Source organism: Mytilus edulis, chromosome 8, assembly GCF_963676685.1.
Source record: "Mytilus edulis chromosome 8, xbMytEdul2.2, whole genome shotgun sequence".
Taxonomy (NCBI): Eukaryota; Metazoa; Mollusca; class Bivalvia; order Mytilida; family Mytilidae; genus Mytilus; species Mytilus edulis.
In genome coordinates, this window is record NC_092351.1 from 32,616,938 (window position 1) to 32,682,799 (window position 65,862).

Consider the following 65,862-nt stretch of genomic DNA (forward strand, 5'->3'; position numbering starts at 1 on the left):
CAATCAGAAGACGCGTTACATCCAAAATTAAATTATTGTCGTATAATCTTTCTTTTATGAATACCAATAAAGGCAACAGCAGTATACCGCTGTTCGAATTTCATAAATCGATTGAGAAAAAAAATCCGGGTTACAGAATAAAACTGAGTGAAACGCATCAAATATAAGAGGAGAACTACGACACAACAGAAACACAACATTAAAATGTAACAAACACAGAAACCAACTATAATAAAACAATGGCCATTTTCCTGACTTGGTACAGGACATTTTAAGAAAAAAATGGTTGGTTGCACTTGGTTTTGTGGCATGCCAAACCGCCCGTCGCTTTTATGGCAATGTTAAATATAACATTAACATGACAGCATTACATGACAAGACTACCATACAACTAAACAACTAAATGGGAGAACTTATAGGACAGGGAAACACACGAATAATAGCTAACAAAAGGTATCAGGTATAAAATTTAATACGTCAGTCGCGCGTTTCGTCTACACAAGCCTAACCAGCAGGGGTCGAAATTAGTGCTGGTCCGGTGGTCCGGGACCAGTAGAATGTGCGTCGGACCAGTAGAAATTTGTCGATAAAAAACACTGATTGCATCGTTTGTTTACAAAACAATTTACCTGTAAAATCAATTACACGGTATTGGGGGTATTACAATTGATCAAATTAACTAGTATCTCGGGTGAGCGTACATTTTTCCTTTGATGTGTACTCGCTGATAATGTCAGTACAGGCATTAGCCTTTCAAAAAGGGCTAGTCGACTCTTAGCTGATGAAAATGGAAAGTGCTCTCGCTTTGTAGATTAATTCATTTACTAGAATAGCCACGTGCATCAATCAACAAATTTTACCACACACGTGAGGTCACACGTTATGAAGTAGTACATATCGTTTAACGTTGTTGTTTACGAAACTCCAGAAGATTCGACTATTTATAGATAAAAGTTACCTGTGTACCAATATCATGAATATGCATGATTAATGACCAGGCAAAATCTAATTGCTAAAATAGAGAGGACCAATCCGATACTCTACGGAATTGAAGGACATTTACTAGGTTTGGATTGTCCTAACCATTCAATAAACTTTGATTATTCACGTCTCGTAATATCTTCCAATCAGGTAGCAAGAAAAATTCACGCACTGACTGTCCATCGTTCAATTCTTAATATCGACTCCTAGGAGTCGATAATCAGTGGACTGGCTTTGCTATAAAAATTATTGGGTTAGTACGCAAATGACATGCGCGAATGCAACGCGTAAGGATCTACTTTCCCTTTCATTCACAAAAGTGCGCGTGATTTTTATCGCAGAAACGCACGAGATTTTTTGGCGAACGAAACACTTGACATTGATTATAACTTTCACAAAGTTAGTGTAGCCGTTTTTGTTTTGAAAATGTAAACAAAAAATGCATAAAAAACTAAAAAAAAAATGCGTTATCTATAATTGATATATGAAGTACAACTAACACATCGTCCATGGTGTTCCAATCCGAGTTTTTATTCATACAATACCAATACATAGCCTGGTGCCGTTCCAAGTAGTTTTCTTTTTCTGTTTCTTGAGAAGTATTTGTTTTACCTGCTCAGTCACTATAAAGTGTTACAATTCATATTTAAACGCAACACATGAAATAGTGACCAAAAAGGTACCGCTATCGCATGAGAGAAGCTAGAAAAAAATGAAATTTACGCATATTCGACATTTTTGTGGGACCATCAAATACAATTTTAAAAGATGTTGTTTCATTTTCAATTTAAAGACAGATATTCAAAGAACAAAGAACAAAACAGTGAACTTATTCATATGCGGATCTAGGATAAATTTTAAAAAGGGGGTAACCGCGGCACCATCTATTAAAATGTTTGAAATAATTATGAAGTTATCGTATCATTCTAATGTTCTGACTTACTATGCTCGAGGGGGGATAGGACCTTAATCGGGACTCCGGGATCAGGTGTCTTTAAGCTCCTGATTTCGGGATATCGGGATTTACTTTATTTAAATTACAGGAGTTTGAAATCCTATCAATAAGGGGTTAAAAATATACCAAAGTCGACTATCACAGTAGAGCTTCTCTCGAAGAGAGCTCTTCGTGAAAAGAGAGCTCTTCGAGAGAAGCTCTCCTGTGATAGTCGAATTTGGTAAATTTATAACCCCTTATTGATAGGATTTTAAACTCCTGTGATTTAAATTCGGGACCTCGTGATTTCGTGTTTTTAAACCCGGGATTTCGGGATCAGGACCCTCCTATCCCCCCTCCATGTTGATGCTTTGTGAAAAATAAAGAAATCTGACTTACTGGTATGCTACCATTATGTTTGCCATTGTTAGGGTCATGTCCAAAGCAGAATATTAATGAAACACATGCAATAATTCCTTTTCAATACTTTGTGCAAGAGAACGCCATGTTTACTGCACTGTGAAAAAATTTCAAATGACGTAATGCAGCCTGTGACGTCAAGCGTGATTCGCCGTGATTCGACGCTAAAAAGAAGTTCGTTTGTTATTTTCTCTATTATTGTAGTATTTATTTTTTTTAATTACCGATAAACAAAATAAAGGACTTTTTGTTTTTGATACTGACTTCGGGCTCACCTGATATTTTACTGTGATAAAGTCAGTATCTTCGGGCTCACCTGATATTTTACTGTGATAAAGTCAGTAATGTCATATTTAACATAACCCCATTGATCTCATTTTTTCTATGATGAGTTTATGTTGATAGATGTTGTATAAAGAAAGTACATTAATCGCTTCATCAAGTTATATTATTGGGAACAATAAGTATAAATGAAAGAAAAAGACAAATGTAACAAACTTAATTAAATAGAACGTAAGTATATACGAACAAAAGAAAAGAAGAAAAAAAAAACGATATCAGGAAAATTGAAGAAGTAAAAATAGGACACTTGTTATAAATAAATAGTTGTGTAATTTGGTAGCGGGATGTTTAACCATGAACTTAAACGTTTTTGCTCGAAATATATAACATGTGTAAATAGAAGTGCATTTTGATATACTTCTAAGAAAAACGGCTGGGAATCACCGAGTAGTTTATTTCTTATAGGCTTCCTGGATTACAAGTTAAAATCCTATAAAGTTGACAGTAGCCATATACACCGTGACATATTCATATTCTTCTCATAACTATTGGAAATCACCAGTATTGTTAATAGGTCAGTGAATTATTAGGTTTTGCACTAAATGCGCTTCACCCCTATTATTACAGTATTTAGTATTTTTTTTTAAGTTAGGAAAGATGTGTCGTTGGGTCTTCAAGTTTTTATACGTTTTAGTAAGTTCGTGAAGCGGTTACCAATGCAATGTTAACCGTCAGTGGATATTATAAAATTAATGTATTGAATATTGTTGTGTTTTTTGTCTTAAGGATTTTCGTAAAATGAGTTTGTTTTTATGTTGAGCTGTAACCATGGTAACGCCACTGATACGGTGAGGGAGGATTGAGGTCATACACATTTGTTGAACCCCGCTTCATTCTTGTTATGCCTGTCCCAAGTCAGGAGCCTGTAACTTAGTGGTTGTCGTTGGTCCATGTATGTTATATTAGTTTTTATTCAATTGTTATGTAATTGATCTTACTGTTGTTTTTTAATGATTTAAATTGATTCTCATTTTTTTTTTATCTCGGTTCCGATTTTTTTCCGACAATATGGTATGTGATTTTTCATTGTTGAAGGCCGTTCGGTGACCTATTATCACTAATATATATATATATGATTTGAAGTCTGTAAAGCGAGTAAATGTTTAATTTATGATTGTATATTAACGATCTGACTGAAGTTGAGTTCGTTTTGCTCATATCTATTTATCTTAGTTGTTTTTGCTGTTTTTCTTTTGGTCGGTTTTCGTTGTTTGGAATCGCCAAGTTCATTTGTCTTAGACTTATAAGTTTGAAAATTATTTTTGTATCGTCTGCCTAAAATTTAAATATCATTCATAAATGTGTAATGTATAATGACCTAATCCTCATCTTGAATTACCAAACAGATGCAAGTTTATGTTTTATAGAAAGTTGAGCAATAAGTGTGTTGCTACTTAACATAGACCTGAATCATTATATTTGTCAATTTCTGTGGTTTGTTTATAGGTGATATGTAAATTTGAGTACAAAGTAGACACTTTTCCCGTTTAAATTAATATGAAGCAGATCATCTTTAAATCTAAAGTACATTATCTGAATCTCCTCTACCCACAAAATCTACGAACATATATATCAAACAAATATGAATGAATCCACAATAACTGCACTTGATTTGGAAAATGTCCAAATCGTCCATCGGGTCTCACCATTGGCACAATTAAAATTACAATAAACTTTAACCAAAAGCAGAGAAGCAGTAGGTTTAGAAATTCAAGGCAAATGAATGTTGACAATATGCTGCACAGGTTTATATATATTTTGACTAAAATAGTAGCAAATGTGCATTGGCGGTAGCTATGGTAGTTTTCAAAACAGTGGTTAAATTGGTGACTGATACTAGAAACCAACATTTTGAGATAATGAAGTTGGTGTAAACTTAAGGAAAGGTTTGTATTTCATTTTGTGTCTGAGGTGTTAGTTTCAGATTTAAATACTATAGTAACCATGATCAATTTATAATCAGATGTAGATCAGAGTGATCACGTTTTTGGAGTGGTTTGTCTAATGAAAGTAAATTAATCGTTTCATCGAGTTATATTTTTGCAGACAATTAGTATAAGTGAAAGAAAAGGACAAATGTAACCAACTTTATTAAAAAGAGCATAACACACAAAATATATTTGAATAAAAGAAAGAAAAAACTATATCCGGAAACTTAAAAAAAAAAATTAGACACTTGTTATGAATAGTTGTGTAATTTGGTAGCCTGATGTTTTACTACGAATTTAAAAGTATTAGTAAGAAATGCATACCATGTGTAAATAGAAGAACACGATTACATACAATTTAAAAGATAACCGGCCGGGAACCACCGAGTAGTTTATTTCTAATAGTCTTCCTGGATTAGAAGTGTAGAATCCTATAAAGTTGACAAGAGCCATATTCATATTCATATTCATATTCTTCTCATAAGTTAACTATTGGAAATCGCCAGAACTGTTAATACAGGTAAGTGAAATAGGAGATGATGCACCAAGTGCGCTTCAACCCTCCTATTTCAGTATATAGTTTGGTTTTTTTTTTTATTAGGAAAGATATGTCGTTCAGTCTTTGTTAGTCTTGTATGATTTTTATATTTTTAGTTTCTTGTGTATAATTCGGAATTTAGTATGACGTCCATTATCACTGAACTAGTAACATATTTGTTTAGGGGCCAGCTGATGGACTTCTCCGGTTGTGGGAGTTTCTCGCTGCATTTAAGACCCACTGGTTGCCTTAGGCTGTTGTCTGCTCTATGGCCGAGCTGTTGTCGTCTCTTTGACACATTCTCCATTTTCATTCTCAATTTTGTATACGTTTAGTATTTTTGTGAAGCGGTTAACCAAAGGACGTTCGGTAACCTTTTACCGCTAATATACAGGTCATTTGAAGTCTGTAATGCGAGTAAATGTTTGATTTATTATTGTATATTAATGATCTGACTTTAAGTTGAGCTCGTTTTGCTAATATCTATATATTTTTTCTAAGTTGTGTTAGCTGTTTTTCTTTTGGTCGTTTTTCGTTGTTTGGAATGGCAGTGTTCATTTGTCTTAGACTTATAAGTTTGAAAATTATTTTTGTATCTTCTGCCTAAAACTTAAATATCATTTATAAATATGTAACGTATAATGACCTAATCCTCATCTTAAATTACCAAACAGATGCAAGGTTATTTTTTTTTTATAGAAATGAAGCTATAACTGTGTTGCTACTTGGCATGGACATGAATCATTATATTCGTCAATGTATCTGTATCTTGCATCTATGCCATAGGATTGAGTTATCATCTGTTCTTTCGATGGGTGAGCTTACCCATACCTGAAGTGTATGCCTTTTTTATAGTAGTTTAATCATTGATGAGCATGAAATTTATTACTTACAATTTAAATATAGTCAATAGTTTAAAGTCATAATAAAAGAGTGACCGGTGAAAAATAATGTTATTCCAATTCTTGAACTAATGCATACAAACATCATAAACCTAGTCTTCTGTGCAAGATTTTATCATTTTTTTCGCATAAATTTCGTATAATCGTCAATTTTTTTTCAATCGGTCAGTGTTGTTGTGAAAATATAGCAGGCAATTAAGGTCGTGTTTTGAAGCCGAAGTTTAACGATAGTCACCTGTTTGTCAACAATCAACAAAAAGCATGGATATTGAGCCCGTGTTTAACATGTACAATCAGATAATAGTCTATTTTAAGGACATTCCTGCGTATTGCGATCACCTGATTTTTACGAGATGGGCCACACTGAGGTCACTTTGCATACGAAAAATATGTCGGGGAATTGCTTCCTGGAAGGAAGCAATTAAAATAAAGTAAACTCCTTCTAAATATTCCAAATTTGAACAAATTAAAGAATTTTCTTCAGAAAAAAGTATATGTAAAAAAGTTTTATAATGAAAACTATTCATTGAGTTATAAAAAACAGGCATTCACTTTTTTAATTTGAGGTTCTTATGACTTTAGTAATGGAGCAGTTAAGTTTAATTAGTCGTTCTCATTCCATCTTAATAAGGAGCAGATTCAAGTGCCAAGAAAATACCGTTTCATTTGAAGATATTTAAGGATAATTTCAAAACTACTAGACGGTAAGCAGTTAAAAATCAATAAATCAATCTTTTTTTTTTAGTAAACAAGATTCCCGTATAAGAACTATAATTTCAAGCATTATGGAAATACACAATTTTATTCATTTGCAATTTTATATACGGGCGTTAAACACTTTAATATACGTGGTAGCAATACACAGTTAGGAGTGTGGTTTAGTATTTTTACCTCTGAATTTTTCAAATAGAAAATTAACGCTGTCTTCGTCCTAGACCTTAAAAGTAGAAATTAGACTTGTGCCCATGCTGAGTGGCATTTCACCCCTGTAATGGTACCCATGATATTAAAAATACAACCCATCCTTCGAAAGGAATACAAACGATTGCAGAATGCCGCAAATAAACTCGTTATCAATATTCGCGTAATTCGACTCTGAGGCTAAAGGAGTAGGTCCGGTAAGGGTCGATTTTAGCCTCAAATTTCAGGTTCATCTGACGAAAAATTTTGGACACTTTTTAAACACTTAAGTGGCTATTTCAATTGATTCAATTTGTTTATGTGAAAGATTTAAACTGATTTAGTCATTAAAAACGCTCTAATTCATGCTTAGATATGAAATATCTATCAGATATGCCAAAAAATGTCACTTTTCAGATGTTTTTGTCAAAAATGAAAGTGGCCGCATCCGTGTCATCCTCAACCTTTATACAATGTATATGTTAATATGTATTATCATCAAATACAAATTTCAATATTAAGAATGAACACAAATGCGGCCACTTTCATTTAAGACGGAAATCGTCGAACATTCAACTATAATGCTAAAACTGTGAAGATTTCAGTAATTTAGCATGACTTAATGATGCTAGTCCCCGATATGTGTGCATTGTACTGTCAAAAACAGCCCATATTTATGTAGCAGAAGCATTCTACTTTCCAATAAATAACTAAAAGTTTACATTTAAACAATTTTGTAAAACTGCTATATTTTGGGGCCAAAAAGGGGTCTTGCTGGATCTACTCTTTTCCCAACCATAAAAGGTCATATAATTTGACTAATTTATATTAACAATAGGCTCTTACCTGTGGCAAAACAGTCAGAAAAGGACATTTAAGCTAGTGAAGAATCGTCTAACATTTGATGACAGGTAGTCTAATTAATATACTAGTAATATGATACCCCTGCTGTTATTCTATTAATGTCGTTTCGTTATGTGGAATTTGACAACCATAAACTATCTTTTATGTTTATTAATAATAAAGCATAATACATTAAAACAGCATTGTACAACACCAATCGAGGCTACCAGTAAATAACAATGACATCGACAATGTTTACACAATCATTAGACTGTGCTTACTTAGTTTGAAATAAGTTTTAAAAATGAAACAGACATTAGTTGCGTACACGGATTTTAAGCTATATAAATTGATATTTGTGGTGGAGTTTTTTTTTTTTACGTGTGTATGGTTGTGTATTTCAAGATCTTTTTACTTAATAAGAATACACGAATAACTAAATTAAAAGTCACACGAGAAATAACATGAGGAAATATACCTCGTAAACTTTAATTGTTACCACTTGCACTTTATAAGATTTATGCACTGCTGCTACATTACATAATTATGTTTTCGTGAAAGCCTGGGAAAGTGTAAACTAAAATCGTATTCATCTTGTATACAAGTTAAAGGGGCACTAGCTACGAGATATTTGAAAAAAACTAATATATATATTTTTTGGCTCAATCAGTAATGAAATACAAATAGTGAAATAATGATTCCTTTTTAGTAGCAAAAAAAGGTTCATTTTTTTTCAAAATAAGCAAAAAAATATTGATTATGAATTATTGACTTGCAAGTGAATAATTCTAATACAGGTAAAAACGACGATAAACATTTATTTTTTATCTGTAATGTGAAAATGAATAGACCTAGAATAATTTAAAAGCACGTGTTTGTTTAATGTATTTATATCTATATTTATGTTTACATCGCTTATATGGTCATCGGATGACTATGGAGGTCAACTCGATAAATAATTAGATGGCGTCTAGACTAAAATACACACGAAACGAAGCTAATTGTTTTCATGCCTGTGCCTTGTTTATTGTTTTATTTAGACTTTTAATAGTTTGGATAAATGTTTTACATTGTTATAAATCAAATATGAGAATTTGATTAGAATCGGTGAACATGAATTTGACAGCTAGCGCCCCTTTTAGATTGTTTCAGAAATCAGAAAGGAGCGTTGCCCAATTTTTTGTCTTAAGGGAGTTTGAAAGACTAACCGTATAGCGGGTTTTTTTCGTAGGGTGCAAATTTTTGCTTATTTTCGCGGATAGAAAAAAATCGACAAAATAAATTCCGCCAATTTAAAACGGCCGGTGCAAAGTATTGTTAAAAGTTTTAAATCCGCCAAAATACTAACCGCCAAAATATTTCGTATACCTTATTCAATGAAAATCGCCAAATTTTACACCCGCAAAATAACCCGCTTTACGGTAATATGTTAACTTCTATGTCGTTTGGTCTCTGGTGTAGAGTTGCTCATTGGCAATCATACCACATGTTCTTGTTTTTATATTTTGTATCAAAAACAGTTAATATACAAATTTGCAATCTTCACTTTATCGTAAGAATGTAATCTAATAGTAAGTTTAGATTATAACATGCTCCATATTGGCCCTGGTATCACCCCGGGACTCCCATACCGGCCTCGAGGCTTTAGCCGAGGGCCGATATGGGTCAAGGGATGATCCCCGGGCCAATATGGAAAAGGCATGTTATAATCTTTTTATCACATATTTAAGTTCTGCAGAAAAGAGAAAAAACATAAAAGGTAAAATCTTAAACATTTTATCACAAACGTGTCGTTAATTAGAATCAGGGCACAATAACCAATAACCTCTTTTTTGCCGCGGGCAATTTTGAGATTATTGCATATGCAAAACCCGACATATTCGTAACAAATGTGTGATAATACAAAAGTAATCATGACTAAACCTGGTTTTGTTTTCATATTGTAACCGATGATATGTCAGTAATTATAAAAAGTATATAAACATCCTTCATCTGCAAGATCAGCTAAAGTTATAGTACATTATTCCACAATTGAATTTACCAGATGAATTTACTAAAGAATTTGAACAGTATAAAATAAGCTATTTTAGATCAAACTTGACATCGTTAAATAATGTTACATAATTTATAAAGAAGTATAATTTTTAAAGTGTCACTTAACGTGTGTATCAGATAAAATACATATTTACAAGGAAACACATTCGGTTTGGTATGACTTCAATACGTTTCAACAAGGCATACCAAGAATTATCTTTAATCTTTGATACAAAAGAAGCTCAAAGATTAAATAAACAAGATATAGATATTGTTTAGAACATATTGCTAAACATCTTTTCATACCTGTTAAATTTTTAAAACTCTCCTTTTTATTACTGAATCATACGACGCGAATAGTATTGTTAAAAAAATATAATGTATATGAAACACCTTTATAATCAAAAGAAAATATGCAAGGTGGACATGGTATGTATGAACATTAATAGAAACTTTAATCTTGGGAGTAATTTTCCATCAAGAATCATATGATGTGATCATATTTATATTCTGCCAATACAATTATTTTAGACACCTTGATTTTAATTTCTTTTTATTTGGTATTATCTATGTCTGTTCCATTAACTTATACTAGTTTGCGCTGAGTAATAGCGGTAAAATGAAATTGTGGAATAGTATACACCTATGGACTGGATTTGAGGGTAATAGCAAGTATGTTTTCCCTGAGATACCAACTATTGCTCGAGGCGAAGCCGAGGGCAATAGTTGGTATGCGCAGGGACAACAAACTTGCTATTACCCGCACTACCAGTCATTAGGTGTTTTATTATACTGAACAAATCAACTTTATATAATGTTTACATAAATCATCTAAAAGAAAAGAAAATGTCACATAAACATGCACATGATGAACTATATACTATTCATCTAAATAAGTTACAAATATGAGGGCAATTGCCTTTCATTAATGCTCTTAATTGTAGCAAACTAGACCCGCGTCTGGCGCAGATACACACTTTTAACCTATTATCTATGATTAGTTTATTTACTTGAACTGTTGTTAAATTTTTTTTTTTATTACACTTCAAACTTTCGGGAGGCTAACAATTTAGGAGACGATTCATATAAAATGGAATTAAAGCAATTTGACAATGGATGACATAAACATATCAATGAGTGAAAATCCCTGTACCAAGTCAGGAATTTGACAGTTGTTGTCCATTCGTTTGATGTGTTTTATAATTTGATTTTGCCACTTGATTAAGGAATTTCCGATTTTGAATTTTCCTCAGAGTTCAGTATTTTTGTGATTTTAATTATTATATCACTGAGTAGTGTCTTTCAAGTTGGTCTACCCTTTTAAACAGACATACTTAGAAACTAAGCAAACGACAAAATTGACATACATTTTCATAAAATTAAAATATTATGACCGATCTTTTATTTCACTCGAGACTCGTAACGTCTATTCGCCTTGCCTTTCAAACATTCGGCTTCGAGCGTCCCTGGGCGCCTCATTCCAGAAAAGAGCTTCAGACGCATAAAATTTATGAAGTGTTTTTATCATCTTTTATATGACTGGATCGATACCGCTGGTGGTGGATTTTCAGTCCCCAAGGGTATCATCCACTAAGTAGTTAGTGCTTCGTCACTATAATTATTGATAACAAATCTTTCAGAATATTCTTTTTTTTGTATCGAAATCAGAAAAAAACTTAGAAACTAACTCTCTCAGGCAAAGATAAAATTCGATGGTTATGGCCATTTGTCGGAGTTCTGTTTGGTCATATAGCTCTCCAACTATGTCAGTTTTATACATTAGTGCTTTTCAAATATGTGACGTTTAACATTCATGATGAAGGAAAATTAAGAAAAGCGATACAGACGCATGTAATATATACAGTATTGTTTTCATTTTTTTTCTCTCTACAAGTTGTTGTCATTTGGTTTTTGTTTAAAAAAATCTTTTAAACTTGTTTTACAGGTAAAAAATGCCAGGGGAACAGCTAACTTGTGTTTGGCAAGCTATATATGCCCTAGATCGTCTCAACAGTGTAAACATGAACAAAGATGCTATGAAATTGTTTCTTACAAATGCCGCTCAATACGAATCAATCCACTTTTCTGATCGCAAATATTCTGACACGTTTTCAGAGGCAACTGTTAAGTTCAATGATTTCAAAGAGTACGTAAAAAAACATCTGCGGGAAAATGGGGTTGTCTTTTCCAAAACTTGCAGTGATTTGGAAGAAATGAGTTGGAATAACCTGAAGTCTGGCCTGAAGAGTAAACTAGAGACAGAAGACGTTTATAAACTATGGCGCATTTGTAATCGCCTGATGAAGGAAGATACATACCCGCCTGTGGTCTTCAGAGAGGAGGCAAGCTGGCTTTTAGAGAAAGTGCTGTCTAATCTGGGACATAATCTCAAGTCTTCAGATGATGCCTTTAGAGAAGATAAATTTACTTTCCAAGAAATGTTATCAATTATGGAGGATTTTGCTTTTTCCGACACATCACATCAACAAATAAACACATGTATCGACGATCTCTATACGTGGTTGGTTGTAGAAGTGATGAAGAAAAGCAAAGTATACAAACGTACTAAGAAGCAGGCAAATTGGACAAATTGGGTAAAACGTTGGTGTGTTTTAACACCTCAGTATCTTCGATACTATGGTACGGATGTTAAAGCTTCAACAAGAGTTCCAACAAAAGCTGATTCCAATCAAAAAGGCGAATTTACGTTTACTAAGAATACTAAACTAGAAAGCCTTGTAGGGTACAGTGGTGTAGTTAAAAATCTGCAAGGAAGGTTTAGGCTCGCAAATGTTCCAGTTTTAGAAATGGAAATTGCTGTCGATGACGAGAATGAGAAACGAGCATGGTTATCTGACCTAGAGGAAATAATTCAGTGCTTGAGAGATAATACAACACCTGTTCAAAAACTTCTCAAGGAAAGGCATTTAAAAAGTATGGCAGCAAGGGAAAGGAAAGATGGAACAAATAAACAAGTAGAAGATATCGAATCAGCTCTAAATAAAACAAAGCTCCGGGCCGAGAGGCAGTCTAAAAAGCAAGTTTTCGATGACACATCCAAAAATGTAGTAAAACCATTAACAACAGAAAAAACAGACAAAATACAACTAAAGCGCCCTTCCTTGGAAAAAGAGAGTGCAGAAAAGATAAAAGCGATGTTTATGAAAATTGACACGAATGGAAACGGTTTGTTGGATAAATTAGAATTTGCAAACTTCTTAAAGGGCCTTGGATTAAACATGTCAGAAAAAGAAAGCAATCTAGTTTTCAAATCTGTAGATACAAATAAAAGTGAACAGATTACCTTCGAACAATTCCAAAACTACTTTTGTTTGCATATCATGAACGAAACGGAAACTGCCGAATGCGTAAATGCCATGCGAAAAGCATTTTTGGAGGCTGATCGTGATGGATCAGGTACACTAAACTTCCGGGAATTTACGGAGTTTGTTTGGGAAAAAAACAGGTCTGCCAGAATGACAAAAATTTTGAGGTCTTTCGCTAACATTACTACTGACGAAATTTCGTTTAATGATTTTGAAAAGCTGGTTTCAGGCAGTGGAGCAGAGGTTCTTGTGCCAATATTAGAAGAAGAAATAAAACGCGGCACTGACTCATCTCTGGATGATTTTGAAGACCGCCTTCAGAAAGTCTATAAGGACACAGAAGCAGATGAACTAGCAACCTATATAAGACAACGATGGGATAAATTTGCTACATTCCGAAGGGCTGGGCAAACAGGTTCTGTTGTTATGACTGGTGGACACGGAATGGTAGCAGATATTGTTCCAGGAGATTATAGTTTGATTGACCTTGCTTGCTTCAGTGACCTACCTCCATTGGAACCAAAGCATAAGGTCGTAAAAGAAACACAATGGTTATCCAGTACAATACCCGGAAAATCAGGAAAGATCATATTTCCACTTGAATTTGACAAACAAGTACCAACCGAACAGGCCACATCAGAACTTTTGCGGTATTATGGTTGCAGTTTTGCTGATAGTCAGCAAGAAAAAATATCTTTGCTCTTCCGTCACGGAATCCAGGATTTCACGTATGAAAACGGATACTTGGAAAAGTACGTAACGGCTACAAATGGTGGGGCAGGGATTGAAAAACATGATTTTTCACATTTAGATTGTCCTTTGTCAGAAGATTCGGGAATTTTCATTCTTGCAAAATTCGTGGACAATGGCGATTTCCACATAACAGGCTTCCGACTTCCTGTACGTCATACACTGTATGTACCCGGAGGAGTAATTCATTGTAACGACTACCTCAAAGGAACATGGAGGACCATGCTGTCAGATGAAACAGACATTGATCACGTGCATCTCACACACGTCGTAGAAGAAGGGCACGAAGAAAAGTTTAGATTTCAGTTTACATATTAACTGCTAATTCCGCTTTTACAAATACTTGTTAAATTGAATGAAAAGCATTCTTACAGAATTTTCAATGAAATAAGGAAACTTCGATCATAAATGATTGATAAAAATATTTGCCTATCTGTATATATATGAGGGTTATTAATCAGGAATAAATGAGATATTGAACAGTACTGTAACTTGGTTTCTCCGTTAAACAATTGACCAAAGTTTTGTTACAAAATGTACCAAAGAGTACTTACTCATTTAAGAATTGAATGCTTCTTTTCGTAAATGCATTGGGGTTTAAAAGCGTTGACCGAAGTACATTCTGTTTAAAGCGTAAAACCGCTTCATTCTAAAAATGTGCGCACGGTCAACGCTTTTACAACCCAATGAAATTATAAAAAGGAGCATTTTTGGTCAAGGTAGTTTTTGATGAAGTTGAAGTCCAATCAACTTGAAACTTAGTACACATGTTCCTTGTGATATGATATTTTTTTTGTTTGATGCCAAATTAGAGATTTTACTCCAATTTGACGGTCCACGGCGTATAGAAAATCATAGAGCGATTGGGGCATCTATGTACTATTGACACATTCTTGTTAGTTTTAAATATTTTCAAACAAACGTCACGTTTCCTAAAGATACCATATGTAAGTAGCCATTAAAACCTGTACAAATAAAAACAATCATCGGGCTTAATGAGTGTTTTGTGTATACTTAAACACGAATATACTAGTTCTTCCTTATACAATTATGAAACTGTACTAAAGAAAACAATGTCTTCTTATTATCAATGAACCATCAGGATATGACCTATTTCTTACAGTATATGGGAAATAGACATACCATTGAAAATGTAACGTTAATGAACAATACACAATAAAAGAAGATGAAAAGGTTATGTGAAAAAAACTCTTTCTGACAAACATGCACATCTAACCATATTTATTTACACCAAATATAGTGACCCTATTGCTGATAGTTTTTGAAAAATGTAGATAATGATCGTAGGATAAAGTTAAATTTGCCAATAATAGAGGGGCAAAAGATACCCGAGGTACAGTAAAACTCATAGATCGAAAATAAACTGATAACGTCATGGCTAAAAAATGAAAAAGACAAACAGAAACATATAATACATATGACAAAACATAGAAAACTAAAAGACTAAGCAACACGAACCCCACCAAAACTGAGGGTGATCTCAGGTACTCCGGATGGATGAACAGATCCTGCTCCACATATGGCACCCGTCGTGTTGCTCATGTTATTACAATAAATTATAATAATATATGAGTTTATGGTCTAATGAAAGAAATGTACACATTATAGTTGTTTATTGCACCAGACTGATGACGAACTTTCAAGGGTACTTTAGAAATCATAATTTATTCAAAAAGAGAATTTGATTAATTACTGTAAGCTAAAGTTGAACACGTCGGTTACTATTAAATGCTTAAACTACATCTGACTAATGATTTTTAAAGAAAGAAACTGTCCACAAAAAAATAATAAAGACCAAGGAACTATGGAAATAAGGTATTTTTCAGATGAACTCTGATAGACGGCTATGTACATCTTGCAATCATACCATAAAGGAAATATAAATGACCTTTTGCTCAGAGTATTTAGATGAAAAGTCCTTGACTTTACGTATGAAAATGAAATAAGATCAGATAACTCCGAGAATTATTTAGACTTTTCCATAGCATTGACCAATCGGCAACCGAGATATATAAGTAGACGTGACGCGTTTATTGCCAAATCATCAGCGGTTGGCAAAATTATTACGATTGACATACTTTGGTATGATTGCTACGGATGATTCCGACAACAAATGTAGGAATGTTATACACCATTGTAAAGATAAATCAATTTAAATTTACGCTATAACAAGTTTTAGTGGGGTTGACAGCCTAGAAAGCGGCATTCAACGAAATTTCGTCAACGTCTGACATTTTTAGAAAATGCAAGTTAAGTACAAGGTATTATATTAAGGTATATAGGAAATTTTTTCTGAGACAAGTGCCTGTGATACAGTACTACTTGTGACTTTATCTTATTAATGGTGGCCATAAAAAATATGTTCACCATGGTGGCCCTATATGTTCATCATCATACCCCCTGTTGCTTTTTTAATACACAAGGTATTACTCAAAAACTAGTCAAGGATAAAGGGAATCTTGAATGCATTGAAGTGTTAAAATTATATAACTTACAGGTCAGGTGTCTCAGGTAAAATATACATGTATGTGTTTGTCAAATTTAATAACTGTGATTATTAGAAATTCAAAAATAAAATGAAACAATAAAACTAGTTGAACAAACAGCTTAATTAAAAAATAATTGTCTCCTGACTATTAGTTTTGATATTATACCTTTTAAATAATTTTTGATCAATTTAAGTTATTTTTTATATTAAGTCTATTTTTTGGTAGTGAAGAATAAATGAATCTCATTTTCAAATTTATATACTGCAAACATTTACAATGCCTGCCTTTTTCTATTGACAAGGTGTTTCTCAAATTAATTTTCTAAAATCAAAATGGTTTATTATTGTAGATAGACTGATCTTAACATATGATAAATATTGTCTTTAGGACTCACGCTAAATAAAATTTACACAATTCATTATTTCTTTATTGAATAAAATATTTATAAGTATTAGAAATATTCAGTACAGCAAAATTGATAATATTTTTATTGTCATATGATATTTTAAACATGAACTGTAAGTGGGTGTTAATTAGTTGAGATCGACTCTGTCACAGAGGGAGATTTTGTCCTAATTACATACCCGAGTAAGAACGGAAACACCCGAGGTGTCATAAACTGACCGGATATACAATTATTGAAATGTTAATCAGATTTTTTGTGATATTTCTTATTAAGTAATTAAAAATTAAAATTTTATGTTAACAGTAAACTTATTACCAATAGAAATAAAACGAATATCCGTCTCATTGCCGTCAATGTTAATATCAACAGTTATAACAGAAAGTAACTTTTACGTTGTTCCCGATAAATTTCTTCATGTTTCAATTGCAAATATTCCTTCCGGTCGTTACCGGTCACCGTAACTAAAGTACTTTGCATATTCGTATATTTTCTATGATTATTACCTGCCAATTCTCATATGCAGAAATTGACAGGTGAAGCGAAAATCTTTGTTTAAAGCAATGTAGTGTTGAATAAAAATCGCTCACTAACTTTCCTTTAAACCCTCATAACTTTGTCATTTCTTTATCTTTTTTCACCGTAGATAGACGATTGATTTTGAAATTGCGCGTCCGATCTTTTTACATATCATTAACACCTATGCACTGCATTGTAACCGAAAATACACCTGAACTTTAATGACCCAGTCACTGATAACAATCACGTGACATATGCGATTTATCTAATAGCCCGAGCTACTCGCGGTAACAGCCCGGTACATCAGAGGGCCATGTCAAGTGGGTGATAAACATGTCGGTTTCTTTATAATTTTATCATTTTTCTCTGATCGAACTGCTATCCTGGGGATGCTAATTTTGTATCAAGCAGAGTGTTCACTCTCCTTCTAATATAACCTCCTTGGATAAACAAAATTAGTTTTTTCCTAAACCATATAATGGTACTTGTAGTTTTCCTGAATAATATTAGATGTTATCAAAATCTATTGTAAAAGGATTGATATTGAATCATCTTATTTTGTTAAGAAACCAAATTGTTTAATTACTTTCATTTTTTTTATTTAAAATATCACTTGCATGATTATTAGTTATTATTAATAGTAATAACTCATTTAATAATGTTAACAAACAATTGAATACAATGTACATCATGTACATTTATATAAACCTTTTATTTAAAAAACAATTATTAAAAGTCTGTTTATCATGTTTATTTCAAATGCTAGTCAATAACTTTGGCTTTGACTTTTTGACATTTCGACTCAAGATTCTTACTAAGAAGAAATTAAAAGAATAAGAAACAAAACAGTAAGAAACAAAACAAACAAAAATGAAAAAAAAAAACAATTAAAAAATAAAAAATTTAAATAACATTAAAGACAAAAAATAATAATAAATTAACAGAGTAAAACAATACTTTATTCTACATTTTCAAAAAAAGGTGAAATGTCAATTTTAAAAGAAACCCAAGTTACCTGTACAGGTAAATTTTAATGAAACATACCAGCTGAAAACTTCAACCCTGATTGATTTTAACAGGTAACATAATTAGATAAAAAATCTGCCCATGATTTATGACCCCCAATAAATGGCCAACATCTCAAGATTGAATACCCCAATAAATGTTCACCATTGGATGTTGACCATGCAAGAGGGTGGACATAACTAAGAGGAAGTCACAGGCTGTACTGTACGTATACCACGTAAATCTCCTTATTTTTATAAAGTTGGAATATATATTTGTTTTTATGAAACGTCCACACAGTAATTATCTGAAGACCAACAAATAGACAAAATTAATGTCAAACCTGACCATTATCAAACACAGATCACAACGTAATAAAATTGACGTCTAAAAATCAGCACACACCAACAAAACAAATATATGAACCTGTAAGAGCAGTTACAAAATCTTGTTAATTCTTGTTTTACACGAGTTTATAAAACTTATCTAAATATATTACATATTGTATTTCATTTTGCCATTCGCACTAAAAAGCGCCCTCATCGCTTTCAATATCGATCCAAAATAGGCATGGCTATAGGAAAAAATCATTATTAAGCCTTTTCCCGTTCATTCGGCGAGTGGCCGCATCCAAGAAAAGCAATGACTCTTATTGCATTTTATCAAAGGTTACCAAATGTACCAGTTGGTTCACTAACTAACAAAACGTGTGTGTATGGTCAAGTTATTTCAGAATTACGTTACTATAGAAACATGCAGCTTCGTCGTCATCAATAAGAGAAAACCAGTCAATTTCCGTATCAAGTCAAATAAAAACTTATGAAATAAAAATACACAGAAATACAATGTTAAAAAATCTAACCTTACTTGATAATTAAAACAGTTATTTCAGAATTACCTTACATTAGAAACACACAGCTTCATTGTCAGCAGATTGAGAAAACCAGTCAATTTCCGTATCAAGTCAAATAAAAACTTACGAAATATTTACGAAGATACGAAGAAATACAATTGTAAAAAAATCTTACCTTACTTGATAATTAACACAGGAAAAATATATTTCAATTTTATATTCAATTAAAATTAAACTTTGACTTTGACTTTTATAAAAATTGCTATTCCTTTTTAATATAAAACCACGCGAGAATTATGAAATCTCACATTCCTCGGTCTCAGTATTGGTATTATTATTAAGTCAATACGAATTTAACAATATTTCGTGGTTTAGTTCAGTTATTTGTATATATATATTAATTTGCAATCGATTTGAAATCATTTTTGTATAGAAAATAAAATGGTTTAATCGATCAGCTTTATTCCAATGTCATAGAACAAACAATACCGGGACAATATACTTCAAAAATTGAAAGCGACCATCGACTATTTTATTCGATTTAACATAATGGAAGAGGACGTTTTTCATCTATATCTTCAATTCACCATGATAATTGCATCTCGAAACAAACAAAGAAAGAAAAAAATATATATCATTTTCATTTTTAAAACTATATTCTGTACACGCATTGTAAAGATAATTCATATAGTTCCCATGATTTCAAAATTAGTCTCATATCGATTAAAAAAGAAAAGTAGCCTGTAGGAATAGTATCTTTTAATACAACTTTCTTTTTATTTTAAATTCACAGAAAAAGATAATCTCTACCGAGGATTAAAATTTGAAATTGCACTCAAATTATCAGTTAAAATAAAAACAAGCAACGCAGATACCATAACAATAGATATACATATAAACATACGAGTTGTACAAATATTTAGATTTCTTCATTCGACTTTTACAACATACTGCGTTAGTTAATATTTGTTCTTCCCTCGACGGGGCTCGAACCCGGCTTTTTTTAAATCTTGACAACGGGAGAGATCCGTTTGCGCCAAAAATGTGTCCCTTTGCGCCACAACTTTTTTCTACAATGCTACTTTGCGCCGCCTGTTTTGAAATTACATGGTATAATTTGCGCCAAAAATAAAACATACGATTGCGCCAATTACTAGAAGAAAAATGACTTCTCTCCACCTTTATTCGGACTTGGAACCGGCAGTTTACACTGCAAATGTTTCCGTTTCTGAAACATACTTTCTTCTTACTACTGCTGCATGGGTACTTCCTAATTGATTGTATGTAGTAGCTTGTAAGTTCACTTTATTGTTCAAAAAGACAAACATTGAAGGATGAAATGCATAAAACAGTTCATAATAATTCCCCGTGAAATGCTTCTGCCCCATTACTAGTACGTCTTGAGGTAGATGGAGTTTCAGTCCATACGGATGGTGAGAGCAAAGCACTGTGTCATCAATGTATATGGCTAAAACATAATCATAAAAGCTTATATTTTCTTCTCTTTTGGCATATCTTGTATTAAATATATTCAGCAAAGCGATAAGTTTTCTTCTCTCTTTGTACATGGATTGCATGTCTACTGCATTTCAAGTCATTTCTCTCCAAATGCTCATCTTCATGGTGAAATCTCTCCGATCATATGATACTTTTTAAGCATAAAATAAGAATAAATATTAATCATTAATATTTATGATAGATATGTGTACAGGTAAATTGGTGCAAATGGGTTCCGAATATTGGCGCAAATGATACATTTGGAAAACAAAATTTGGCGCAAATGATACCCCTGAAAAACAGTAATTGGCGCAAAAGGACTGCCGCCTTGACAACACCGCCATCACGGAGGCTATCTCTCTGAAACAAAAGTTAAGTAAAATTTGTGGGGTCTTTAATAAAAACGTGATCAATCCAATTCTATTTTCTGGCTTGGATTTCCGAATTTCTCGGATGCGAGATATAGTCGATTGAAAATTATTAAATTATGTGTGTAGAAGTATAGAACTTTATATTGAAGGGGCTGATAAATAAAACAAAATGTTCTTTAAGAGAAATCTTAAAAGGGTTATTCCGACCGAATTTTTTAATCTGAATTTATGTCTTATTGTTAAAGATCGCGTGTAATTAGATTTTTTTTTGTTAGATTGCTGTCTCGTTGATATATTTTCCACATCTTCTTTAATCCTAACATGGACTTAATAACCTCCTTGATCATAGATAGTAAAAACATATTACTATTCATTAAGGCGATTCAGATTTCCATATTATTTTTAACAATTGGCATTTTATAAGAAGTGGATATTTTTGGTGCCTGTTCATAGTTTGTTGTAACATAACCTTTTAGGTTACATTACATTATTAAAGAGTCAATTTAAACTATAACTTAATTCGTTTAAAAAATCAAATTTCCAATCATTGCTGAAAATCATTGAACTAGTAGTGAAAATGAATAGTTTTACACTGAATAGTTAATAACCATAATGTTGAAATTCCGAAAATAAGATTAAATGCTACTATAATTATTTTCCTTAAAGGTTAACATGGTTCAACATAAGGCATATCCGGATAAATCAGATCATCAGAGAAATACTATTTTGAAAACCTTGTTCATAGATTCTATTTATCTCTTTACTAACTTTTGTTCTCAATCCCAAGAACAACAAATAACTCATATCGCATTTTAACTGATGAAGATTTATAGCTTTGACTTCATTTTAAGATTTGAAACCTTAATCCCGATACTGGCGGGAGATGCGTTCAGGAGATGTTGGAAAAGCTATTTAACTTAGATTAGTTGATAGCTGTCTATGCGGTATTAACTTTGCTCATATTGAAGGCCATACTGTGACATATAGCTGTTGATTTCCGTGTCATTTGGTCTCTTAGTTTGATTTAAACAATATTTTATTTTTAAAAGTGCATAAAATACAATTATACCATACAAAGAGTAGGAATTTGGAAACAAGAAGAACTTATATTAATCCGTCTCCCTTGATTAAATTTGGTCTCTTGTGAAGAGTTTCTCATTGGCAAACATACCACATATTCTTTTATTATATACTAAGTAACGTATAGCATTGTTTCTGTCTTACATTAACACATCATAGGAAGTTACCTGTTTCTAGAATAGCGTCAGCATTTTTGTCCCAAGTCAGTAGACGCTGGCCTTTGTAAGTTCTGTATGTTGTTTTTTCTTATTATTTTAGTTCATTCAATTGTTTTGGAGTTTAATGTGACGTCTATTTTTACTAGTACACAACTTTTTGAGGGGCCAGCTGAGGACCACCTCCGGGTGTGAGATTTGCTCGCTGCGTTGAAACCCCATTTTTGGCCTTCGGCAGCTGTCTGCTCAATGGTCAAGTTGTTTTCTCATTGACATATCTCCCATTTCTATACTCAATTTGATTCATCAAATACAACCAGACACGAACACAAATGTGACATAATCTAGTCTTACGTTAGGTGAAAGGTTCATGTACGGTAGAGACAAAACAATTGATCTAACCTACTATAATTATATTTTATAAGCAGGAACAGAACGATTTATCGGATTACATTTTAATAGTTTTTGTACCTTTAAATATTGTATCATCTTACCCAGTCCTTTAAACTTAGATAATATGAACTTTTTTCTTGAATTTGGGTGATCTAAATTAGACATACTGATATAGTTCCATTCGCCACCTTAAACATATTATATATACATACATATAAAGTTCCAACCGCCCTTTTAGACATATATAGACAAACATATGTATAGAATTCTTCAATCACCAAAAAATTAAAACCATTTAGAGGCTTGCATTGACATAGTTCAAATATATACTGTCTTACGGGTTACATCATGTGAATGATGCAACATCCGATTCTTTGAGTTATATAATGCTATGGATATCTATCAAAATTGAAACATATTAACATCACTTTAACATAACAACTAATTATCTAGTCTTAAGACACAGTTCAAATATATATACGACATATGTAGAATGTACAATGTACAAACAAATTCTTATCAATGTTTAGATGGAAAGGGTTTAGAAGGGAAGTCAACTCGGTGTACTTGATTTACTATAATCGAGTACTCGTCATATTTACCGATCGATATTCCAGTACTCGAGTACTCTTTGACATCCTTACTATTTACACTTATATAACCTAACACAATTTCCTTAACTTTTAAAAGTTATCTACCTTTTTAATTCCCCGTTTCCTTGTTGTCAGTTTCAAAACGTTAAATTAAAACAATATGATGATGGTGTTTATTCAAAAGTTGATAAACTAAACATTTACTTTCATATACTCGGAAGTGAAACAGATAATCTTGTGTACACTTTTACAAAGACGATTCGGTTTCTATCACGTAACGCACAAAACAACCCGAATATTTAATCATTCATGTCATGGTGTCGTATGAAATATAGACAGTGAAATCCTCGGGTTGTTAGTATTGTTGGTTTAACACGGTTACATTACACTAAGAGCAAACATGTTTGACGTTGAAATTGAATACAAAATGTCCAGATGATCGCATTTGTTTTGACCATCGCTAACAGAAAACTTGGTTTGCCTCAAATCTAGGGAAAACTTTCGATTTCGATTGGAATTGATAAGAACGTTAGATATGTACATAATTAAGAATTATGACCGAATATCCAATCTTATTTAAATTGGAATTATTAGACTTTTTGTGAGATGTTTATAGTCAAATTATTTGACAATAGACTTGTATGAATGGCTATCAAATATTCGGCTTTGAGACTTCCAAATGAAGGTAAAATCCAGAGAAGCACTTTCGAGATACATGTAATTGACAGTACTTGAAAATAAATTAAAAATCGTCATTCATGCAGTTACTCATAATAACAGACGTCACCATTTTTGTAGATCTTGTATTTTTGATCGTTTACTTTTGATTGTTTTAACATTTCTGTTCCTGTTTTCGAAACAATAGTAAAATAATCGAAATTTCAGGGCAATCATTAATGTAGGAGTCTTCCAGTAGTTTTTTTGATAAAATTCTAATTATGATTCTAATTTATTTAGTACTGTTGAAAACGAGAAAAAAAAATAGCAAACCAATTAAAAAAGATCATCATTTAAAGGGAAATCTTCCTTAAGGAATCATCCAATCGATTTATAAATTAGAATTTTGTAGATATTTTACTGTAACAGTGGTTATCAAATAAACTGTTTCAATGTTTGTTGGGGTTTGTTTTTGCCGCAGTTCATAGTTTCTATTATTTTTTTCCCGTTGTTAACCTCGTATTTTTTATGTGTTTCCCTCGGAAATAGTTCATAATTAACCTACCCTGATCTGTGGTATACTACTATTGCCTGTATTTACAGATGGTTTTTTGAAGATGTAATCACAATTTTCAAGATAATTGGAAAAAACTCGAAGATATGTTACAAAATCAAAATCTAACGACATTAACCCATATGATGATTCAGCTGATGATTTTGATGGGATAAGTATTTTGTAGATCTTGCTATTCTAAGCGTGTGTGCTCTTTGTAGTTTTCAAGATGTTAGCAAACTGTGACAGAAATGTTTTACTATTTAAGGAAGCAATATTTCGCTCTTCCTTTTTATCAGGGTATGAAAAACATCAAGGTTAAACGCAATACAATATTTCATTGTAATAACACACCAAGGAACTTTTAATTCAAAGTATTGAAAAATATAAAGAATGTGTATGGAAGGTTTAACAGATCAACTCACCACTATCTGGCTATTGACCAGATATAAATTCATGCTCTTTGGTATACTTGAGAAATGTATGATGAAAAATTTCGCAGTGCATTCAACATGCATTAAAAATACAATAATATTAAGAAAATAGAGGAAGGTGTCTCATAAATATAAAATGTGTAAACATGTTGCAAATCATCACTATCATGCTGCTGACCATTAATAAATTTCTTCTGTTGTGGTTTTTTTTCTGAAAATAAAAGGAATGACTGAAATATTAGTTAGACCAATAAACTGAGAAACAAACATATAGAGAAGCAATGTGAATAGGTATAATAAAACTCGTTCCTCAGGTTTGCTTTACAAAACTTTCTTCAACCATTTTAATCATTTAAGAGTTACAAAGGATACCAGGATACTAGATTTGAGATTTTCTTTCAAATTTTAATTTTGAATTTAGTAAAAATAATGTTTTTTTACACATTTTATTGACATAAAAAATAAAGAGTACCTGCAGATACTGTTATATATATACACACCCAATGATTTTTTTTCCAATATTGTTGAATCCAATGAGCTAATACATTACCAGTTGGATATCGATGTGGCATTCACATTGAACTGACCAACATTATTATGTGATTGTTACTGCTGGTTAAAATAAAGGCAACGGTAGAATACCAGTGTTCAAAACGACTTTTTGGATTTTTGGATGTGTGGCTTCTAAATAACCGGCTTAATCCAATTTAGGAAAACAATGCATGTGGAGATAGTTTTTAAACCAAGAAATCAATAATCAATCAATTATAACAAGTTACCTATCTCAAACCATTTCACTTTCACTTGAAACAATTGTGTTGCTGTCTTGTATATAGTAACACTCAACTTTCAAGATATTAGTTCAATTTTTTGCACACTCTATCAATTTTATGTTTAACCCATATCCTTTTAGGTCAACTTAATGACTTTTCTCGCATATCCGATCTTTTGCATTACTGAACGACGATAAAGTTAATAGAGATAAATATACATGCATCTTGATATCATCAGACAAATATCCCATTTTTCCAATTATCTATCTCTCGTATAATGATGTATAAACTGCAGCATGCCATGTTGAAACGAACAATGTTCATATACCAAAATATTATTTCGGAAATGCCAATACCCAGTCAGTTGTGAGTTGTTTAATCTAGAAAGACTCGAATTATAGTGCAATATTTGAAAAATGCCTTAAATCTATAGTTAGATTCTTGTAATACGTGCATGTAGCGAACAGGTATACGATTGACAAAGGCTAGAGCTAGATTAATTTTTATTCTAAATACACATTTCCTGGAGTTAAAGCGTCCACGAAGCGTATACATCCGCATTTCGATGTTCTTCTAACTTCCAACGGTTGCTTAGCGTTCCTCTTCCGTGTACATAACGTATACACTGGTGCACGTCGATCTATACGCTATAGTGTGACGCCGGCATAATATGTAGACGAAACTGGCGTCTGGTGTATCAAATAATAAGCCTGCTACCTTGTTAACTATATACTAGTAACCATAGTTAGAGATAATAAAGTTTTTGTAAACTTAAATATAGGTTTGTATTTCATTTCGTGTCTGATGTGATAGTTTAAGATTTAAGAATTAACCAAATATATATAGGAAGATGAGGTATGATTGCCAATGAGACAGCTCTCAATCCAAATCAAATTTATAAAAGTAAACAATTATAGGTCAAGGTACGGTCTTCAACATGGAGCCTTGGCTCACGACGAACAGCAAGCTATAAAGGGCCGCCAAAATATTACTAGTGTAAAACCATTCAAACGGGAAAACCAACGGTCTAATCTACATTAAAAAAACGAGAAACGAGAAACCAATACCAATATAGGCAACAGTAGTATACCCCTGTTCGAAATTCATAAATCGATTGAAAGAACAACAAATCTGGGTTACAAACTAAAACTGAGGGAAACGTATCAAATCTATGAGGAGAACAACGACACAACAGAAACACAACATTAAAATGTAACACACACAGAAACAAACTATAATATAACAATGGCCATTTTCCTGACTTGGTACAGGACATTTTAAGAAAAAAATGGCGGGTTGAAACTGGTTTAATTTCATTTGAATTTCTAATAAGAAATTCCCCAAAAATAGGATAGAATTCAAGATTAGATTTGCAATACTGATATAACATTTATTAATAACAATGAAAATTACACCCTAATTAATATCAAATTGTGGTAGTAATGAGATAATTAATTGTATTATCTAGCTATGTCGGTGTTTCTTCTGAATCAAACTGTAAACCAAATGTATAGTATAAATTTCGTTTACATAATCTAAAATCTAATAAATGAACTTGGTGATTAATTATCTTTGCCATAGCACACGAATATAACAGAAAAAAAATAAGATTTACAACTTCAAACGTTAAGACTTTTGACAAAAAAACTATGAGAATAACAAATATAACATCAAAACTAAAAACATGAATTAGGGATAGAAAAGTACCGTGACACGTCTTTTAGCAATGCGAATTCACAATCCACAAAACAGTCACAATCGGGAGTAAGTCATGTTCGGTACTTAAAAGATTAAGAGATATCTTGTTTATCAATAAAACTAATCTCAAATTTGGTACAAGTTGTATAAGTCAATTTATTTTCAGATGTAAATCTTATTGTTCTCATTTTGTTAGGTGTTGTCTAATAAAAGAATATTCATCAAGTTGTATTTTTGGGGACAGTTAGTATCAGTGAAAGAAAAAGACAAATGTAACAAAATTAATTAAAAAGAGAATAAGTATACAGTCACGAACAAAAGAAAAGAAAAAAACGATATCCGGAAAATTGAAGAAGTAAAAATAGGACAATTGTTATCAATAAATAGTTATGTAATTTGGCAGTGGGATGTTTTACCACGAATTTAAAAGTTTTTGCTAGAAATATATAGCATATGTAAATAGAAGTGCACGTTTACATACTTTTAAGAGGACTGGCCGGGAATCACCGAGTAGTTTATTTATTATAGGCTTCCTGGATTACAAGTGTAGAATCCTATAAAGTTAACAGGAGCCATATACACATTCATATTCTTCAGTGTTCTTCTTATAACTATTTGAAATCGACAGTATTGTTAATACAGGTAAGTGAAATATGAGATGTTGTACTAAGAACGCTTCAGCCCTATTATTTATAGTAGTTTTAATTTTTTTTAAATTTGGAAAGATGTGTCGTTGAGTCCTTTAGTTTTTATACGCTTTAGTATGTTCGTGAAGCGGTTACCAAATGAAATGTTAGTGGCTAATATAAAATTCATGTGTTGAATATTTGTTCTGCTTTTTTGTCTTTTTTTCGTAAAATATGTTTGTTTTTCATGTTGAGCTGTAACGCCACTGATAAAGTGAGGGAGGATTGAGGTCATTCACATTTGTTGAACCCCGCTTCATTCTTGTTATGCCGGTCTCAAGTCGGAAGCCTGTAACCTTAGTGGTTGTCGTTGGTTTATGTATGTTATATTAGTTATTATTCAATTGTTATGTAATTGATCTTACCATTGTTTTTAATAATTTCAATGATTCTCATTTTTTTTTTATCTCGGATTCGTTTTTTATCAGCCAATACAATGTGTGATGTTTTCATTGTTGTAGGCCGTTCGGTGACCTATTATTGCTTATATACAGGTCATTTGAAGTCTGGAAAGCGAGTACATATTTAATTTATGATTTTTATGCCCCACCCACGATAGTAGAGGGGCATAATGTTTTCTGGTCTGTGCGTCAGTTCGTTCGTCCGTCCGTTCGTACCACTTCAGGTAAAAGTGTTTGGTCAAGGTAGTTTTTGATGAAGTTGAAGTCCAATCAACTTGAAATGCAGTACACATGTGCCCTAGGATATGATCTTTCTCATTTTATTGCCAAATTAGTGTTTAGACCCCAATTTGACGGTACACTGAACGTAGAAAAAGATTTCAGGTTAGAGATTTTGGTCAAGGTAGTTTTTAATAAAGTTGAAGTCCAATTAACTTTAAACTTAGTATACATGTTCCCTGTGATATGATCTTTCTAATTAAAATGCCAAATTAGAGTTGTTATCCCAATTTCATGGTCCACTAAACACAGAAAATGATAGTGCGAGTGGGGCATCCATGTACTATGAACACATTCATGTTTATTAATGATCTGACTTTAAGTTGAGTACGTTTTGCTCATATCCATTTTTCTAAGTTGTGTTTGTTGTTTTTCATTTGGTCGTTTTCCGTTGTCTGGAATGGCAGTCCCCATTTGTCTTCGACTTATAAGTTTGAAAATCATTTTTGTATCTTCTGCTTAAAACTTAAATATCATTCATAAATGTGTGATGTATAATGACCTAATCCTCTTCTTAAACAGATGCAAGTTTGTGTTTTATAGAAAACGGGGCAATAAGTATGTTGCTACTTAGCATAGACCTGAATCATTATATTAGTCAATTTCTGTGGTTTATATACGGTGATATGTAAATTTGATTACAATGTAGACACTTTTTCCATTGAAATTAATATGAAGCAGATTATCTTTAAATTTATTAATAAGTACATTATCTGTATCTTCCGAAAATTTGCATTTCGTTAAATATTTGTTCGTGGTTCTCCTCTTCTCACCAAATTTACGAAAATTTGTATCCCACAAATGTTAATGAACCAACAGTAACTGCAATTGATTTGGAAAATGCCCAAATCGTCCATCAGGTCTCACCATTGTACTTTAAAATTAACTTTAACCAAAAGCAGAAAAGCAGGATATTAGGTTGACCAAATGTGAATTTTCGGTAGTTATGATAGTTTTCATAACAGTGGATCAGTCTAGAACCCAAATTTTGAGATAATGAAGTTTTTGTAAACTTACATACGGGTTTGTATTTCATTTTGTGTTTGAGGTGTTAGTTTCAAATTTAAATAACCAAGGTCAATTTATCTTAAGATGTAGATCAGAGTGATCTCATTTTGGTAGGGTTTGTCTAATGAAAGTAAATTAATCGTTTCATCGAGATTTATTATTGTAGACAATTACAAGTGAAAGAAAAGTACAAATGTAATCAACATTATTAAAAAGAGCATAACACGCAAAAGAAAGAAAAAAACAATATCCGGAAACTTGAAAAAAACACTAAGACACTTGTGTTGAATAGTTATGTAATTTGGTAGCGTGATGTTTTACCACGAATTTAAAAGTATTAGTAAGAAATGCATAATTACATACAATTTATAAGAAAACCGTCCGGGACTCACCGATTAGTTTATTGTTTAAAGGCGTCCTGGATTGCAAGTGTACACTTTTATAAAGTTGACAAGAGCCATATACACATTCATATTCTTCTCATAAGTTAACTATTGGAAATCACCAGTATTGTTAATACAGGTAAGTGAAATATGAGATGTTGCACTAAGAACCCTATAATTTCACTATGTAGTTTTATTTTCTTAAATAAGAAAGCTGTGGCGTTCAGTCTTTGTTAGTCTAGTATGATTTTTAATTTCAGTTTCTTGTGTACAATTCGGAGTTTAGTATGCCGTCCACTGTCATTGACCTAGTAACATATTTGTTGAGTGCCAGCTGAAGGACTCCTCCGGGTGTGGCCGTGGGAGTTTCTCACTGCATTGAAGAGCCATTGATGGCCTTCGGCTGTTGTCTGCTCTATGGCCGAGTTGTTGTCTCTTTGACACATTCTCCATTTCTATTCTCAATTTTATTTAAGTTTTTATACGTTTAGTATTGTTGTAAAGCGGTTTACCAATACAATGTTAACCGTTAGTGGCTATTAATTCAAAATTAAGGAGTTGAATATTTTGTTCAGTTTTATTGTTTTGAGAAATATTGTAAAATATGAACATCACAATAATTCATATCGTAATAACAAAACTTTGCCCAAGATCTATAACTATTTTGAAAATGATCTTTGAGGCCTTTAATCGTTGTTACTTCGTATTAATTTGTGTAGGTTTTATTGTGTACTTTGTATTGACGTATTGAGTTGTACCATTTGAAAACTGATTTTGACTGTTTGTATTTATGTTGAGCTGAAACGCCACTGTCAAAGTAAGGAAAGGATTGAGCTCTTAAAGATTTGTTGAACCCTGCTTCATTCTCTTTATGTCTGTCAGGAGCCTGAAACTTAGTGGTTGTCGTTGGTTCATGTATGTCATATTGGTTTTTATTCAATTGTAATGTAATTGATATTACAGTTGGTCTTTTTTTAATTTCAATTGATTCTTCATTTTTTTTTATCTCGGTTCCGTTTTTGATCCGACAAAACGGTATGTGATTTTCTTTCATTGTTGAAGGCCGTTCGGTGACCTATCATCACTTGTATAGATTTGAAGTCTGTAAAGCGAGTAAATGTTTAATTAATGATTGTATATTAACGATCTGACTTTAAGTTGAGTTCGACTTGCTCATATCGTTTTTTCTAAGTTGTGTTTGCTGTATATTGTTCGTTTTTCGTTGTTTGGAATCACCGTGTTCCTTTGTCTTAGACTTAAAAGTTCTTTTTGTATCTTCTGCCTAAAACTTAAATATCATTCATAATTGTGTAATGTATAATGACCTAATCCTCATCTCAATTTACCAAAACAGGTGCAAGTGTGTGTTTTATAGAAAATGGAGCAATACGTGTGTTGCTATTTAACATGGACATGACATTTCGGAGCCTTTTATAGCTGACTATGCGGTATGGGCTTTGTACATTATTGAAGGCCGTACGGTGACCTATAGTTGTTAATTTATGTGTCATTTTGGTCTCTTGTGGAGAGTTGTCTCATTGGCAATCATACCACATCTTCTTTTTTATACGAATCATTATATTCGTCAATGTATCTGTGTCTTGCATCTATGACATAGGATTGAGTTATGATCTTTCCTTTCAATGGGTGACCTTACCCATACCTGCAGTGTATGCCTTCATATATTTTACAAACGCGATGATTTTAATTTTCCTATAGTCAACTTTCCATTTCTGTGTAGCAACATCCCAGCAGCACCAGCATATGGAGTATATGTGTCTCAATTGATACGTTACTCTAGAGCTAGCTCAAAGTACGTTGATTTTGTTGAACGAGGAATACTACTTTCTCAAAAGTTGGTAAGACAGGGCTATGAATCAATCAAATTAAGGTCACACTCATGAAATTTTACGGTCACCATCATGAGCTGATTGGCCATTATGACAAAAGTATGTCAGAAATCATATCTGATATTCTTCCTCAGTCATAATAACCTTCCATCATTACCGAACTGAACAAAGAAATAACACGACGGGTGACGTATACGGTGCAGGAAATGCTTATCCTTCCGGAGAACCTGATTTCACTCCCGGTTTTTAGTGAAGTTCGTATTGTTTCTTAATTATTAATGATAACTGTTGATGTAAATGTCCTTTGGTTTTGTGAGTTTTTGTTTACTCCTTGGTTTTGATTGTTATTGTCTTATAGTACTTCGACCATATTGATGAACATGAAATTGATTACTTACAATTTGAATATAGTCAATGATTTAATAATGGAGCAGTTAAGTTTAGTCGATATAATTCAATCTTAATAAGGAGCAGATTCAAGTGCCAAGAAAATACAGTTCATTGGAAATATTTCAGGACAATGTTAAAACTACTAGACGTTAAGCATTCAACAATCAATAAATCAATCAATCTTTTTTTACGTAAACAATATTTTCATATCAGAATTAAAATTTCAAGCATTATTAAAATACACAATTTAATTAATTTGCAATTTTTTTATATGGGCGTTAAAAACTTTGATATACGTGGTAGCAATACACAGTTAGGGGTATGATTTTGTATTTTTGCCTCTAAATTTTTTAAATAGAAAATGAACGCTGTCTTCTTCCTAGACCATAACAGGAATCCAAGGTTGTAGAAATAAGGGATGAAATGCCACTCAGTATCATACTGAGTGGCATTTCATCACTGTAATGGTACCCATGATATTTAAAAAAAGTCAGAAAGGGAATCGTCTAACATTTGATGACAGATAATCTAATTAATATACTAGTCATATGCTGTTATTTTATCAATGTAGTTTCGTTACGTGGTATTTGACAACTATAAACTATCAGATATCTTTTATGTTTATTGAAGAATAAAGCACAATACATTAAAACAGCATTGTACAACATCAATCGAGGATACCTGTAAATAATAATGAGATCGACAATGTTTACACAAACACATGTATTGACCCCAAATCTTATTCAAAGACGAACTTAAAGACTGAGCAATACGCTCCCCTCCGCAACCAAAACATGGTGATTTCATGTGATCAGTAGGGATAAGCAGATCACCATTCGTGCACCCTTTATGTTGAATATGATAGGTATAAATTCGATATCACAAAGAAAAGTGGACGGGGTTTTAGTTACGACTATTGGAGAATATCCTTGGTCATCTGTGATACAGATACTTCAAAACAATTAACTATCTCGTTATAAGGCTGACCTTAACTTTTTGGGGATGAATCCTTGCTTCTTAAGCCTCCTTGTAAGCAACAACCCTGTATCATGGAAAGAAACTTGAAAAAAACGTAAACTCAAGAATATTGTATTAATTATAATGTATATATATACATATATATATACTTTATATGCAGGCGTTTATCGAATGTTGCTACATTGTAATGGTAGGTTTAAAATTTGAAAACCTTATTCTCATATAATAAACATTGTCAATTTGCAGCTGGAGTTAAGCCATGCTATCGTTCGTATCGTTTATTATACGGCCGATGGGATAGATGTATTCAACATATTCACCAGACTTCAACTCAAATCAGTCGAGATTTCTCTCTTTGGCTATTAGCCAAATTCTTATAACTTTGGAGGTTAAAGACAAGATTTTACTTAACGAAACAGGATATGCACTGTGTGTGTCATTGGCTTTTCCTGGTGGGAATTGATATAAAAAGAAATGATCAAAAAATGCCGAACTCCAAGAGAAATTCACTTATCAAATGGCAAAAGCAGAAGCTCAACATATGAAAATAAACGCACTATTTATTTTCAAACACTTTAGTTTTTCGTCCGGAAATCACCTAGTTGATATGTTTGTCTGTATTTAAGAATACTGTTCAACTGAAACGTGTCCGGTATACTTTATTTAGTAATTATGTAATTTTAATTGTATACAATAGTGACCATTTTATAACCTCAATGCAGGTAAGTTACATATGATATGTTGCACGTTCTCTCGTTCATACGTTGTTAGGTTCATTTGAAATATTTTTTAGCGTCACTTAATTTTTACATTAGGTTTGACACATGTAAGTTACATAATGTTTACCGTTAGATAATTAATGTACTGAATGTTTTGCTTGCCATTCACCCTGCATAGTAGAAACTGACACTTTAGAAAACGAAAAAGCTTGAAGAACTTACATTTTCTACTATACTATTCGAACATATTATCCATCGAATATAGAAATTAAAGTACTGAAGTATTGAATATCGGATGACCGCAAGTTCTTTTGGATTGCCAAAATCACTTATCAAAGAAAAAAATCACATCTCTATACCTAAAACTGAGGTATATGTACAAAGATAAAAAAAAATTCTGAGACAGGTTCCTGCGAAAAGTATGAATAAATGACAGGAAATTCAACCTCACAGTAATAACTATTATTTACACTGGTTTGTTGTTCTATATATTATATTAATATAACAGTTACATGTATATATAATTTTCATCCATTTGTATATCATTCTATTCTACTATTCTAATAATAGTGCAGTGCAAGTGCACGTTGGACATTCTTCTATAAAAATTAGATTTTTCAAAAAGATTGAATATGAGTAGGTATTCATATTTTCCCGTCAAAACAATGACAGAATTACCGGTCCTTCCTGGGATTGTCGCAAAACGTTCTTGAGATAATCTTCCGCATGCTTTAATACAATTTTTCTGTACGTGTACACATATATTATCAATGATTTACTTAAATATATATATATATATGGCACCAAATGGGATAAATGAAAAGATGTAGTTCGACACCATGCAGTGCTTCACATCTGGGTTATATTACTTATTATTACAGTCTCCGTTTCTATTTCTTTACCTTACTCATCTCTAAAATAAATCTGTTAAATATAACAATTTAAATTGCTTAATTTTTTTAGGGATGTATAAGTACCAAGCCACGTCCTACTATTTTACTTTAGTCAAAATTTGTTATTATATTTTAACGGCCGTTTGTTTTAAACATCGCAGACTCTAATGTAACTACACTACAGTTGTCAAATCTGAAATATTTAGAAATTTAGACCGTTCAGTGCTGTTTATTTGGAATTCTTATTGACGCAATCTTTCTTGTAACATCATAATATCGACACCGTTAAAGCTTTAAAATTGTGCTAGTTCACATCGCACATTATTATTTTTATTTAAAGCATATATGTGAACTCTCTGATGTAATTAGTCATATAACCTATGTCATATTCAACAAATTTTTAGAATGGTGCAAGCGTCTTTACTGAGGTTCGGTTTGCCTTTTTTATTGTATAAATTTCAAGATTTAGTAAAAGTTTAATCTAAGAAGACTTAAAGATGATTCATTTAACATCAGAATCTGACTGACGAAGGATATCTGTTATCCGAAATATTTATAAATAATTACATTTATAGTTCCTTTTTATATCATTGGTGTTGTTATGTACACTTTTTAGGCGTTTATATATATATATATATATATATATATATACCAATCACCAGATCACAATCTGAAAGATTTTGATCACATGAAGATCCTTGTGATCGAACAGGATTGTACATGGCAACATAGGCAAAGAGAAAATCGGGAGAGGTTTTGGATAAAAACACTGGGTGTCCTCCATCCAGATGGAATCAATAGAAAGAAATAATTAAATTTACAGTCTAGTGTTTATATTATTATATTCAGGATTTTGGATTAAAATCAATCGACCAAAACTTACCTGTATTATTAGTGATCTATGTTTACACCTTATACATTATATCTCATTATTGTTAAAACTTTTGTCACCGAAAAAGGCCATTTGTTGAGCCGAAATATTTGCAATTATTGTATAATTTATATCATCTGTTCAGTTTTTCCATCTTTGTGCAATGATATTCAACACTTTTTAGTGTTTTGTTTTCCATCTATTTATCGGTATTGTTACACAATCTTTCAGACTCATATATATATATATATATATATATATATCTAACGACAAAACATTTCATATTATTAATCTATGTTTTTAACAAAAATATTTTTATCAGCATTCATTGAAGACATGTATTTATAACAACGATAAGGAATGTTAGTGTGTACTATTTAATATCCGAGTATTTATCATGTTTATGGTGTAACACCACTAATTCGGGCCCGGCCAGAAAGCACATACCAGAAAGTAGTACATTTTTAACACAAAATTGTTCCTACGCATGAGTGTAACTTTCAAAATATGTAGAATATTTAGGTATTTTTGGTATCAAATGAAAGCTGAAGGACTGGTGATCATTGTAGATTACTTTTGGACTTTTAATTTTGAATATTAAAAACACTGCACCAAATTTTAAAAAGAGGGTACATTTTGTCTGTTTGTCAGATCTGATGTACCTGTTTTGGTACATCCGAAGTTCCGGGAACCAGTTCTTTCTTATATGCCATTAAAGGTATGTTAATTTTTTCAGTTCAAGACACCATAAAGTGTTGCTTTGAAATGCAATGATTGCCACTTTATTTGAACTTAAAACAAAAGAGGTGTGCCTGCTTGAAACGGAGGAATTTAACATAGAAAGCAATGGGACCATGAATTAGTGGTGTACTTCCTTATATATCGGTTACAATAACAACACGACAGTTACGTGTGCAAAATTTAGGCTATAACAATACATCGGAATGATCCCACGGTCATCTCGGGTGTAAAAAACACAACACATTTATAAACATAATCATGAAAATTTCGTAAGGTAGGAATAGTTATCAAAGGTACCAGGATTATAATTCAGTACGCCATATTCGACTTAATAACCTTAGTAGCAACAATATTGAAAAGCAATGCGTATAATAAATTTCATTTTTACTTCTGTAGTGCTAAAATATGTTATTTCTTTTGACCTAATAAGCATACACGAATAACTGTATTAAAAGTCACACGAGAAATAACATGAGGAAATATACATCGGAAACTTGAATTGTTACCACTTGCACTGTATAAGATTTATGCACTGATACTACATCACTTTTTTTTTGTGAAAGGCTGGAAAAGTGTGAACAAAATTTTCATCTATAAGTTAAGGTTGAATCAGCTCCATACTAGAATGATAAATCAGAAAGGAGCGTTGCCCAATTGTTGGTCTTAAAGGACCACTAGCTGTCAACTCCATGTTCACCGATTTGACTCAAATTCTCATATGTAATACATAACAATGTAAAGCATTTATTCGAATTATAAAGTCTTAACTAAACAATTTACAGGTTATGGACTCGATAATACGAGGCACATGATGTGGCAAAATTTCAATGAAATGCCAACTGTAAAATTGTGAAGTGCAAATCAACGTGAATAAAATACATGCATACTTGATGGTACGAGTAGCAGGCTTAATCAGTTCAAATTCAAACATATCACATTATTTTGTGAGACATCAAGAAAATATGAAAGTATCATCGTTTTTCAGTCATTTTCAATTTGACGGTTTTTTATGCCCCACCTACGATAGTAGAGGGGCATTATGTTTTCTGGTCTGTGCGTCCGTTCGTCCGTCTGTTCGTTCGTCCGTTCGTCCGTTCGTCCGTCTGTCCCGCTTCAGGTTAAAGTTTTTGGTCAAGGTAGTTTTTGATGAAGTTGAAGTCCAATCGACTTCAAACTTAGTATACATGTTCCCTATGATATGATCTTTTTAATTTCAATGCCAAATTAGAGGGTTTACCCCAATTTCACGGTCCACTGAACATAGAAAATTATAGTGCGAGTGGGGCATTCGTGTACTGAGGACACATTCTTGTTTATTTTTCATATAAAGTTATTACAAACCCCATAGTATAGATAGGCTGTATTGTTCAACTTTACCAGGAATCCGCGAAGACATACAATGTAAAAGAACAAACTTTCATTCGTCGTATTATAAAAACGAATATTGGAGAGTACTATAATAGGTAAGGCCTTCAAACATCAACTTAAACTACCGGTTAACTGGTTAACCGGTCGAACGATTATCCGAGTAACCGGTTAGTCATAACTGTACGATTTGACAACACTAGTTTTAAGTCTATAGATCACAGAACAGTCAATGATCAGTAATTTTACCGATCATGTCAAATTCTCAATTGTGCAATTTGTCTTGAGTACGGATTCGAATGGACAGTATCGCATGCATGGAAGGAGTCTCTTTCACAGTTAACGCATCTGATCTTGTATTTTATATACCATTGATTACATGAGCTCAATTAACTGCTCAAATTAAATACACTTTTAATTAGCATTGAACTAGCTTCTATCAACTGTATTTGCTGTCTAGTTATTTCGTTAGTTGCGTTTGTGCTACGTGTTAATCTGACTAGTCAAGTCATTTTACAGTTTCGTCTTATGTTGTTGTAATACACCACTGTCTGCAGTTATTGAAAGTGACAAGTAATGAAAGTATCAAAGTTAAGTACTGTTATAGTCATTGGAGGACATAATTGACACATATATCAGCTGGAGCACCTGAGATCACCGCCAGTTTTCGGTTAGGTTCGTGCTGCTTAGTCATTAGTTTTCTATGTTGTGTCCTCTGTACTATTTAATTGTCTGTTAGTCTTTTCATTTTGAGCAATGGTGTTGTCATTTTATTTTCAATCTATAAGTTTGACTATCCCTCTGGTATCTTTCGTCCCTCTCTTATATATATATATGTATGTGTGTTTTACAGGCGTTAATCGGTACTTCAATTGTTGAGCTTTGGTATTTAAAATGAAATGATGTGAATACAATACCCATAAAGGTGTCAGTCGTTATTATTTTGTATATGATTATTTGAAAATATTCAATATTTTTTCCGGACATTGATGTTTTATGCTATTGAGAGGCACTGTAGATACAAAAAAATGTTGTGCTCACTAAAATTGGAGTTAATAACAGAAGTGTGCCATAGGACACATATAATGCGGTCAATGCAAATTTCAGGTGCTTTAGAACAATAAGTAGATCCTGCTCTAAACTTATCGAAGGTATATCTTTTCTTTTACCAATAAGAACATTAGTTCAATAGCTGAACATGTAAGCAGCAACCCTATTTAATACATAGGGTATTCGTAATCAACTGTAATCGATTACATTGCAATGTAATTACATTTTATTAGTAAGCATTCTTATCGCTACTTTTTGCATTTTTCCTTTGATCTTTTTTTGTTATAATTTTTCATATCATGCTACTCGCTTGAGATGGGACATTATCGCTAGAAACTAAGATGCTTATGAAATTGACACGTACGTCGACATAGGTAAAATAGTGATAAACAGATTATCATTGCTCAACTCAACTCGATTGCTTTTCTCGCATTCGCCGTATTGGCTCAAACGTGAAAATCAATCTATTTGAGATAATCAACAATAATCTATAAGTATTCTGACTACGAGCTATTGTAATGTTACTCTCCAAAAGGGACCAAATGACATTATCGTTTTCGTGTGTTGCTATTTATCATACCGGTATTTGTTTTGTACATGAATCACGCCATTCGTTTTCTCGTTTGAAAGACATACCGTATAGCGGATTAATTTCTCGGGGTACAAATTTAAACATATTTGCGCGGATAGAAAACAATCGCCAAAATAAATTCCGCCAATTTAAAAAGTTCCATGTAAAGTATTGTTAAAAGTTGTAAATCCACCAAAATAATAACCGCCGAAATTTTTCGTATACCTTATTCAATGAAAATCGCCAAATTTCACACCCGCCAAAATAACCCGATATATGGTAATATTGGTCATTTCGGGCCTTTTACAGCTGACTAAATGATATGGTTGATCTGATTGTGAAGGCCGTACTGTAACCAATAGTTAAAATTGAGAATGGAAATGGGGAATGTGTCAAAGAGACAACAACCCAACCATAGAAAAAAACAACAGGAAAAGGTCAGCAACAGGTCTTCAATGTAGCGAGAAATTCCCGCACCCGGAGGCGTCCCTCAGCTGACCCCTAAACAAATATATACTAGTTCAGTGATAATGAACGCCATACTAATTTCCAAATTGTACACAAGAAACTAAAATTAAAATAATAAAGTTAACTTCTATTTTGTTAACTTCTTTGTCGTTTGGTCTCTGGTGTAGAGTTGCTCATAGGCAATCATACCAATTTTCTTAATTTTATATTTTATATCAAAAATAGTTTATATACAAAATTAGCAATCGTCAATTTATCGTAAGAATGCAATCTAATAGTAATGCAAGAGTAATCATGACTAAACCTGGGTTTTTTTATATTATAACCGATGATATGTCAATAATTGTAAAAAGTATATAAACATTCTTCATCTGCAAGATCAGCTAACGTTACACTTGTAGTACATTATTCCACAATTGAATTTATCGGATGAATGTACTAAAGAATTTGAACAGTATAAAATAAGTTATTTCAGATCAAACCTGACATCGTTAAATAATGTTACATAATTTATAAAGAAGTATAATTTTTCAAAGTGTCACTTAACGTGTGTATCAGATAACATATCAATTAAAATTTGTAGAAAAATGCACAATTTATACATATTTACAAGGAAACATTTCCAATTTGGTATGACTTCAATACGTTTCAACAATGCATACCAAGAATTATCTTTAATCTTTGATACAAAAGAAGCAGATTAAATATACGAGATATAGATATTGTTTAGTACACATCTTTTCATACCTGTTAATTTTTTAAAGCACTCCTTTTTATTACTGAATTATACTATGCGAAATGCATTGTGCTAAAAATTATAATGTATATGAAACACTATTAGGAAAATATGCAAGGTGAACATAGTATGTCTGAATATCAATAGAAACTTTATTCTTAGGAGTAATTTTCCATCAAGAATCATAAAATGTTATCATATTTTGTCAATAAAAACTACAGCATATGATTTAAACGTCGGCGATTTTTATAAAATATTCAATTATAAGTCTTAGTTAATAACTCTGCCAATACAATTATTTCAGACACCTTGATTTTAATCTCTTTTCATTTGGTATTATCTATGTCTGTTCCATTAACTTATACTAGTTTTCGAAATTAAAGCTTGAGTAATAGCGGTAATATGAAATTGTGGAATAGTTATGATTACTTGGATATACTATTCATCTAAGTTACAAATATGAGAGCAGTTAAGAAATCTTCAAAAGTTAAACTATATATGGTTATAAAATATGTATTTAATGAAATGATTTATCAAACTAGTTTAAATAAATCTCCACACTCGCTCATTTTGTTATGCTTGGTCGAAGCCAAATAAAATTCAATTGCCTTTCATTAATGCTCTTAATTGCGGCAAACTAGACCCGCGTCTGGCGCAGATACACAATTTTAACCTGGTATCTATGATCAGTTTATTTACTTGAACTGTTGTTAAATTTTATTTTTTGTTACAATTCAAACTTTCGGAAGGCTAACAATTTAGGAGAAGATATAGTTTGACTCTTTACATTAAAAATGCATTCATAATCGTCATTCATACGAAATGGAATTAAAACAATTTGAAATTTTGTGACAATGATTGACATAAACATATCAGTGAGTGAAAATGCCTGTACCAAGTCAGGTATGCCAGTTGTTGTCCATTCGTTTGATGTGTTTTATCATTTGATATTGCCATTTGATTAGGGACTTTCCGTTTTGAATTTTCCTCGGAGTTTAGTATTTTTGTGATTTTAATTTTTATATCACTTAGTAGTGTGTTTCAAGTTGGTCTACCTTTTTAAACAGACATACTTAGGTACTAAGCAAACTACAAAATAGACACACATTTTCATATTATTCAAATATTATGACCGATCGGCTTCACGAGTCCCTTGTCATCTCAGTCCAGAAAAGAGCTTCAGACGCATAAAATATTTGTGTTTTTATCATCTTTTGTATAGATATAGGAAGAAGGGTGTGAGTGCCAATGAGACAACTCTCCATCCATAACTGGATCGATACAGATGGTGGTGGATTTTCAGTCCCCAAGGGTATAATCAACTTAGTAGTCAGTGCTTCGGTACTTTAGTTATGTTATTGATAACAAATCTATCAGAATATTCATTTTTTGAATTAAAAATCAGAAAAAAAATAGGAAACTAACTCTCTCAGGCAAAGATACCATTCGATGGTTTTGGCCATTTGTTTGAGATCTGTTCCGTCATATAGCTCTCCAATTGTTTTACTTTTATACATTATTGTTTTTTAAATATGTGGCGTGGAGCATTAATGATGAAGGAAAATACAGAAAAGCGATACAGACGCATGTTATATATAAAGTATTGGTTTTTTTCCTCTCTACAAGTTGTTGTCATTTGGTTTGTGTTTAAAACTTTCTTTTAAACTTGTTTTACAGGTAAAAAAAAATGCCAGGGGAACAACTAACCTGTGTTTGGCAAGCTATATATGCCCTAGATCGTCTCAACAGTGTAAACATGAACAAAGATGCTATGAAATTGTTTCTTACACATGCTGCTCAATACGAATCAATCCACTTTTCTGATCGCAAATATTCCGACACGTTTTCAGAGGCAACTGTTAAGTTCAATGATTTCAAAGAGTACGTAAAAAAACATCTGCGGGAAAATGGGGTTGCCTTTTCCAAAACTTGCAGTGATTTGGAAGAAATGAGTTGGAACAACTTGAAGTCTGGCCTGAAAAGTAAACTAGAGACAGGAGACGTTTATAAACTATGGCGCATTTCTAATCGCCTGGTTAAGGAAGATACATACCCGCCTGTGGTCTTCCGAGAGGAGGCAAGCTGGCTTTTAGAGAAAGTGCTGTCTAATCTAGGACATAATCTCAAGTCTTCAGATGATGCCTTTAGAGAAGACAAATTTACTTTCCAAGAAATGTTATCAATTATGGAGGATTTTGCTTTTTCCGACACATCACAGCAACAAATAAACACATGTATCAACGATCTCTATATGTGGTTGGTTGTAGAAGTGATGAAGAAAAGCAAAGTATACAAACGTACTAAGAAGCAGGCAAATTGGACAAATTGGGTAAAACGTTGGTGTGTTTTGACACCTCAGTATCTTCGATACTATGGTACGGATATTAAAGCTTCAACAAGAGTTCCAACAAAAGCTGATTCCAATCAAAAAGGCGAATTTACGTTTACGAAGAATACTAAACTAGAAAGCCTTGTTGGGTACAGTGGTGTAGTTAAAAATCTGCAAGGAAGGTTTAGGCTTGCAAATGTTCCAGTGTTAGAAATGGAAATTGCTGTCGATGACGAAAATGAGAAACGAGCATGGTTATCTGACCTAGAAGAAATAATTCAGTGCTTGAGAGATAATACAACACCTGTTCAAAAACTCCTCAAGGAAAGGCATTTGAAAAGTATGGCAGCAAGGGAAAGGAAAGATGGGACAAATAAACAAGTAGAAGATATCGAATCAGCTCTAAATAAAACAAAGCTCCGGGCCGAGAGGCAGTCTAAAAAGAAATTTTTCGATGACACACCCAAAAATGTAGTAAAACCATTAACATCAGAAAAGACAAAAGACAAAGTACAACTAAAACGTCCTTCCTTGGAAAAAGAGAGTGCAGAAAAGATAAAAGCGATGTTTATGAAAATTGACACGAACGGAAACGGATTGCTGGATAAGTTAGAATTTGCAAACTTCTTAAAGGGTCTTGGATTAAACATGTCAGAAAAAGAAAGCAATCTAGTTTTCAAATCTGTAGATACAAATAAAAGTGAACAGATAACCTTCGAACAATTCCAAAACTACTTTTGTGTGCATATCATGAACGAAACGGAAACTGCCGAATGCGTAAATGCCATGCGAAAAGCATTTTTGGAGGCTGATCGTGATGGATCAGGAACACTAAACTTCCGGGAATTTACGGAGTTTGTTTGGGAAAAAAATAGGTCTGCCAGAATGACAAAAATTTTGAAGTCTTTCGCTAACATTACTACTGACGAAATATCGTTTAATGATTTTGAAAAGCTAGTTTCAGGCAGTGGAGCAGAGGTTCTTGTGCCAATATTAGAAGAAGAAATAGAACGCGGTACTGATTCATCTCTGAACGACTTTGAAGACCGCCTTCAGAAAGTCTATAAGGACACAGAAGCAGATGAACTAGCAACCTATATAAGACAGCGATGGGATAAATTTGCTACATTCCGAAGGGCTGGGCAAACAGGTTCTGTTGTTATGACTGGTGGACACGGAATGGTAGCAGATATTGTCCCAGGAGAGTATAGTTTGATTGACCTTGCTTGCTTCAGTGACCTGCCTCCATTGGAACCAAAACATAAGGTCGTAAAAGACACACAATGGTTATCCAGTACAATACCCGGAAAATCAGGAAAGATCATATTTCCACTTGAATTTGACAAACAAGTACCAACCGAACAGGCCACATCAGAACTTTTGCGGTATTATGGTTGCAGTTTTGCTGATAGTCAGCAAGAAAAGATATCTTTGCTTTTCCGCCACGGAATCCAGGATTTCACTTATGAAAACGGATACTTGGAAAAGTACGTAACCGCTACAAATGGTGGGGCAGGGATTGAAAAACATGATTTTTCACATCTAGACTGTCCTTTGTCAGAAGATTCGGGATTTTTCATTCTTGCAAAATTCGTAGACAATGGCGACTTCCACATAACAGCATTCCGACTTCCTGTACGTCATACACTGTATGTACCCGGAGGAGTAATTCATTGTAACGACTACCTCAAAGGAACATGGAGAACCATGCTGTCAGATGAAACAGACATTGATCACGTGCATCTCACACACGTCGTAGAAAAAGGACACGAAGAAAAGTTTAGATTCTCGTTTACATAACAGCTAATTCCGCGGTCAAATTACTTTGTTAACAAAGGGGTTGTACATTATTTGTATATACTTAATTTAGAAATTGATTAAGAAATATAATAAGTCAGTGAACCCATTTACGCTTTTACAAATACTGGTGAATTGAATGAAAAGCACCCTTACAGAATTTTCAATTCAATAAGGACATTTCGATCATAAATGATTGGTAAAAATATTTGCCTTAAGCTTGTTGTATGCAGGAAAGGTAATATAATACGAGGGTTATTAATCAGAAATAAATATGATATTGAACAGTACTGTAACTTGGTGTCTTCGTTAAACAATCGACCAAAGTTTTGTTACAAAAATTTACCAAAGAGTACTCAGTACTTTAAGACTTGAATGCTACTTTTTGTAAATTCATTGGGGTGTAAAAGCGTTGACCGAAGTACATTTTGTATGAAGCTTAATAGTCCTTCATTCTAAAAATGTGCGCATGGTACGCGCTTTTGTAACCCAATGAAATTACAAAAAGAAGTATTCAATACTTAAAATGACATTTGTAGCTAGGATCATGAAAACACGATTTCTATGAGGTTTTTCTTTTATTTACCTCTGCGTAGTATTGTGGGACCTCGTGTCATTATGAATGTTACATTTCTTTGTGTAATAAATCTCATTCAGAAGAACGCTAGATTGCTGGTATGTTCATCGGGCTTTATGACTGTTTTGTGTATAGCTAACTAGTTTTTCCTTATTTGATTATGAAACTAAACCAAAGAATACAATAACTTCTCATTATCAATGAACCATCAGGATATGACCTATTTCTTACAGTATAAGGGAAATAGACATACCATTGAAAATGTAACGTTAATGAACAATACACAATAAAAGAAGATGAAAAGGTTATGTGAAAAAAAAACTATTCATGACAAACATGCACATCTAACAATGTTTATATAAACCAAATATAGTGACCTTATTGCTTATAGTTTATGAAAAATGTACATAATGATCATAACATAAAGTTAACCTTGCCAATAATAGAGGGAAAAGATACCAGAGGGAGAGTCAAACTCATAAATCGAAAATAAACTGACAATACCATGGCTAAAAACGAAAAAGACCAACAGACAAATGATAATACACATGACACAACATTGAAACTAAAAACTAAGCAACACGAATCTCACCAAAAACTGGGGGTGATCTCATGTGCTCAGGAAGGGTAAGCAGATTCTGCTCCACACGTGGCAGCCGTCGCATTGTCATGTTTATACAATAAATTAGCATAATATATGAGTTTATGGTATAAAAACCCTGCCCGACAGAAGTGTACACATTATAATAATTTATTGCACCAGACTGATGAAAAACTTTTAGCGGTACTTTAGAAATCATAATTTATTCAAAAAGATAACTTGATTTATTACTTGAAGCTAAAGTTGAAAACGTTGGCTACTATTAAATGATTAAACTTCATCTGACTTATTGTACATTTACAAATCAGATACAATACTAAGGTTTTTTTTAACTCGTGACTAGTGTCCTCCATGCTCTTCAACTATATACCTTTGGCCTTCACATTTTTCGAATGTCACTGGTGAGTCTTTTGTAGACGAAACGCGCGTCTGGCGCAAATATAAAATTCAATTCTATGATGAATTTATATACATCTATATTTGCGGCTTTTTTCTCTGTCCGCATCCAGATTTACCAACACTGACACTTAATGTCATTAGTAAAACCAAATATGATTTAATGTTATATTAAGTTAAACGGGAAAATGGATCTAGCTTGTTTACTTCTCGAGGTTCATGTTGTTCAGTCTATAGTTTTTCTATGAGTTTTATTGTTTGTTTTTTGTCGTTTATTTTTATTTTTTGCTGTGTCGTTGTTCGTTTGTCCTGAATATTCCTTGGTTATCTTTCGCCTAACTCGTCAATTTCTTTCAGGGGTTTATATTATATAATGACCTTAACCCTATCAGAAATTACGAAATATATACATTTTTATGTTTTATAAAGATACAGAAACAGTAAGTGTGTTGCTGTTCTGTGGGTTTAACTTCCTAGTGTATCTACGGATATATATATAAGTCTAAGTACGAGGACGGACCACTTCACATTTTAAAAATGGATTTGGAGCAGATCATATTTAGATGTATTGCTAGTTAAACTACGTCCATAATCTATACATGTTTAACGTAACTAAAATTAATATAATTGTAAGCATAAACTGTCATCTTTCATCTCTGTTACATTCTGCTTGATATTATGATAGTACTGCAATGAATGATGCGCTTTTGATGACAAATTGAGTCAAAAGAAAAGATATGAAAAAATTTACAGGCTCTGCCTCTGTCAATTGAAAGTTTTCATTTTTTCTGCACATCGGTGTTTACTATTGATAAACCAAGTTAACGTTGAAATCGAATTACGATGTTTTGTCTTTTCTTGTTGAAATTTGTGATTTATCTTTTTGTTTATTTTTGATAAATCTAGATTCTAATATTTGCTTGTTTTCAACATTATGTGTTAATGGTAAATGTTTTCAGTTAAAGTTGGAAATTTAAAACGATAAATGAATATAAATTTTAAATGGTCAATAATTTTATAATGAAGTCTAAGTTTTACATATCCCATCCCATATAATTTAGCAGCGGATTAAGCTTTTGACAGTTTTACTGAAAATTAGATATTTCTAAGAATAATTGAAACACGATTACAAAATTGATTATTTATGTTTATCTGTTTATAATCACACTTCAGTCTGTCTTCCTCCGGAAATCACGGAGTAGATGTGTACAAGTTAATACAGTTTTGCCAATATAAAAGAATCTTATAAAACTTAGGAAAGTCAGATATATTTTGAATAGCTGTAAGAGTTCTCCACAATAGTGACTATTGTATAACTTGAGACATCAATACCGGTAAGTACATGTAACATAAGATGTTGGGCGTTTATTTAACCTTGGTAGTTTAGTCAATTATTACGGGAATGATAAGCTGTTGACAATTTTGTATAAAATGGTGAACATTGCCAGTGTTAATTATTATTTGGTTTTGTAGTGGTAAATATCAAGACTGATGAATCAATGCAGTTTCTATCATCATCATCTTAGCAACTCATTAAAAACATACTTTAACTGTTCGTTGAGAGCATAGGCTCCATGATGAAGACCGTACTTCGATTTGAGTTTTGGTGTTTTAACGCCACTTTTAAGCACCGCATTTAGGCGACCTGTTTTTATTAGTGGAGGAAGCCGGAGTGCCTGGAGAAAACACCGACCTTTGATAGGAAAACTGACAATCCTAGTCAATTAAGATTGGAGTCTAGTGCACCAGCATGAACTCGCAACCTCAGTGTTGACTGACTAGTGATCACAGTAGTAACTACATAGACCACTCGGCCACCAAGGCCCCTTCCTGTTCTTTGAACTACAATGGTTCTTCTTTTGCAAATTATAACTTGGATGGAGAGTTGTCTCATTGGCACTTGTTACAGTGGAAATAAGATACATGTAGTTGTTATTTTCGTTGAACATTTATTTCACGTGAAGTCTTGTCTATCCCTTTTTGCAGCGATTACACATTTCGCGATTTTCAAATTTACTTGATGTAGATACACAACGAAAGATGCAAGTTTTACATGTTAACAAACATATATATTCGTATTATTTTGCAACCCGCCAAAGTAGCGATACTATATCTCTCGGTTAATTTTAAATACAAAATGAAATCTAGCTTGTCATTATTCAGTAGTTGGCATTGTATTGTCATCACTAGGATTGATTTGTTGTACAGATGAATATATCAATAAATAATTGGTTTTTCAAATAGAAATTTAAAAGAACTCCAGAGATACCATCTGATTTTGGGGAAGGTTTTATTTCTTTCGAAAGGAATATTTTGTGGCCACACGTATTATTTTCTATCAGTTTTGACATGTTAACCGTTCGATAAATACGAAAATGACGTAGTTGGGGGTTGCAATTTACCTACTATTATAGTAAACACTGCTACCGAAATACAAAGTATCTGAAATAACCTACATTTCGTCGTATTTACACATATTATACATCGAATACAAAAACAAATGCATGTATCAATATTTCTAAATAATTCTTAGGTTGAAAGTTATAAAAACAAATGCTACTTGTAGCAAGATACCTGAACAAAATTTAAATAATACTTGAACAACATATGTCTCTTCCTCCTATCATTATTGATGTTGTTGTTAAAAGAGGAACAGTAAGATGTCCAGAGATAGTTATTATTTTTAGAGGTGTGTTTGCAATAGAATTTAAAACCGTTTCAAACACACATATTTTGTATACTCAGACGGTTTATTTTCGTTAAAATCTAATATTTGCTTGGTTTTTTGCTGAGTTTTATTATCATCCTTTTGCATGATTTAATTTTTAAGATATTCACATACAATAAATTTTACTAATATTTTACGATTGTTATTTCATGAAATCAATTTCGTCTTCGAAAGCAATAACTCTACAAGGATCGATGCACAATAAGTGATCTTTCGAATAAATTTTTATTTATCAGTTAACTTTCATAAATATTGTAAACTTTTAAGCAACGCAGACTATTTTCATGTTGTTTCACATATATAAATATGCTAAAATAATTATCTATTAAAAACGCACTACTGAAATCAGGAGCTATTTTCCATACCATAGACAATTTTTGGAGCTGACTAGAGTTGTCGACAATTTATTTCAAAAGGAAACCAAAAAACAAAACATTTCACTGGGAAACTATAAGGTTGGATTTCTAGTGCAAAATATCGAAGATACTAAGGCGTGAAATAGTAACATCTTGCTTTCTATTTCATCGTGTAAAGACCAATTGAATATGTCTAGTTTCCCATGAATATATTTCTTTTTTTTCTGTATATAGATAGTATTCACTTTGTAAAAGGAAATTTTCGTTTTGGCAATTGTTTTAATAAATAATCTTACATGAGATATCCTTTTTATATAACTGATTGTTCGAGTAATCATCTGAACTATACTTGTAAATTTAACTCACAGTCGTGTTATGGTCGCCTGTTGGTAAATAATTCCGCTAAAAGCGGTGCTAAGGGCTGTCTTTTGCTTGCAGTGAGGTGGGACCATTTCAAGCCGTGTTGAATGAATCATCTCAGAGATGAAGAACAACGATAAAAGCGTTGTTCTTCTGCTTTTTGTGGTTTTTTCTGTGCATGTTCTGATTTCGTGTCATGGATAAATACTCCATATCCTCTTTGTTCTATCGTAAAGTTGAAATGAGTGCAGTAAGTACTATTGAATCATTTTTAGAAATCGATACATATTTCTTTAATTGTATATGGAGGAAATTTTTTATTTTTATTTTTTCTCACAACAAAACTACAAAACACATTTCCTTGTTAATCTTTTTATTTCCTTATGTTTGTATATTTTTCAAAAGTGTCTATTACGCATTAACTTTGTTTCGTCTCTCTCTTATCTGATTAATGATTCAGATTAGAGTCAGATGAATAACAGTGGAAGTGCTTACTTATAAAGGATGTTTAGCTAGCTAAACTAACCAGGTTTAATACTCCGTTTTTTACATGCACATTGATGAAAAGAAAATTATGCTTTTACCAAGTCAGGTATATGACAATTGTTATTCATTCGTTAGGGATTTTGATTTTGCCTTTTTCTCGGAGTTCGGTATTTTCTTTTCTTTATTAGTATAAAAAAGAAAATGTGGTATAATTGCCAATGAGACAACTATCCACAAAAGACCAAAATGACACGGACATTAACAACTATAGGTCACCGTACGGTCTTCAACAATGAGCAAAGCCCATACCGCATAGTCAGCTATAAAAGGCCCCGATAAGAAAATGTAAAACAATTCAAACGAGAAAACTAATAGTTTTTTTTAAATTGCATTTGAATAACGATCCCATTTAATTATTTGTTCACTCTGACAATTTCTTTGCCATATTTTCTAACACGCTAATTTTCATTTAACGATTACAAGAATCCTAAAACAAGATGATGTATATATTTATCAATAATGTCAAGACTTATAAAACATACTTCTTGAACCAAGACATATCATAGTATTATATTATTTTTAAGTATCCTGTAAAATGAGATATCAAACCTATAATTGGTTTTCATCAAATATACTGAATCATGTTAGTAAATCTCCACATCTTTATTCATTGAAAATAGAAAATGTATAGATTCGCGAGGAAAATATTTTATGGTTGTTGGTTTTTCTTAGAAACTAGTCAGTGATAATCGATGTATTTTTTCAAAGAAATAGAAATAAAGGATGCCCGATATACATGTAGTTAAGTCTGCGCCATATCTTAAATTTAATTTGGAAATTGATGATAATGGTCGTAAAAAATAACTTTACGACAAAATGAAAACATTCACCTTTCCAATTGTAAGCTTTTCATATCTATGTAATTAAAATCTATACAGGGAGTACTTATTTCAAAGATGATGTACTGTAGATCTTTCGTTTCCGAACATATTTCCTTGATAGAAAGTTGTTTTTACAAGAAAACTAATTAATCAGCATATCATCCTTTGAAAGTTTGACGGACGCCATTGCGATCCGATTGACCCTTTATTAATATCTGTGGTGCCACAAATGACTACAGATTTGTGCGAATCATCATTAACTACAAAACATGTGTTAATAATTGAGTAGAATGTGTATACCTTCGGACCAAATGTTACTCCCTTTTCCCACAAGTTTTGTGTTGCTTGGATCTTTCATTTATTAGTTTAGAAAATCCTGTTTGTATCTTTTGCCTATTTTATATCCTGTATTATAGATATACATTATTTAAGTGCATAACATGGTTTTCCTCATTAAACATGTTAAAACTGACAAATTAAACACAAAATACAATGTTCTTGCATTACAATAAAATGAAAAAGAATTCAATAGCAAATGAATTTAGAACTAGTTTATCTTCAAGAAAAGTAAAAAAATGAATGATTTAAACATTTTTTTTTTGTTTCTGCAGGATAAGTTTAACTTGAAACACACTGCAACGCATTTAAATTGTACAGGATAAAGGTACTTAAGAATTTTGAAGTGTGTAAGTTAATTCGTATAAGGTCAAAGATGACTTCGTTACGTAATCTGTGTCAGTTTAAGACGTGTAGTAGGTAAATTTACCATTTGAGATGTGTAGAAAAGTAGAAATTATATTAACATGGTAAAAGTTACGTGTTCTCTAATGTTATCATTTCGATTAAATATTATTAATGATTATAATGTATAAAATTTTACAAGGAAATACAAATAATAAGTTTCGACTTAGCAAGATTTTACACATGACATAAAAATTCTAAGTATCAATTGAACCTTACAAGGGGTTCAATGTTTAGCAATATTCGACACCGTTCTTTTCATCAACGAATTTTACGACAGATTATTAATGGAGATGACTTTTACTCAGAAGTTTTTCTTCTAGAATTCAAGTTTCGATATTTTCATTTACATTTCGTGAAATGAAAACTAGCTGAAAAACTACATAACAGATATATATGTATGTAGTGTACGTGAGTCTGTGAAAATAAAATTTAATTTAGTCGTAATTGGATTTTACCTAAATATCAATCTCTGCGAGTACACTTATTTCAATGCCTTTTCTACATTTAAAAATGCCTGTACCAAGTCAGAATGTCCATTCGTTTGATGTGTTTTGTCATTTGATTTTGCCTTATCACTGGGGTAAAGCTGATGACCGTAACTGCATTCACGGACATCTCAAGATGTCGGATGAAAAAATAGGTCAGTATCTGTATTGTCTGTTACAGCGTTTCTATATCACTTTCTTTACAAAGAAGACATTGATACGATTTAAATTTATAAAAGATTCACACGGAAATCAGAAATTACTTCCGAGAAATGTGCATGAAACAGGAAATTCGATTTGAAAAAATCGCTAGGATGACCGTAAATTACAATCGAGATGACCGTAACAGAATCAGCAATTCATAACAAGGGTGACCGTAATTGGTTAAAACATGACCGTAATTTGTAAAGGATGGCCGTAATTTCTAAAGGATGATCGTCAATTCTAAGAAATATCCGTATTTGTATAACTACCTTTTTTGTATCAAATGATTAATGGTGTTGATATAAAAGATCATAAAACGTATTTATATGAGAGTATTATCCTATAGGTAGAAGACAATAAGTGCTTCAAATACATAGTTCACCATATATCTTTTTTACGGTACAGGGTATGATTTAAATGAACATACAACAAGACATGCACATGAACAACTTGGGAAAACATGCAACAAAAGCGCGATTAAATGACACCTTACAAGTATTATGAAAAAAAATTGTGCAGCACAGCCTCCAACTAAAAGCCAAAAGATTTTTTTTTAATTTCTGGAATTCCTTGTAATTACATATAATAAAAGCACTTTTTTAAAAATGCCAATGGATGTACACCCATTGATATTATATCGTCTTTGATTGGTCTTCTAATTTGCTTTGCAAGTAAAATAACAGAACCTGTTTTTAAAATACTACGACCAAACTAGTGAAGGTGAGCTCCATCAAAATAGATACTTAAAATATTCTTGTACGTATAGCGTATCACAAGAGACAGGGGCGGTTTCAGCCATTTTCAAAAAAAGGGTGTCCCAACCCAGGGTAAAGGGGGGTTCAAACTATATGTCCTCATTCAAATGCATTGATCGGTAAATAAAAAGGGGTTCCAACCCCCAGAAATTTACTATCATTGTCATGAACTCAAAATACGGCAAATAGTTAAAAAGTAATTGATGAAACATGTTTATATCTGCTAACCGAGCCCCTATTGAGACAAACACAACAAAAAGCTATGAATACAAATACGGATTTTTTAAGAATTGAGGGTCATCCTTTAAAAGTTACGATCATCCTATATAAATTACAGTCATTCTTTACAAATTACGGTCATCCTTTACAAGTTACGGTCATCTGTTTACCAATCACGGTCATCCTTGTTATATGGTACGGTCATCTTGAAAATATTTCAATTTCCCGTTTCATGAACTTTTCTCGGTAGTAATTGGTGATTTCTGTGTGAATCTTTAATGAATTTACATCGTATCAATGTATACTTTGTAAAGAAAATGATACAAAAGCACTTTAACAAACAATACAGATACTGACCTAATTTTTCATCCAACATCTTGGGATGACCGTGAATGCAGTTACTGTCATCAGCTTTAACCCAGTGCTTATGGCATTTTGGAATGATGGTGTTTGATGGTCTATATGACTATTTCAAAATCTACAGATGTGCATTTTCTTGAATTCATTTTTTCTCATAATTAGTTAGTATCTAAATTTGCATTCATCATTGTCCATAAAACAACTATGGCATTTTAAAATGCATAATATGTTTGTGTATGGTGTAAATAAAAACAATTCTGCAATAAGCAAATTAGGATTACTAGTAAGTGATAATTTATATATACTGTTTTATCATCACCTGTGAGTACCTTGTGGATTTAGAAGAATTGAAATGTGCATCTCTTCAGACAATGTTGGCATCATTCTAGATATAGGAAGGTATCATCTGTATGTCCTCAATGTCTGTTTGTCTTCTCTCATTTTTAGCCAAGCGTTGTCAGTTTATATTCGATTTATGAGTTTGACTGTTCCTCTGGTATCTTTTGCAGTTTCATTCTGTAAAATTTTACTACATACTCGATGATTAACTTAACAACCCGATAGCTGCTTCTCACAAAACATTTGATTTCTATTAACTGACATGTTAACATTTACAATTTTCTAATATGACGTCACTTGGCGTTGAGATTTAAACTTATTCGGATGTGTTGCATTTTGTAGGGTTATGTAATGTATTTTGGTTGTTTCCTGTAATTAGCTAATACTTCAGTTTTATCATGTACATCTTTTGTACAGGCATTTTATAAAATTTACTGTTTGCAAAAGTATAAATTATTCTAAATAATAGGGATGTTTTGGAACCTAACAGAATACCCTGGCCGTTTTTGGCATGGCTTTTTTTAACTTTTGGTCCTAGATGCTGTTCAACTATGTAATTGTTTCGGCTTTCATACTTTTGTATCTGGGCGTCACTGGTGAGTCTTGTGTGGACAAAATGCACTTCTGGCGTATTAATTTTTTTTAATTTGTTGCCTTTTGTTAGCTATTATTCGTGTGTTTCTTTGTCAATTGTGTTCTTCTATTTATTTATATTGTAGTCCTGTAATGTTGTGTTGTCATTTTAATGGTATCTTTCATATGGCCATAAAAGAGGGAGGTTTGGCATGCCACAAAACCAGGTTCAACCCACTATTTTTTCCTTTAAAAATGTCCTGTACCAAGTCAGGAATACGGCCACTGTTATATTATAATTCGTTTCTGTGTGTGTTACATGTTAACGTTGTGTTTCCGTTGTGTCGTTTGTTTTCTCTTATTTTTGAGTATGAATTCACATTACTACAAAACGTGTCACGGTACTTATCTATCCCAAATTCATGTATTTGGTTTTGATGTTATACATGTATTTGTTATTCTCATAGGATTTTGTCTAATGCTTAGTCCGTTTCTGTGTGTTAGTTACATTTTAATGTTGTGTCGTTGTTCTCTTATATTTAATGCGTTTCCCTCAGTTTTAGTTTGTGATCCCGATTTTGTTTTTTGTTCGTGGATTTATGAGTTTTGAACAGCGGTATACTACTGTTGCCTTTATTTACAACCTTGAAAACATATTGCTTTTGTTATCCATCGAACTTCCGAGTCGCCACCAACGCACTTTAGCGTATCTAAATATTAAGTGTGACTAACGCGGTTTAAAGTCCTACACATGTCCGAAGTATGTTCCATGATTATGTTAGAAATCCTTTTTAAATCTATTTCATTTGGTATGAGTTATGTCCCATTCCAGCAAGACGTACTTATTTTTTGCAATATTAGCATGGGTAATAACGTTCATAATAAATTGTGGGATCATTCGTATATTTAATGATTCTCATCTTAATAATCGGGTTTAGTTACAAATATGAGGACAATAGAGACATATTCAGAAGTTTAAAACGTGTACAAATGTATATGTATAAAACATGTCTCATTGGCACTCATACTCCATCTTCTTATATTTTCTTATATTTATAAAGTTTGTCTATCATTATTATCATCATTTTTATTTGCAGGTCAAAATGCCCGGAGAACAGCTGACCAGTGTTTGGCAAGCCATATATAATCAAGACGGACCCGACAGTGTAACCATTAATAAGGAAATATTGAAATGGTTTCTGGCAAAAGCGTCTTCTAGATATGAATCAATTCAATTTTCTGAACGCAAATTTTTCGACACGTTTTCGGAGGCAGCTGTAAAATTCAGTGATTTCAAAGAGTATGTTAAGAAAAATATACGGGAACCTGGGGTTGCTTTTTCGAAATCTTGCAGTGATTTGGAGGATCTGAGTTGGAGCATTCTTAAATCTGGAATAAAAAGTAAGCTGGAAACAGGAGATGTTTACAAACTATGGTGCATAACAAATCGTCTGATGGATGAAGATACATACCCACCAGTCATCTTCCGAGAGGACGCAAGTTGGCTTCTAGATAAAATTCTGTCTAATTTAGGACATAATCTCAAATCTTCGGATGATGTCTTTTCGAAAGACAAAATTACTTTCCAAAACATGTTATCGATTATGGAGGATTTCGCCTTTTCCAATACATCACAGCAACAAATAAACACTTGCATTGACGGTCTCTACATGTGGTTGGTTGTAGAGGTAATGAGAAAAGGCAAGATCTACAAACGTACTAAGAAGCAGGCAAATTGGACAAACTGGGTGAAACGTTGGTGTGTTTTGACACCCCAGTGTCTTCGATACTATAGTAGTGACAACGACTCCAACCAAAAAGGCGAATTAACATTCACTAAACATACCAAAATAGAAAGCCTTGAAATGTACAGTGGTTTTATGAAAAATCTTAAAGGTAGATTTAGACTGGCGAATATTCCAATGCTAGAAATGGAAATAGCTGTCGATGACGAAACTGTGAAAAGGGCCTGGTTATCTGACCTAGAGGAAATAGTTCAGTGCGTCAGAGATAAGACAACGCCTGTTCAAAAACTCCTTAAGGAACGGCATTTGAAAAATGTGGAAAAAAGGAATAAGAAAAATGGAACATCTAAACAAGTAGAGGATATCGATTCAGCTCTACATAAAACAAAGCTTCGAGCCGATGCACAGACTAAAAAGCATGTTTTCAACACTTCTATTGAGATAGTGGAACCAGAAAAGGAAACACAACAAAAAAGTCCTTCCTTGGAAAAAGAAAGTACAGAGAAGATAAAGGCAATGTTTATGAAAATTGACACGAATGGAAACGGACAGTTGGATAAAAACGAATTTGCAGACTTCCTTCAAGGTCTTGGCTTAAACATGTCAGAAAAAGAAAGTAATCTAGTTTTTAATTCTGTAGATACAAATAAAAGTGAACAGATATGCTTCGAGGAATTCCAAATCTACTTTTGTAATCACGTCATGAATGAAACCGAAACTGCAGAATGCGTCAATGTAATGCGAAAAGCATTTTTGGAGGCTGATCGAGATGGATCAGGAACATTAAACTTCCGTGAATTCACGGAATATGTTTGGGAAAAGAACAGAAACGCAAATATGTCAAAAATTTTGAAGTCTTTCTCGAATGTTAGTACTGACGAAATTTCGTTTGAAGATTTTGAAAAGTTGGTAGCAGGCAGTGGAGCCGAGGTTTTTGCGCCAATATTAGAAGAGGAAATAGAACAAGGCACTGATTCTTCTCTAGATGATTTTCAAGGCCGCCTTCAGAAAGTGTATGATGACACAGAAGCCAATGAACTTACTACCTATATAAGACAGCGATGGAATAAATTTGCTTCATTCCGAAGGGCTGGAAAAACAGGTTCTGTTGTTATGAGCGGTGGACACGGAATGGTAGCAGATATTGTTCCAGGGCAGTATAGCTTGATTGACCTTGCTTGCTTCAGTGACCTGCCTCCTTTGGAACCAAAGCATAAGGTAGTAAAAAACACACAATGGTTATCAAGTACAATATCTGGAAAATCTGGAAAGATTATATTTCCACCTGAATTTGACAAACAAATACCAACAGAACAGGCCACATCAGAACTTTTGCGGTATTATGGTTGCAGTTTTGCTGATAGTCAACAAGAACAAATATCTTTGCTCTTCCGTCACGGAATTCAGGATTTCACTTATGAAAACGGATACTTGGAAAAGTACGTAACGGCTACAAATGGTGGGGCAGGAATTGAAAAACATGATTTTTCACATTTAGATTGTCCTTTGTCAAAAGATTCGGGATTTTTCATTCTTGCAAAATACGTGGAAAATGGCGACTTCCACATAACAGCCTTCCAACTTCCTGTACGTCATACACTATATTGCCCCGGAGGAGTAATTCATTGTAATGACTACCTCAAAGGGACATGGAGGACCATGCTGTCAGATGAAACAGACATTGACCACGTGCATCTCACACACATCTTAGAAGAAGGACACGAAGAAAAGTTTAGATTCGAGTTTACATAACAAATTACTTTTATTTTAAATTGTTTCAATCAGAATATCAAATTTGTTTTAATTAAGAGTATGAAGGTTGCCTTATGTAATTATCCAATTTTGTTATTTGAATTTTAGAAGTAAATGCTTTTACAAATGCTTTTCTTTTCAAATTGAACAAATATATCTCTTTAGGTTCATCCAATCAAAAATGGTCGCATTTCCGTCCTATATGTAAATTCAAACATATTTTGAAGTCAACTATATAGCGAGCCTAAATTGTGTCAAAGTCAACTGATACCTCCCAAATGCGTTAACTTTAACTCAAAATAATTAAATAACAAATGAATTTGGTCAAAAAAAGTAATGCATAAGTTCTAAGAAACAAGCGTTTGCCAAAAACTTTAACTTATTGAGACGTTTCTGTTGTTCCGCTTTTTTCCACTTTATAATATTTAATGGGTTTCCCTCGGTTCAAGGTTGTAACCTAGATTTATTTTCTCGTAATAAATTCACGAGTTTTGAACAACGGTATACTTATGTATATAAAGTAATCCATGTCTCATATAGTGCTCTATGTATTATACGAGGGTCGAAAAAAGGGGGATGTAAATGAAAGCTGAGTTTAATATAATGTAAGCTCTTATTCTGTCATGCTTAATATAGCTTTGTAGACTTATGATAGGTGACATTGCAGTTGTATGATAAAATTTTATGGTTTTATATAACTCTTCAAACATTTTCATAATATAAGTGTTTATCATGTAAACCTTATCTGTAATAAGTGGTGCAATTAGTGCTGTTTATATATAGCTTGTGTCTAGTCTTGCCTATAAATATTGTGATTAAACTATACTGCTTTCCTTTTTTTATAATACACTTATGGTGCAACAATTCTTCATACATTGCAATGAATAATTGATATTAATAAATGTTTATTAAAAACACAAATAAAATGACAGAATAAATGAGAAAAGCAGAAATGAGTGAATATTGAACCAGAAATGTTAAGGTTAGATAAAGAGTTAACTTCCTGAAATTAATGATTTTAATTCCTTTTATGTGGATTATAATCGTTCAAGCTGATTGGTGCTTTCTAATCATTTGTATTCCATTTCTCTGAAAGGAATGTGATATTTTGTACAAGGGTTTTATTTACACTTCCATTTAACAGGAAGTTTCCCGCGCTTTGTATATTTGTACTTGTATATATCAAATAATTTCCTTAAAGTTAAAAGATATCTTAAAATATCTCTTAACTTTAAGGAAAGTTATATTGTTAAGAGATATAACAATATATCCTTGTTTGTTTCGCGGAAATACAACTTCTGATTATTTAAATCTACGGAAGCGTATTAGCGCCACACATTTTTTTTTAATTTTTCTTCCTATGTTTGCGTTGTAACGCAAACCTTTGCGTTATAACGCAAATATCTTGATTTCAATTATTCATTAAGTTTTGTATATATGTCCGTCTGTCATTCATTTCGGATGTGATTTACTAGTAGATAAAAAAAGAAACATACATACAAGGCCAAATCATTATAATAAATATGCATAGGAATAATGGAATAATTGAAGTGCAATTTATACATAAATTAAGACTGATTTGTGCATCAGAAAAGTATATCATTTAACAAGAAAATAGATATAGTTTAGTATATAGTCATATTAAAATTGAAAGATAAAATAATGTCGTACAATTGTGAAACCAACCTCCAAGTCAAATAGATAAAATGATCTTTCTGCTTTAAAATGAATTCTTAATAAGGAAACATTTTTTTTCATCTTAGAATATGATCGAGATTCTTTGATAGAAAGTCATTGAATTTTCATTTCAATATAATGAAGTATTTTTAAGATGCTTGGGTAGCAATTTGAATAGAGAGAACATAATTTTATTAATAAAACATCTTCATTCTATACATTTATTGCCAACGGGTAGCTTGTTTGAATCTAACCTACTTTACACAGTTCTCAAACGAGAGCTTACTTTGGAAGTATATTTATATTCGGTTATAGCTATATTACCAGGGTTGATTTTTTTCTTAGGTATAACCTCAATTTACTCAATTTTCTTTGTAATATATATACTAGTAGAAACATGGATATCGTTTTTGGGGACCTTTATAGTTTGTTGTTCAGTGTGAGCCAATGCTCCGTGTTGAAGACCGTAATTCGGCCTATAATGGTTTACTTTTACGAATAGTGACTTAGATGGAGGGTTTTCTTATTGGCACTCATACCACATCTTCTTATATTATTCTGATCATTATTAGTCATTGATATGATCTAATTATTCAAGCATTTTACTTTGCAATTACTACAAAGGTGATAAATTTTAATATATACAGCCTCCTCCATTAATAACTACGGTTTCCTTTGGATCTTGAATAAGAAATAAGATAAAACAAATGTTTGCGTTATAACGCAAAGGTTTGTGTTATATCGTAAAGGTTTGCGTTACAACGCAAAAGGTTTGCGTTATAACGCAAAGGTTATATCGCAAAGGTTTGCGTTTAACGCAAAAGGTTTGCGTTGTAACGCAAACATAGGAAGAATCAAATAAAAAAAAAATGTTCGGCGCTAATACGCTTCCGTACAAATCTCCTTAAGTATCTATAATACTAAAATTACGAGGTCCAATTTGTCAGCCGTCATCACGTAAAAACGACGAATCAAAGAATTCAGCTTTATATATACTAGTAACTAATATAGTACAAAGGTGTAGATTAAAAATTACAACACTCCAGGCCCTTTTGTTTTCCACGTAATTAATATTGCCAATAATTAAGAAGTTCCGGGTCGAGTCCGATACCGATACCAATAGTATATTCACCTGTTACCTATTACCTTATCTGTACGTTCCGCATCTAACAGGTGCACCGCCAAACGGTGTATTTAGGATTATGCTATAAACACGGATCATAATCACAGGGTTGACACTACTAAATTCAATCATTGTCAAATTGTTACCTATTGTAGTATTTTAATCAGTAAGACTTTCTAAGATAACAATACGAATACTAAAAATCTGGACTAAAAATAGGGTGTATATAGGAACCGTTTTCAATTTGTTAGCGGGCATGACATAAAACAGTGAATCAAAGAATTCAACTTTATTTATAACTAACATAGGACAATGTTGACTTGTTGATTAAAAAATACTCCATTCCAGGACCTTTTGTTATCAAAATAATTAATATTACCAATAAGTTCAAGTTCGACGGGTTCAAACAGAAAGATTTGAAAGCAGAGAAAACTGTGTATCTTATAATCGGCATGACTTTATCAGATAAAAAATAATACTAAAATAAGGCTTGCGCGTAGTTATATACTTTAATTCAGTCACGGACCCGCGGGTATCACGGGTGTGTTCTAGTTATATATAAACATCTAGATGCGGTGCACGTACACTCATAACGTTTGCGAAAATATACCATGCGATGAAGGCGCTGCATTTTATTAACAAAAAATGTCTACCTACCAATTGAATAAACAGGCCGACAGAGAGAGATATAACTATTTCTACAAATCCGTAAGCATTCGCGCCCTAAATTTTTGTAATCTAGCATCTGAGTTACTTTTCATTCATTTCATGGACTGAATGTTAGGCTCTTCCTTGACATCATTTCCTAGTATGGTCTTGAAAAACGATGATAGTCCGTTTTAAGGTGACGATAAATAGCTTGCATGTAAAAGACACCCTTGCAGATTTCGAAAAAGAGCAGGCTAATGCCGCTACTAGGCAGCACTCGCACCCGCAAAGTGGAAAGGGATTAATATAAGTTGCAAAATCTTGTTTCCCAATCCACTATAAACTACTAGTAATAAGTTTAAACTATCTTTTAGCAAACTGGGTTTGAGAAAAATGTAAGAGCAAAAAGTGGTAAACTCGGAGTCTAGTTGATGGTGACATTTCTTCCTGCGCACTGTTACCTTGTGAAATAGAACTTAAAAATCCGGCCCAGAGCAGGTCAAGATTATACAAAGCAAGGTTAATATTCATTATAGTACACTAGAACACACCCGTGATATCGCGGGTCCGTGACTGAATTAAAGTATATAACTATGCGCAAGCCTTATTTTAGTATTAGTATTGTCATCTGATAAAGTCATGCCGATTATAAGATACACAGTTTTCTCTGCTTTCAAATCTTTCTGTTTGAACCCGTCGAACTGATATTTATCAGTTATTGGTAATATTAATTATTTGGAAAACAAAAGGTCCTGGAATGGAGTATTATTTTAATCAACAGCATTGTCCTATATTAGTTATAAATAAAGTTGAGTTCTTTGATTCGCTGTTTTACGTCATGCCCGCTAACAAAATTGAAAACTGTACGCCTTAATTTTAGTTCAGATTTTAAGTATTCGTATTGTTATCTTAGAAAGTCTACTGATTAAAGTACTGCAATAGGTAACAATTTGACAATTTAGTAGTGTCAACCCTGTGATTATGACCCGTGTATATAGCATAATAATCCTAAATACACCGTTTGTTGGTGCGCCTGTCAGACGCGGAACGTACAGATAAGGTAATAGGTAAACAGGTGAATATACTATTGGTATCGGTATCGGACTCGACCCGGAACTTCTTAATTATTGGCAATATTAATTACGTGGAAAACAAAAGGGCCTGGAGTGTTGTAATTTTTAATCTACACCTTTGTACTATATTAGTTATATATAAAGTTGAATTCTTTGATTCGTCGTGTTTACGTGATGACGGCTGACAAATTGGACCTCGTAATTTTAGTATTATAGATTAGAACATGTTCTCGTCCTGAAAATGCATTTAGTTTACCGCTGAACGCTATTATAAATCAGCCATTATCATCGAAGTAATCGAATATGCAACTTTTTGACGTCCAGGCTAAGCAAGTAATATTGAAAAGGTACCAACCTTTTATCTTTTGATTGGAGCACTGATGGATTGCTATTAAGACAAACAATGTTTTTTTCAACTTCAAAAACACACACATTTGTTTTCCTTGATTGAATATACAAGAACAATATTTTTATCAATGTTGTTTAATCATTATTCAATTCAAATAGAAATCATTATGTTTTAACTTCCCTTCTAGAAACAAATTCTAAGAAAAACCAGATGCTCCGCAGGGCGCAACTTTATACGACCGCAGAGGTTGAACCCTGAACGGTTGGGGCAAGTATGGACACAACATTCAAGCTGGATTCAGCTCTTAATTTGGATTGTGATTAAATAGTTGACACAGCATAGGTTTGACACAGAATGAATGTGGTCTAATGAACTTAAAATACTTTTTTTTCCTTTGAGCAATTCACTATGCTGTTGAATATTAATCCAAAACTGACCTCAATTCAAATTTCTAATGGAGTTTGCAACAATAACTACTCATTTAAATACATCATAAAATATTAAAATGTAACAAAAGGTGCTTGTTATCACTGAATGGTAAAGATTGTTTTAATTTATCAGTTGGTAGTAAAAGTTAATATACATTGTATATTGTATAAAACAATGATTTAAGTTGATTCAACTACTATTCTGGACAAAGAAAGATAACTCCAATCAATTGAAAATGTCTTGCTATTGCACAATATTGTGCAATTAGATATTTCTTGCTATTGTGCAATACTGTGCAATTGAAAATATTTGCTATTGCACAATACTGTGCAATTGAAGATTTCTTGCTATTGCGCAATACTGTGAAATTGAAAATTTCTTGCTTTGCACAATACTGTGCAATTGAAGATTTCTTGCTATTGCTGAATACTGTGCAATTGAAAATTTCTTGCTATTGCACAATACTTAATATAATAATTTTGGATCCTGATTTGAACCAACTTGAAAACTGGGCCCATAATCAAAAATCTAAGTACATGTTTATATTCAGCATATCAAAAAAGCTCAAGAATTCAATTTTTGTTAAAATCAAACTTAGTTTAATTATGGACCCTTTGGACTTTAATGTAGACCAATTTGAAAACGGGACTAAAAATTAGGAATCTACATACACAGTAAGATTTGGCATATCAAAGAACCCCAATTATTCAATTTTTGATGAAATCAAACAAAGTTTAATTTGGACACGATTTGGACCAACTTGAAAACTGGGCCAATAATAAAAAATCTAAGTACATTTTTAGATTCAGCATATCAAAGAACCCCAAGGATTCAATTTTTGTCAAAATCAAACTAAGTTTAATTTGGGACCCTTTGGAGCTTAATGTAGACGGGACTAAAAATTAAGAATCTACATACACAGTTAGATTTGGCATATCAAAGAACTTCATAGATTTCTATTTACTTAAACTAAAGTTATGGTGCGAAAACCAAGAATAATGCTTACTTGGGCCGCTTTTTTTGGCCCCTAATTCCTAAACTGTTCAGACCTCAACTCCCAAAATCAATACCAACCTTCCTTTTGTGGTCATAAACCTTGTGTTTAAATTTCATTGATTTCTATTTACTTAAACTAAAGTTATTGTGCGAAAACCAAGAATAATGCTTATTTGGGCCATTTTTTTACCCCTAATTCCTAAACTGTTAGAACAAAAACTCCCAAAATCAATCCCAACCTTCCTTTTGTGGTCATAAACCTTGTGTCAAAATTTCATAGATTTCTATTTACTTAAACTTAAGTTATTGTGCGAAAACCAAGAAAATGCTTATTTGGGCCCTTTTTGGCCCTTAATTCCTAAAATGTTGGGATCAAAACTCCCAAAATCAATCCCAACCTTCCTTTTGTGGTCATAAACCTTGTGTTAAAATTTCATAGATTTCTATTCACTTTTACTAAAGTTAGAGTGCGAAAACTAAAAGTATTTCGATGACGACGACACAGACGACGACGCCAACGTGATAGCAATATACGACGAAAAATTAAAATTTTTGCAGTCGTATAAAAAGTTAACGAAAAAAGAATGATAAGTTCGACTTTCGACAGGTATATTTTGTGAAAACACGTGTGACGTGATCTTTTGGACATAATGTAACTGGACACCCATTTCAGATGACCATATTTATAATCCACATAATGATTCTGACTAAGTGTAAATATTTTGTTATGCATTTAATTTGAAAAGCTCACTATAGCTTGTGTTTTACAAATCGACTTAAAACTTTAAAAAAAAGTGTTGACCTTGTATTATATAACATATACTGTCCCTGTCAAGTATTATAATTATTCATATGACACAGAGAACAGTCAAAAAGTCACTTATAGCCACTGACTAGTACAAAATATAATCAGAGCCTTGTCAAATGACATACTTCAGACATATTTTAATACTACATGTACTGTAGTAAATAGAACCAGAAAAAATAGATTCAACGTATCACACCTGCAGTTACTAACAAATAGTGTGGATTAAGTAATTCCATTTCATTTCAAGTATCATAACTCCTATCTCAAAGGGTGACTGGAGAATTGAAATTT

At 32.5% G+C, this 65,862-nt stretch overlaps 3 protein-coding genes across 5 annotated transcripts; all 3 read left to right on the forward strand.

Annotated features, from left to right (window-relative positions):
- The first annotated feature begins 3,035 nt into the window (after positions 1 to 3,035).
- LOC139485393 (uncharacterized) lies at positions 3,036 to 14,381 on the forward strand. Of its 2 annotated transcripts, none has more exons than XM_071269850.1 (2): positions 3,036 to 3,191; positions 11,768 to 14,381. In XM_071269850.1, exon 2 carries the CDS (start codon positions 11,775 to 11,777, stop codon positions 14,214 to 14,216), a length of 2,442 nt encoding a protein of 813 aa, XP_071125951.1. In that variant the 5' UTR covers positions 3,036 to 3,191; positions 11,768 to 11,774; the 3' UTR covers positions 14,217 to 14,381. The 2 variants fall into 2 exon arrangements, with proteins under 2 accessions (XP_071125951.1, XP_071125950.1); XM_071269849.1 differs by lacking the exon at positions 3,036 to 3,191 and adding an exon at positions 4,909 to 5,125.
- Positions 14,382 to 27,929: 13,548 nt separating this feature from the next.
- LOC139485395 (switch-associated protein 70-like) lies at positions 27,930 to 59,291 on the forward strand. The gene is made up of 2 exons (XM_071269853.1): positions 27,930 to 28,034; positions 56,069 to 59,291. Exon 2 carries the CDS (start codon positions 56,075 to 56,077, stop codon positions 58,466 to 58,468), a length of 2,394 nt encoding a protein of 797 aa, XP_071125954.1. The 5' UTR covers positions 27,930 to 28,034; positions 56,069 to 56,074; the 3' UTR covers positions 58,469 to 59,291.
- On the forward strand, positions 30,026 to 45,569 carry LOC139485394 (uncharacterized). Of its 2 annotated transcripts, none has more exons than XM_071269851.1 (2): positions 30,026 to 30,288; positions 42,459 to 45,569. In XM_071269851.1, exon 2 carries the CDS (start codon positions 42,469 to 42,471, stop codon positions 44,908 to 44,910), a length of 2,442 nt encoding a protein of 813 aa, XP_071125952.1. In that variant the 5' UTR covers positions 30,026 to 30,288; positions 42,459 to 42,468; the 3' UTR covers positions 44,911 to 45,569. The 2 variants fall into 2 exon arrangements, with proteins under 2 accessions (XP_071125952.1, XP_071125953.1); XM_071269852.1 differs by lacking the exon at positions 30,026 to 30,288 and adding an exon at positions 33,614 to 34,089.
- Positions 59,292 to 65,862: the final 6,571 nt, after the last annotated feature.

Bases quoted from the DNA above. Each gene is read 5' to 3' on its own strand.
- LOC139485393 (XM_071269850.1), top strand. From the start codon at position 11,775: ATGCCAGGGGAACAGCTAACTTGTGTTTGGCAAGCTATATATGCCCTA.
- LOC139485394 (XM_071269851.1), top strand. From the start codon at position 42,469: ATGCCAGGGGAACAACTAACCTGTGTTTGGCAAGCTATATATGCCCTA.
- LOC139485395 (XM_071269853.1), top strand. From the start codon at position 56,075: ATGCCCGGAGAACAGCTGACCAGTGTTTGGCAAGCCATATATAATCAA.